Source organism: Zingiber officinale, chromosome 2B (assembly GCF_018446385.1).
Source record: "Zingiber officinale cultivar Zhangliang chromosome 2B, Zo_v1.1, whole genome shotgun sequence".
Classification (NCBI taxonomy): Eukaryota; Viridiplantae; Streptophyta; class Magnoliopsida; order Zingiberales; family Zingiberaceae; genus Zingiber; species Zingiber officinale.
In genome coordinates, this window is record NC_055989.1 from 83,165,061 (window position 1) to 83,237,149 (window position 72,089).

General features: G+C 41.2%; 3 protein-coding genes across 4 annotated transcripts; 2 read left to right on the top strand and 1 right to left on the bottom strand.

Annotated features, from left to right (window-relative positions):
* The first annotated feature begins 27,787 nt into the window (after positions 1–27,787).
* LOC122046080 (two-component response regulator ARR2-like) lies at positions 27,788–32,902 on the top strand. Of its 2 annotated transcripts, XM_042606591.1 has the most exons (7): positions 27,789–28,125; positions 28,228–28,380; positions 28,674–29,084; positions 29,333–29,409; positions 30,226–31,521; positions 31,669–31,732; positions 31,830–32,902. In XM_042606591.1, exons 1-6 carry the CDS (start codon positions 27,993–27,995, stop codon positions 31,678–31,680), a joined length of 2,082 nt encoding a protein of 693 aa, XP_042462525.1. In that variant the 5' UTR covers positions 27,789–27,992; the 3' UTR covers positions 31,681–31,732; positions 31,830–32,902. The 2 variants fall into 2 exon arrangements, with proteins under 2 accessions (XP_042462524.1, XP_042462525.1); XM_042606590.1 differs by having other exon boundaries at positions 27,788–28,125; positions 30,226–31,732.
* Positions 31,218–37,975, bottom strand: LOC122046082 (acetate--CoA ligase CCL3-like). The gene is made up of 4 exons (XM_042606592.1): positions 37,668–37,975; positions 33,635–34,225; positions 32,559–33,519; positions 31,218–31,324 (listed from the first exon to the last, which is right to left on the bottom strand). Exons 1-3 carry the CDS (start codon positions 37,878–37,880, stop codon positions 32,623–32,625), a joined length of 1,701 nt encoding a protein of 566 aa, XP_042462526.1. The 5' UTR covers positions 37,881–37,975; the 3' UTR covers positions 31,218–31,324; positions 32,559–32,622.
* Positions 37,976–40,230: 2,255 nt separating this feature from the next.
* LOC122046083 (serine/threonine-protein phosphatase PP1-beta-like) lies at positions 40,231–44,149 on the top strand. The gene is made up of 4 exons (XM_042606593.1): positions 40,231–40,501; positions 42,221–42,323; positions 42,517–42,724; positions 43,534–44,149. The coding sequence occupies exons 2-4, from the start codon at positions 42,229–42,231 to the stop codon at positions 43,600–43,602; spliced, it is 372 nt and encodes a 123-aa protein (XP_042462527.1). The 5' UTR covers positions 40,231–40,501; positions 42,221–42,228; the 3' UTR covers positions 43,603–44,149.
* Positions 44,150–72,089: the final 27,940 nt, after the last annotated feature.

Consider the following 72,089-nt stretch of genomic DNA (forward strand, 5'->3'; position numbering starts at 1 on the left):
TCCCTCAATCCGTCGGTGGATTAGTCCCCGGAAACTCCGGCTAGCTCAAACCGCTCCTTGTGGGTGGAGAAACCTCACCACAACTTCAACCAAGAACACTTGGACACAAGAGATCCTTGAGCACTTTGGTGACTACTAATTAGGCTTTAACCAAGTCTAATTTCGTCACCTTGGCCGACCATCCCAAGCTCCTTCTTATAGAGCTTGGAACAAATCAGTAAGCTGATTTGCCCGTTACCAGTCGACTGGTCCTTGCACTAGTCGACTGGTGCCATCGCAACGGCTCTCTACAGTGCACCAGTCGACTGCTACAGTCATCAGTCGATTGCTACAGTGCTGCTACAGTAACGCTACAGTAACGTTGCAGTAAACCCTTATTTTAGAATTTTACCTCGAGTACATTCACTCAGCACTCGTTCTCGCCCGACCAACCTAGACCTAGCCTTCTAGCCTCCTCCATCAGCCTTGCGTCCCTCGGATACCTCCCCATCCTTCACGTCTTGCCTTCTGGAGTTTCCATCGGCCTTGTCATTGTTGTCGGGTCTTCCTTTGCCAAGAGGTCGCGCCTCCGGGACTTCATCCATTGCCAAGTCACACTTGGACTTACGTTGCCAAGACTACATGCTTGGACTTACACTTCCAAGACTCATCCTTGGACTTTCTTCCTTTGCCAAGATCACACTTGGACTTACGTTGCCAAGACTACATGCTTGGACTTACACCGCCAAGACTCACCCTTGGGCTTTCCTTGTTGTACCTGTATCCTGCACACTCACAATGCATATCAAATACAACAATAAACCTAACTTAAACCTTTGCCCAAACATCAAAACCTAGGGCATCTAAATTGCTTCAACAAAGGGGACATTATAGGAGTCAATGTCCAAGGGGGAGGCAACCTCACAAGGACAAGAGACCAAGTACATCTATGGGGGGAGCTAAGGCAAACCCTAAGGTATCCTTTAAGGCACATTCTTGGAATTCTAATAAAACACATACTAGTAGTTTTATTGCAATTGTCAATAATGATAAGCATGATAACCATAGAAACCGATACATGTGCTTAGGTGCCAAACATGTTAGCCTAGATAAGGACAATTCTAGAAATGCCAACCCTAGAGTTAACTCATCTAAGGTTAAGGAAAACCTAGATAGGAATCCTAAAACAACTAGACATATGCCTAGGAATACCTCAAAGAAAAATGAAAAATTAAAGCTTGAGGTATTAAAGAAGGAAAATCAAGTCTTGAGGTCAAGACTTGACACTTTAGAAAAGACTCTTAAGAATTTGGAGAAGTCAACTCTAGGGTCTAAGGGTCAAAAATCAAAGCCCAAGGACATGAGAGGTTTGGGTCACAAACCTAAGTCTCAAGTGGTCAAGCCCGCTTATCATAATGTTCCATTCGATTATGGAACAAGACCTAGGGCTAAGAAGACCATCACCAAGGTCACAAGGGGAGTCACCCCTAGAGTTGATCTTGATGAGTCCCAAATGACCAAGACTTTAAAGCCTAGGAGGGTCATTAGGAGGGTTGCTAGGGAAGTCATCCCTAGTGAATATTTAGTGAACCCAATGAGCTCAAATAGGTATTGGGTTCCTAGGAGAGTGATTTCTTCACGCTAGATGGTTTAGGGTGTGCCAACCTTAATTGGATAGGTTGTTAACCTACTCATGGCAAAAGGTGGCATTTTAGGAATTTTCAAGGTGCAATCAAGCCTTGAAAATGAAATTAAAAATTATTCCTAAGATGATTAGGATGTGCCAACCACATTTGAGGAGTTTTCTAGGGTCAATCTAATTGGCACATAGTGATCTAAAAATCTTTCGTATATGATTTTAGGTCATTACACTTAGGAATATAGAATTTATGGAAAAATGATCAAAATTATCAAAAATGACAACTAAGGCTAGAATTAGGTATTTTCTATACCTTTATATGTTATTTGCCATACATTGTTTGTCATATGTCATGTCATGACATCATATTTAACTTATTATCATTTAAAATGTCATGATAATGCTTAGGTTAGTTATATGTCATGCCTTATTTAAGTTTCATACTTTATGCCATGACATCATAACATTGACACATGTTTCCACTTATGATATTATTTTATGCCATGTCATCATCTCTTGCATTTATGATCAATTAATTTGATTTAAGGATTGAAACACAATTTGATATGGAGATCAAATTGTTGTTTAGAAAATGCGTGAGAACTTAGCTTAAGATGACCTAAACCCATATCTCACATCAAAATTGACTTGGATGTGTTTGATACACCTTAGATGTGTGTGAGATATTAGGATTATGAGTTAGGATCAAGGTGTATAGTTCTTGTACCTAGATGAGCCTAATTCGAATTTGAGGATCATAGGGAAAACTTGTGTACAAGTCATGTACATTTAGCCCTAAGATTGTGGTCCTAAATTGAATGGTTTAAAATCATTTCAAAATTGATTTGAAAAACCTTGATGAAGCTTTTCTAGTGATAGCATTCATCATTGAGCAAGTTGATACAAAGATGGATTAACCTTGAGCTATTTCAAAGTCTTTCGAACTTTGTATCAAGATTTAAAAATGGGAGTTATTTTCATAGAAAACTATTTTTTCATGATAATATATGTTATGAGGAATGTATCCCCAAAATTTCATAATTTTTGGAATTTTCTGTAATTCTTATGGGGTTTCAGAATTTCGGGAGAAAAATCAGAAATTCTTATCAGAGTGTTGTGGACCGATCAGAGAGGATCCTGATCGGTCTAGGGAAGTCTGGATCGATCACTGGACCGATCCAGGGCAGTGTGGATCGGTCTGGTGACCGATCCAGTGGAATCCTGATCCGTCTGGTGACCAATCAGAGCGTGCCAAAATACTGATTTTCGACTGTTGTCTGAAATTTCAGCTATGGAAGTTGGTGCTTTAGATTTCTAAAGGATTGAAACTCTCCAAGACATTGTTGGTGCAATGGTCAAGGTGGAGTTGACCTTTAGGGGGAGTTTTACCTAATGGTCAAGGAGGAGTTGACCTTTAGGGGAGCTTTTACTCGTCAAGATTTCTGAGGATGAGTGATATGTGATTATCACTAAGTTGATTATTGATTTTAGTATCAAGGGAGAAATTAAGGGTTTCAATGAAAGGTATGGGACTTTCATTAGGAAGAAACTCTTGACCTTGATTCACTCTTTTTGATGTGTGTCAAAAAGGGGGAGAATGTCCAGAGAATGTTCAAGGAAGAACATTGGAGTTTGGGGAAAATGTCCAGAGAATGTTCAAGGAAGAACATTGGAGTTTGGGGAGAATGTTCAGAGAATGTTCAAGGAAGAACATTGGAGAACTATTGGAAAACCTAAGTTAGGTTATCGGGTTAACCTAACTTGATTATGGTTTTTGTCAAACATCAAAAAGGGGGAGATTGTTGGTGCAACCTTAGGTCAAGGTTGACATGGGTGACCCGACTCGAGTTGACCTGACTCGAGGTATATTTTGATGTTTGACAAGAATGGAGAAGTTATATTTTGATGTTTGACAAGAACAGGAACTTGGGGGATTGTGGGTGCAACCTTTGGTCAAGGTTGACCTGGTTGACCCGACTTGAGTTGACCTGATTCGGGAAAAGTCCTGTTGGATCGTGAAACGTCGATAGAGGGGGGGTGAATATCGATTCGAAAAAATCACGTTAATAAGAGTTAAGCGCAGCGGAATAATAAAAAACTTAGGCAAACTGAACAAGGTGTTTTTTTACTTCGTTCAGAGCCTGTGACGACTCCTACTCGAAGGATCGTACTCCTTGAGTACTTTCGTTGGGCAATTCACTAGCAATTTGAAATACTATTACAAATTAAGGTACAGAAGTGCTAATGGAAAAAAAGTGATACCGACAAGAAAGTTAACCAAAGAAGAAGAAGCACTTTGTCGGAACTTTGTTAGCGTCGCAGGAGCGTAGAGCAGCAGAGCAAGCAGTCAAAGAGTTCTCAGTTGATTGTTGTCGTTCTGAAGCTTCCCTCTGACCCTTCTTTTATATGATGCTCGGAGCGCCCTGGATTCCTTCCGGGCGCCCTGGTGAGACGTGGCAAGTCCAACCAGCGAGCTCCAAGTGGCGACGCGCGATCAGGATGATTTTTGCCTCCAGGGCGCCCGGATCCCTTCCGGGCGCCTGGACCTCCGGGCGCCCGGACCACCTTTTTCCAGCGAACAGCTTTCCTGCAAAACAAGGTTAGTCCGAGACAAGTAATTCCTGCAAAATAAAGTATTAGTTCAGTCTTATGAATTTAGTATAAGAAGTATGACTTAGATTCCGTTTTTCCGAGACCGGAATCTAGTCACGATCTCGACTTAGATATCCGAAATGGATCTAAGCCGGATCGACGCCTAATGTTCCCTTCCCGGGAACGCGTCCTCGCAGTCACTCCCCTCCAGTGACTTACCTCACTTACCTGCCAGACGTCCGGTCAGCCCTTCGACCTGTCTGGACTTCTCGCCAGCTATCTGCTCAGCCCCTTCTCGCCAGCTATCCGGTCAGCCCGTCGACCTAACTGGGCTTCGTGCCAGACATCCGGTCAGCCCGTCGACCTGTCTGGACTTCTCCTGCACACTCGATCAGAGTGTTAGACAACAATAGACTAACTTAACCTGATTTATCATTCATCAAAACCTGGGTTAAATCGTTAGTGCTAACCGCACCAACAAGTCCAAGTATGGAAACTTGGCACGGAAAAGTCCAAGCAGGGAGCTTGGCACGGGAAAAGTCCAAGCAGGGAGCTTGGCACGGGGAAAAGTCCAAGTATGGAAGCTTGGCATGGGAGGTCGGAGAGGGCTCGGTAGCTCGTTCTCCGGACTAGGTCAGAGAGGGCTCGGTAGCTCGTTCTCTGGACCAGACGTGGAAGTCGGAGAGGGCTCGGTAGCTCGTTCTCTGGACTGGATGGAGTCGGAGAGGGCTCGGTAGCTCGTTCTCCGGACTAGGTCAGAGAGGGCTCGGTAGCTCGTTCTTTGGACTGGATGGAGTCGGAGAGGGCTCGGTAGCTCGTTCTCCGGACTAGGTCAGAGAGGGCTCGATAGCTCGTTCTCTGGACCGGACGAAGTCGGAGAGGGCTCGGTAGCTCGTTCTCCGGACTAGGTCAGAGAGGGCTCGGTAGCTCGTTCTCTAGACTAGGAAGACGTTAGGGTTTAGGGCTGGGAAGCTCTAAAACCAACAGAGGCATTGGATCGATCTGTTGACCGATCCAGTGATACTTTGGCTGTCTGGATCGGTCTGTTGACCGATCCAGTGATACCTGAGTTATCTGATCGGTCTCGTGACCGATCAGTAACCACACAGTAGCTCTCTGTGGGTTATTTGATCGGTCTGGTGACCGATCGGTAAGAAGGCGATATGATTCAGACCTATAGGCTGATCGGTCTGTGGACCGATCCACCTATAGGCTGATCGGTCCATAGACCGATCAGGGATCGCAACCAACTCTCTGTGAGAGTTGGGATCGGTCTGGGGACCGATCAGCGTAGGGCCTGATCGGTCCCCTGACCGATCAGATCCGCCCTGGACCGATCAGGGTGGAGCCTGATCGGTCCAGACCTAGCCGTTGAGTCACAACGGCTAGATTTCTGCTTCTTCTTTGTCTTCTTCGCAGGTTCATATAAGAGGGCCACTACAGGGAAGCAGACTAGTTCTTCCTCCTTGCTATCTGAGCTTTGTTGAGCTCTCCACTACTGAAGATTCGTGTGAGCTTCCCTCGGCTGGGTTTCCAACTGAACAATTGCTGCTGTGGTTGGCATCCGTGAAGTTGCTGCTTCATCAACAGTCGACGAGAAGGCAAGCAAACTAGTGTTCTACATTCATATTGTTCTTGACTTCTTGCTGTATTTCTTGTACTCTGATCTTGCTGTTGCAAGAGAGATTGTGGCGATGTTTCTCCACCCAGAAGGAGTTTTTATTAGCCGGTTTTCTGGGGTCTCATCCACCAACGGATTGATAGGATTCGTCCACCTTACGGACACGCCGAGGAGTAGGAGTATCATCTCCTAACCTCGTTATATCGTCGCGTTTGAGGTTTGATATTCTCCTATTTCGTTTCTATCTTTTATTTCCGGTGCGCTAACTTAAATTGTAGGAAGAAACGTGAATTTGGGGTCGGCTATTCACACCCCCCCTCTCTAGCCGCATCCGAAGGTCCTAACAGTGACAACACCTATTCGGTCAGCAACTCCTTCTCCTCAAACATCTGCCTCCGCATCGACCATATGACCACCCTCTAAACGAGGAAGGGTGGGGGGAGCTCTACCTCCGAGGTTCCCAAAATCCTAAAATAGCAGTCGGTCGGACCACTCCCACTTCCTATGATCGAACTCCTTCATTATCCGAGTTGCCGACTGGCCCTATCCTCGCTCAACCAATATCTTATCTATTACCTCTAATGACTAAACCAACACAACCCCTCTCAACGATACACTCAACTCCTCTTTCCAAGTCCAAAAGTAAGTCTATGTCCACTTCGACAGAACCCAGCGAGTCAGGTAAGCAGAAGAAAGTTTGAGCAATCATTAGGCCGCCCACTTAGGATTTGTTATCCACGCACTCCATCAAGGCCTTGGCACTAGAACATAAAATAAGGATTTAAGGGCCCTTGGCTCTGTTGGTTGCTACTCGGAAAACCTATAGGTTCCACTGTACAAAAATTTTGTACAAAGGTCTGAACCTTTTCCTAGCTACCATGTGTTCTTTTAAATTAAATTTTGGATCGCCTGCGGAACTTAACACGTTTGATCCAAAACTTAATCTATTTGTTCTTTTAGGTTTTGACTTGGATCTCCTGCGGAACTTAACACGTTCGACCCAAGTCTCCTTAAGTTATTAATTCCATTAAATATTAATTTCCATAAAAGGTTCCCAGTACTGACGTGGCGAGGCACATGGCCTTCTTGGATATGGGAGCAACCACCACCGACTAAACAAAACCTTTAATAGAAAGCTAATATTTAATTTCCTAAAATAACTTTAGGTTAACCAAAGAGAGCAATCAAATCACAAGGAAAAGAAAGAAACAAAAGAACACAACTTCGAAAAACATATTCGAAATTCTAGAACGTAAGCCTCTTGTATTTGGTATTATTTCCATAAATAACTAGCATGATGCGGAAATAGAAATTACTAGTTATACCTTGTAGAAAAACCTCTTGATCTTCTACCGTATTCCTCTTCTGACCTCAGACGTTGTGTGGGCAACGATCTTCCGAGACGAGAAACCACCAACCACCTTCTTCTCCTCCAAGCAAGGTTCGGCCACAAAGGAAGAACTTTACCAAAGAAGAAAATCAAAATACTAACCAAGCTCCAAGAGATGCTAGCTTTCTCTCCTTCTTCTTCTTCTTCTCCGAGTAGTATCCGGCCACCACAAGAACTCCAAGAAAGATGAAGTATTCGGCCACCACAAGAGGAAGAGAGGGAGAGGGTAATGGCCGGCCACAACACCAAGGAAAAAGGGAGAGAAAACAATAGAGGTTGTGTCTCATGAAGGCACCCCTACCCCTTCTTTTATATTCCTTGGCCTAGGCAAATTAGGAAATTTATTTACAATAAAATTTCCTTAATTTCCTTGACATGATTTATTTGAGAAAAATAAAATAAAATTTCCCAAATAAACTCTAATGGCCGGCCACATCAAGAGGAAGCAAATTGGACAAGTTTCAATCAACAATTAAAACTTTCCTTATTTGTTTCCGGAAATTTAAAAAAAAATAAAATTTCTCTTTAAAAATCTCTTCATGGTTAATAAAAGGAAATATCTATAATTTTAATTTTATTAACATGTGAATAATTTTAAAGAGAAAAATAAAAAACTCTCCAATCTACAAATAAGGAAAGAGATCTAATCTCTTTCTTTAATCTTTTGTAAATCTTTTACAAGAGAGATATTTTAATTTTAATTCTCTTTAAAATATATCTTCCACATAATAATAAAAATTAAAATTAAATTTCTTTTTAATTTATTTTTGGCCGGCCCTACTAGCTTGGGTTCAAGCTAGGGCCGGCCACCCAAAATCATACCTAGGCCGGCCCTAGCTTGTTCCCAAGCTAGCTTGGCCGGCCCCCATTGGGTGGGTATAGAAGGTGGGTATAGGTGGGTATAGAACTCTATAAATAAGAGGCTATGATAGGGACCGAGAGAAGGAATTGGTTTTGGTCTCCCGATAAAATTAAGCATCCCGTGTTCGCCCCGAACACACAACTTAATTTTATCAATGATAATTCATTCCACTAGAGAACTATCATTGAACTACCGCACCAATCCCAAATTACATCTTTTGGGCTCTGTCTTATTATGCGTGTGTTAGTCTCCCTGTGTTTAAGATATCGAATGTCCACTAATTAAGTGAGTTACTGACAACTCATTTAATTAATATCTAAGTCCAAGAGTAGTACCACTCAACCTTATTATCATGTCGGACTAAGTCCACCTGCAGGGTTTAACATGACAATCTTTATGAGCTCCTCTTGAGGACATTATCAACCTAGTATCACTAGGACACAGTTTCCTTCTATAATCAACAACACACACTATGAGTGATACCATTTCCCAATTTATCGGGTTTATTGATTCATCGAACTAAATCTCACCCATTGATAAATTAAAGAAATAAATATCAAACATATGTGCTTGTTATTATATTAGGATTAAGAGCACACACTTCCATAATAACTGAGGTCTTTATTCCTTTATAAAGTCAGTATAAAAGGAACGACCTCAAATGGTCCTACTCAATACACTCTGAGTGTACTAGTGTAATTATATAGTCAAGATAAACTAATACCTAATTACACTACGACTTTCTAATGGTTTGTTCCTTTCCATTCTGGTCGTAAGCTACTGTTTATAATTTATAAGGTACTGATAACATCATCTTCTGTATGTGACACCACATACTATGTTATCTATAAATTAAATGAACAACTACAAACAAATGTAGATAATAAGACCAAATGTGATTCTTTATTCATAATGAATGTTTACAAAGCTTAGGCTTTCAGTATACACTCCAACAATCTCCCACTTATACTAATGACTAAGCTGCCATATCTTCTACCATACATCTGATTCCCATTCCCTCCACATGCCGATCGAAAGCTTTCGCCGGAAGGGCCTTAGTGAAAGGATCTGCCAGGTTATCCGCTGATGCAATCTTGGCGATGACAACTTCTCCTCGCTTCACGATATCTCGTATCAGGTGGTACTTGCGCTCTATATGTTTACTCGCCTTATGAGCTCGTGGTTCCTTAGAGTTTGCAACTGCACCGCTATTATCACAATAAATTGTGATGATCTTGGGCAAACCAGGAATCACATCTAAGTCCATTAGAAAGTTCCTGAGCCATACTACTTCTTTAGCTGCCTCAGAGGCTGCTACATACTCAGCTTCCATGGTTGAGTCCGAAACGCATTTCTGCTTAACACTCCTCCATGAAATGGCTCCACCTCCTAAAGTAAACACATAGCCTGATGTAGACTTACTATTGTCCCTATCTGATTGGAAATCTGAATCCGTGTAACCCACAGGGAGCAAATCATCTGCTTGGTAAACTAGCATATAATCCCTAGTCCTTCTCAGGTACTTTAATATATGCTTTACCGCAGTCCAATGTCCTTGTCTAGGGTTACTCTGATATCTGCTGACCATGCCTACGGCAAAACAGATATCAGGTCTTGTATATAGCATTGCATACATTAGGCTTCCTACAGCCGAAGCATAAGGAACTGCTTTCATGTCCTCTATCTCTTTTGATGTCTTTGGAGACATCTCTTTAGATAGAGCTACTCCATGTCTAAAAGGTAAGAAACCTTTCTTGGAGTCTTGCATGCTAAAACGAGCAAGGATTGTATCTATATATGAAGCTTGGGATAGACACAACATTCTTTTCTTGCGATCCCTTATAACTTTGATCCCAAGAATGTGTGCACATTCTCCTAAGTCCTTCATATCAAATTGTTTGGACAACCATACCCTTACGTCTGATAATACCTTGACATTGTTGCCAATTAACAAAATATCATCTACGTATAGTACAAGAAATACCACCACGTTTCCGTTACACTTCTTATATACACAAGACTCATCCGGACTTTGAATAAATCCATATGGCTAGATTACTTCATTAAACCGGATGTTCCAAGACCTTGAAGCTTGCTTCACCATAAATGGACCAATTGAGCTTGCATACTAGATGCTCTTTGCCTTTTCAATAAATCCTTCGGTTGCTTCATATGGATGTTCTCTTCAAGACTTCCATTAAGGAAAGTCTTGACATCCATTTGCCAAATCTCATAATCCATATGAGCAAAGAATGGATAAGAGTATCCGGATAGACTTAAGCATGGCTACCGTGAAAAGGTTTCATAATCGATTCCCTCTTTCGAGTGTACCTTTCGCAACAAGCCTAGCTTTGAAGGTTTCTACCTTCCCGTCATCCCTCTTTTCCTTTGTAGATCCACTTGCATCTAACGGCTTTTACACCATCGGTGGTTCTACAAGCTCCTGACCTTATTAGAGTACATGGACTCTATTTGAATTCATTGCCTTTTGCCAAGATCTTGCATCTATATCTTGGAGTGCTTCATCATATATATGGGGATCGGGTTCATGTTTACCCGGATCAAGTCCAAGACTCTCCCAAAACATGAATCTTCAGTCGCCTCACAACCCTCCCACTACGACGAGGCATGCGTGGTTGTGTATCATGTGTGACACGTGTTGCGTCTCTTGTGGTATTTCATCTTGTATTGTTGGTACTGAAGTAGACATGTCCTCTCTAAGTTCTTCTAAAACGACTTTACTCATGGGCTTGTGATCCATTATATAGTCTTCTTCTAAAAGCGGGCATTGGTGCTAACAATGACCTTCCGTCTTTAGGACTATAAAATAAACCACCTTCGTTCCTTTGGGATATCCTACAAACACGCGAACTTCTGACGAGATTCTAACTTATCAGGATCTGGTTTCAGACATGTGCTGGACTATCCCAAATCCGAATATGTCTTAGACGGGTTTTCACCCATTCCACAATTCTATGGGAGTAGAAGAAACTGATTTAGAAGGTACTAAGTTCGGAATATACACTGCTTCAGAGCATATCCCCAAACGAATTTGGTAATTCAATAACTCATCATCGATCTAACCATCTCCATAAGAGTCCTATTCCTTCGCTCCGCTACACCATTCGTGTTCCAGGTGCACACAATTGGGATTGAATCCCGACCTTCGATAAGTAATTCCTAAACTCTCCTAAGAGGTATTCGCCACCACGATCGATCGTAGTGTCTTGATACTTTTACCTAATCGCTTCTCCACATCGCCTTGTATTCTTTGAACTTGTCAAAGCATTCAGACTTGGCGCATTAGATAAATGTATCCATATCTTGAATAATCGCCTATGAAAGAGACAAAATATTCAAAACCTCCTCTTGCCTCGACAGACATAGGACACAAATCCGAGTGAACCAACTCTAACACTTCTTTGGCTCTATACCCCTTGACCTTGAACGGCCTCTTGGTCATTTTACCTTCTAAGCAAGATTCACAAGTTGGAAAGTTTTCCAACTCTAATGAACTCAAAAGTCCATCGGCTATAAGCCTCTGAATCCTACTTAAATTAATATGACCAAGTCTTAGATGCCAAAGATATGCTTGGTTCATTTCAAGGTTCTTTTCTCTTATTAGAATTAGAAGATGAGTTATATATTTCCATGTTTTGCTTTGTGGAAGAAATTGGATTTAAAATATACAAATTGCCAACTAATGCACCAGATAATCACTTTATTTCTTTTAATAACTACATCGTTACTGAAAGAAACTGAATATCCATCTAAAAACAGTTTAGAAACTGAAATTAAATTCTTTCTAAAACTGGGTACATAAAGACAATTTCTTAAAACCAAATTTCTATTTCTACTAAAAGATAAGTAGACGTCTCCCACTGCAACAGCTGCCACCTTAGTAGCATTGCCCATGTAGACGGTAATCTCCCCTTCAGATAGTCGTCGGGTTTCCTGGAACCCCTGCAAGGAATTGCAGACATGATCAGTGGCTCCCGTATCTACACACCAGGTGCTGGTAGATAACACCGCTAAACATGTTTCAACAACTAGAGTATGAGATATACCTTTGTTTTGGTTCTTACGAGGACAGTCCGCCTTCCAATGTCCTGCCTGCTTGCAGATGAAGCACTTGCCCTTCGGCTTCTTCATTCCAGCTTTAAATCCTGTACTCTGAGATTTATTCACTTTCTTTGCTGAACCAGTTTGTTTCTTCTTCTTCTTTCCTTTCGGTTTAGAAGTAGAACCATTTTCAGCATAGTGAATTTGAGCATTGTGACGAAATAACCCTTCTGCTGCTTGAAGTTCTGTTAGTAGTTCCCCTAATGAATAAATCCTTTTATTCATATTATAGTTCAGGCGGAACTGCTCAAAACTTCTAGGTAGCGTTTGGAGGATCATATCGATCTGGGTTTCCCCATCAATTTCTCCTCCAAGGATCTGTATCTCGTTCAGATAAGCCATCATGTTTAGGATATGATCCCTTACAGGAGTACCCTCTTGCATGGTGGCTGTCATTATCTTTCTCATAGCTTCTTGTCTAGAAGCCCTATCCTGATGACCAAAGAGTTCCTTGAGATTGTTCATAATATCATAAGCTGTTGGTAAATCTTGATGCTGATGTTGCAATACATTTGACATTGAAGCCAAAATGTAACACCGCGCCATCTCATCTGCTTTTACCCATTTCCTATGATATTCAATCTCCTCTTGGGTAGATTCACCAATGGGTACTTCAGGACAAGGCTCAGTCAGTACAAACTTATAGCTTTCAGCAGTAAGAACAATGTCCATGTTCCTTTTCCAATCTATGTAGTTAGGACCAGTAAGTCTATTCTGTTGTAGTATGATGGACAGTGGGTTGAAAGTCATCCTAAGAATCACAAATAACTTTTGGTCAGAACTCTAAATTTAGAATAATATTGATTCCTCAAACAATACTATTTTAAAAATTAACCAACACCTCATAACACCGTGAATTTTGTATGCCACGTTAGTGTGGACGTATACAATTTCAACATTTGTAAAAGGAGGGTTTTAACCCATTAATTTTATTATCTTGTCAACCTAACTTTTTGACAAATAAAATTAATAGTTGGTATTATTTGGTCACACAAATAATAGCAGTGACTCCGTTGGGGAGGATACTATTAGATGTGTCTAAGTGTACACCATTACTTGACACTAAGTCCATTAATAAGATTATGCCCCTTCCGTTGGGGAAGATGACACGCTCTTAATTAACTTCCTATAGTCATCTAAAAATGGAAGTCTGTTCTAGTGATCCGCAAACAAGCTCATCCGTTATGGAGGAAGGCACTCAGAGCCAACGCGCAAGCTTGTTTGCTTCACTTACAAACCAGTAATGGAGACCATGGGATTTACTTAAAAATCCCTCTCCCACTTAGTTATTTATAAATGAGGAATTTTAACTATGCTAGCCTACTAAACTTGTAAACTAACATGCACACACAGCACAATATAAAAGTAATAAATAGAAAATCTAATTTTCAACTATTATGGCTTTTATCTTTAATTGTCCTCCGTGTGTTGTCATCCGAAGCTGCTGCCATATTTGGCCACCGCCACCGGATCTAACTGTCGCATCCATCTTGCTCCGAGTTCCGCTGCACCTCTGGTCCTTAGAAGGTTCCACGCCTTGCAAGATTCGATCCGCGACATAAATAGAATTTTACATTTTTGATCCTATATTCCATAAAAGGAATGTACATGTATCTAGATCAAAAATAAAATCCTAATAAAACTAAATACAGCTCCTGCCGTATTTTAATACAATCATGCACACACATATAAATTGCCCTTGACATGTCCAAGGGTCCAATCACACACATAATTAATTAAAAGTCATAATAGTTGGATCCTGCATCCACAAAGTTAGCACATCCTACTATTATCCTGCCTAAATTATGTATGACATGTGCATAATTAAACTAAATACCAAATACACAGAGGCAAAACCCTAGCTCTGATACCAATTGTTGGTTGCTACTCGGAAAACCTATAGGTTCCACTGTACAAAAATTTTGTACAAAGGTCTGAACCTTTTCCTAGCTACCATGTGTTCTTTTAAATTAAATTTTGGATCGCCTGCGGAACTTAACACGTTTGATCCAAAACTTAATCTATTTGTTCTTTTAGGTTTTGACTTGGATCTCTGCGGAACTTAACACGCTCGACCCAAGTCTCCTTAAGTTATTAATTCCATTAAATATTAATTTCCATAAAGGTTCCAATTCGACGTGGCGAGGCACATGGCCTTCTTGGATATGGGAGCAACCACCACCGACTAGACAAAACCTTTAATAGAAAGCTAATATTTAATTTCCTAAAATAACTTTAGGTTAACCAAAGAGAGCAATCAAATCACAAGGAAAAGAAAGAAACAAAAGAACACAACTTGAAAAACATATTCGAAATTCTAGAACGTAAGCCTCTTGTATTTGGTATTATTTCCATAAATAACTAGCATGATGCGGAAATAGAAATTACTAGTTATACCTTGTAGAAAAATCTCTTGATCTTCTACCGTATTCCTCTTCTGACCTCAGACGTTGTGTGGGCAACGATCTTCCGAGACGAGAAACCACCAACCACCTTCTTCTCCTCCAAGCAAGGTTCGGCCACAAAGGAAGAACTTTACCAAAGAAGAAAATCAAAATACTAACCAAGCTCCAAGAGATGCTAGCTTTCTCTCCTTCTTCTTCTTCTCCAAGTAGTATCCGGCCACCACAAGAACTCCAAGAAAGATGAAGTATTCGGCCACCACAAGAGGAAGAGAGGGAGAGGGTAATGGCCGGCCACAACACCAAGGAAAAAGGGAGAGAAAACAATAGAGGTTGTGTCTCATGAAGGCACCCCTACCCCTTCTTTTATATTCCTTGGCCTAGGCAAATTAGGAAATTTATTTACAATAAAATTTCCTTAATTTCCTTGACATGATTTATTTGAGAAAAATAAAATAAAATTTCCCAAATAAACTCTAATGGCCGGCCACATCAAGAGGAAGCAAATTGGACAAGTTTCAATCAACAATTAAAACTTTCCTTATTTGTTTCCGGAAATTTAAAAAAAAAATAAAATTTCTCTTTAAAAATCTCTTCATGGTTAATAAAAGGAAATATCTATAATTTTAATTTTATTAACATGTGAATAATTTTAAAGAGAAAAATAAAAAACTCTCCAATCTACAAATAAGGAAAGAGATCTAATCTCTTTCTTTAATCTTTTGTAAATCTTTTACAAGAGAGATATTTTAATTTTAATTATCTTTAAAATATATCTTCCACATAATAATAAAAATTAAAATTAAATTTCTTTTTAATTTATTTTTGGCCGGCCCTACTAGCTTGGGTTCAAGCTAGGGCCGGCCACCCAAAATCATACCTAGGCCGGCCCTAGCTTGTTCCCAAGCTAGCTTGGCCGGCCCCCATTGGGTGGGTATAGAAGGTGGGTATAGGTGGGTATAGAACTCTATAAATAAGAGGCTACGATAGGAACCGAGAGGAGGAATTGGTTTTGGTCTCCCGATAAAATTAAGCATCCCGTGTTCGCCCCGAACACACAACTTAATTTTATCAATGATAATTCATTCCACTAGAGAACTATCATTGAACTACCGCACCAATCCCAAATTACATTTTTGGGCTCCTTCTTATTATGAGTGTGTTAGTCTCCCTGTGTTTAAGATATCGAATGTCCACTAATTAAGTGAGTTACTGACAACTCATTTAATTAATATCTAAGTCCAAGAGTAGTACCACTTAACCTTATTATCATGTCGGACTAAGTCCACCTGCAGGGTTTAACATGACAATCTTTATGAGCTCCTCTTGAGGACATTATCAACCTAGTATCACTAGGACACAGTTTCCTTCTATAATCAACAACACACACTATGAGTGATACCATTTCCCAATTTATCGGGTTTATTGATTCATCGAACTAAATCTCACCCATTGATAAATTAAAGAAATAAATATCAAACATATGTGCTTGTTATTATATTAGGATTAAGAGCACACACTTCCATAATAACTGAGGTCTTTATTCCTTTATAAAGTCAGTATAAAAGGAACGACCTCAAATGGTCCTACTCAATACACTCTGAGTGTACTAGTGTAATTATATAGTCAAGATAAACTAATACCTAATTACACTACGACTTTCTAATGGTTTGTTCCTTTCCATTCTGGTCGTGAGCTACTGTTTATAATTTATAAGGTACTGATAACATCATCTTCTGTATGTGACACCACATACTATGTTATCTATAAATTAAATGAACAACTACAAATAAATGTAGATAATTAGACCAAATGTGATTCTTTATTCATAATGAATGTTTACAAAGCTTAGGCTTTCAGTATACACTCCAACAGGCTCAAACTTGGGTAGATATACTAGCCCGAGCGACTACCAATTCCTCTGAAGAGCTAGTTGACCGCTTTAGTCAAGGGGCCACCGGGGTAAGTTTCTTATTACCTTTGCCCTTCTTATTTACTTCCTTTAACCCTCTTTTCATTGTGATAGTTTTGGGTAGACGGTTTAGCACTTAGCCAAAAATTGGCCAAGCTGAGTCACGAGCATAAGAAGTTGCAAGACTTGATCAGGCAAACTGGCACATTCACTTGGGCAACACTAGAAAATTTAGGATCATTGAGGACTTGGATATCAAAAATAAGAAGGTCTGAGCTTTAGCTAATAAACTTGAAGAAACAGAAGCTACTCACTTATCCAAAAATTGGCCAAGTTGAGCCACGAGCATAAGAAGTTGCAAGAATCGATCGGGCAAACTAGCACATTCACTTGGCCAACACTATAAAACTTAGGATCATTGAGAGCTTGAATATCAAAAATAAGGAGGTCTGAGCTTTAGCTAATAAACTTGAAGAAACAGAAGCTATTCTTCTTGTTGAACAAGTTAGTCAAACGGCTAAACATGTGACACAAGAGCTTCAACTCGAGGAGCAACAATAGGCCTTAGATGCAAAAGACGCTGAGTTGGCTGTGCTCAAAGCTGAGCTGGCTGCGCTCAAAGCTGAGCTTAAAGCTTCCTGGGTGAAGATGACAAACTATAAAGTTGGTGAGTCCGATCGGATAGAGCCCTTCAGAGTGAAGTATCTTTAATCTAGAAGCTTCAACTAGACGCTAGCCTATCAGACTAATAGAATATTCGTCTATGGTATTGAAAGGACCCTCATGCAATTGAAGGAGGTGGTTTTCTATCTACAGAGGTTCCCAAAAACTTCATCAAGCGTTAGAAAACCACGAAGACTATTCCAGACGATGCTCTTGTTGGTGCAATCTGTAGGATCGAAAGAGTGTGACAGAGAAGGGGTGAATATTGCTCTTTTAAAAACACTCCTTTTCTTTTCGTAATGACTCAAATAACAAAGCGGCAGTAAAAAATAATACAAAAGACTCGAGTGGTTACTTGGTTCGGAGAAAATTCACTTATAGCTCGGTTGATCAGCGCAAGAGTTTGGGATTTGGTCTTAAGAGCAAGCTCACCTATAACTCGGCCAATCGGTGTGAGAGTTTAGGACTTGATCGTTAGAGCAAGCTCACTTATAACTCGGTCGATCGGGGTGAGAGTCTGGGACTTGGTCGTGAGAGCAAGCTCACTTATAACTCGGTCGATTGGTGCGAGAGTCTAGGACTTGGTCATGAGAGCAAGCTTAATTATAACTTGGTTGATCGACCGAGAGTCTAGGACTTGATTGTGAGATCAAGCCCACTTATAACTCGACCGATCGACGCAAGAGTCTGGGAGTTGGTCGTTTTCCACTTGAATATGCTTGTATTCATTAAATATAGATTTTTAAAAATTACATAAATTTAGCCTAAACATATTATCAAGTTCAATAGGGCTGTAGATGGTTTACGCTTTAGGACCAGTTTAAATTTTTCCCATTTTCATCCTGCAAGTAATAAGAATCCGAGCTAAGCTTCTGCACCACCTTATATAACTCTGTCCACTATGGCTCCAACTTGCTGACATCCCTGACTGGCTTAACTTGCTTCCATATTAGGTCGCTGACTTAAAAAAAAATCTAGGAATAACCCTCTTGTTATAGCTCTGTTTCATTCTTTGCTGATATGTCATTAGCCGAGCGGATGTCTTATCTCTAATTTCCTCCACTAAATCAACTGCATAAAGCGCCGATCGAAATTCTCCTTGTTATCTAGTTATCTCCAATCGGATTCAATGTCGACTTCCACCGGTACAACTGCCTCTCCTCCATACACTAGGTGGAACAAGGTTATGCCCATAGTCTCTCGAGGCACAGTGCGATGAGCCCATAGCACACTCAAAAGTTCATCGACCCAACTTCCTTTGAGACGGTTAAGTCGGGTTCTAAGTCCTCTAATAATTTCTTTGTTAGTGACTTTCGCCTGGTCGTTGCTTTGGAATAAGCCACGGAAGTGAAAGCTTGTAGTATGTCATAACTCACACCCTACTCTCTGATCCTCCACCTTTGGAATTGCTTTCCATTATCAGAAACAATCTTATGAGGAATAGCGAACCAGCACACGATATTTTCCATAGAAATTTAATGATCATTTGTTTCGTTATCTTAGCGAGTGGCTCGGCTTCCACCCATTAGAGAAATAATCCACTGTCACAAGTAAGAATTTTTTCTGACCGGATGCCATTAAGAAAAACCCTACAATGTCCATGCTCCACTAGTCGAACAGGCAGAAGACAATTGACATCTTCAATGCTTCTGTGGGTTGGTGTTGTATATTCTGGTGTCTTTGACATGATAGACAAGTGATGACCAGTCGAGCCAAGTCCGCTTACAGGATCGGCTAAAAATATCCAGCCAATAGAATTTTCCAAATCAACGATTGGCCACCCGAATGACTTCCACATGAACCCTGGTGTACTTCTTGTAAAATATATTGAATGACATCCAATCTGATACACTTGAGCAATGGTCTTAAAAAAATTCTCTTATATAGATGATTTCTAATCAACATGAACCGACCGACTCTCTTTTTTATTATACATGCTTGCACTCGGTCAGCCGACAAGTTTCCTACTTGAAAGAACTCTATCAATGGTGTTCGCCAATCGTTTTGTATTTCTGCTTCAACTAGTCATTCGATATGAGCCACCAATAGTATTTTCTCGATCGACTTGTCCAGTGATAAAGGGCTCAAGGAACTAGCTAACTTGGTCAGCCCATCCGCATATTAATTATTCGCTCAGGGAATCTTTTGTAGTATACCTCACGACTTCAACTTTTCAAATGCTTCTGCATACAATTTCAATTGTTCATTATTTATTTCAAAATTACTCAAGAGCTACTGAGTCACTAGTTGGGAATCTGAGTAAATGAAAACTCGGGTAGCTCCCACATGTTTAGCTACCTGCAGTCTAATTATCAATGTTTCATATTCTACTTCATTATTAGTAGCTCAATAATCCAGCTGAACTAACGGCTACATTCTATCTTCGCACGGTGATATCAATAGGATTCCAACTCCATTGCTCTGCCGAGTGAATGATCCATCCACATAGATTTTTCCAGTTTCATCTGGCTCAGGATTTTGTATCTCTATTACAAAATCAACTAAGGCTGAGCCTTAATGGCCAACCGAGGTTGGAACTGCATGTCATACTTGCTTAACTTCGTGGTCCACTTGATCAGTATTTTGGATGCCTTTGGGTTGATGAGCACTCATCCCAGTGTGCTGTTAATTAAAATAATTATTGGATGAGAAAGAAAATAAGGGTGTCACATTAGAATTTGGTAGCTTAACTTTGTGGTCCTCCAACGTCTTGTTGCACTTGGCGTCACATTAGAATTTGGTAGCTTAGCGAAGTATCTTGAAGAATGACAAACTCCTGTCAGACGACTTTGAGATGAATCGAGAGAGAGTTATGATCCACCTTGCCAGACGCTATGCTTCAGGTTATGAGGTGGAGGCATATCTTGGAAGGTCTTCACCTTGCTGGGGTTAGCTTCAATTCCCAACTTAGTCACAATGTAGCTGTGGAAGCATCCACTTCTAACCCCAAACAAATATTTGTCAGGGTTAAGCTTGACTCTATAACTCCTTAAGCTCTAGCATGTCTCCTTAATTTTTGCACATAAATCATTAACTTGGAGACATTTTATTAATATATCGTCGATATATACCTCTATATTTCTACCAATCTACTTTCAAAACATCTTATTCATGATCCGCTGGTATATGGCTCCCGCATTCTTTGGTCCAAAATGGCATGGCATTATAACAGTATGTTTCTGATCTTCTTTGACGAGCGGGACTTGATGGTACTCTTGATATGCATCCAGCATGCATATCAGTTCACAACTAGCAGTAGAATCCATCACTTGATCAATGCATGGTGAAGAATAGTAATCTTTTGGACATGCCTTGTTTAGATCTTTGAAGTCCATGCAGACTTGTCACTTGTTTCTTGACTTAGACACCAATACTACATTTGTGAGATAGCTGGAGAATTGCACTTCCTGGATATGTCCAGCTTCAAGTAATTTATCCACTTCTACTTGGATGATTTGATTCTACTCTACTCCAAAATTTATTTTTCTTTACTTGGCCGGCAAAGCATCCAATCGGACGTGTAACATATGTTGCATTATAGTAGGCGAAATATCCGAGAGCGCATGGGTCGCCCACGTGAAAACGTCATTATTATGTCTCAGGCAAGCCATTAACTCTACCTTTTTCTCGAGGCTCAAATAGACTACGATATAAGTAGTAGCCTCTGATCGGTTGGGATGGATTTGTACTTCCTCCTTTTCTTTATAGATTAAAGTTGAAGGAGCTTTTAGGATTACATTAACTTCGAGTCGCTGAATTTTTCGAGCAGCCTGAGATTCAGTCTTCACGATTTCCACGTAGCATTTACGTGCTACGAGCTGATCTCCTCTGACTTCGTCGACTGAGTTGTCTACTAGAAACTTAATTTTCTAGAAAAATATAGAGATGATGGCCCAAAATTCATTCAGCGTCAGTTGGCCAAGTATCACGTTGTATGCTGAGGATGCGTCCACTACAATGAAATTAGTTCGGTAAGTCCTCATGAGTGGCTCTTCTCCGAGAGAGATAGCCAGTCGGACTTGCCCGATCGGTTGTACTTCATTTCTAGTAAACCTATACAGTGGTGTTGTTATTGGCTGGAGCTCATTCTTGTCTATCTGAAGTTGATCAAACATCTTTTTGAAGATGATGTTGATCAATCTACCTGTGTCAACAAAAGTACGATGAATATTATAGTTAGCGATCATAGCTTTAATAATTAAGGCATCATCATGGGGTATATCCACCCCTTTTAAGTCTTTAGGATCGAAACTAATCTCTGGTCCTTGTGCTTTCTCCTTACTGCACCCGACCGTGTGAATTTCTAGTTGTCTGCATGTGATTTTTTGGCCTGGTTAGAATCACTATCGGTCGGGTCACCGGCTATCATATCAATGTCACCTCGAGCGACATTGTCATGATTTTCTTCCTCTCGAGTTAGTTGCCATGATGGTCGTTCAGTCGACGCCTGAGCAGGTCTTTGGTTGTCTTTTTATTGGGGTAGTTGCTGGTTCCACTCCACTGGCGCGTTGTTTCGACCTGGGTTTCCATTCGGTCTGTGATAACGTTGGCGGTTAGGAGAAGGAGATCACTGACGGAATTCTTAATGGCTCAGTCGGTGCGGGTCTTGATTAAAATGGTAGCAATTTCTTATGTTGTGAGTCCCCGAGCGATGGTAGGTTCAAAACATTAGAGTCCACTGTCGAGATTTGGGGAATTGCGTCCAATTGACTTCCACATCCTAGACTGTGTACGACCTTGACTCATGATGATGTGGCAGAGAGCCTAGTTAGGGGCCTTTTGGGGGTAATTTATTGTTGGTCGATCGACGCTCAGGAGCGGCGTCAAGCTCAAGAACTTTATTTTTTTGAGCGGACTGAACTTCTTTAACATTAATATATTTTGTGGCTCGTCCGAGTAGATAGTCAAAGTTCCTTGGAGGCTTCCTGATGAGAGATTAGAAAAAATCATTATCTGTAAGTCCCTGGGAGTAGGCACTCACCAAAATTTCCTGAGTGACCGAGGGGATATCCATGGCCACTTGATTGAATCTCCTTATATAGGTCCTCAGTGTCTCCTTAGAGTCCTACTTGAGTGAGAACAAGCTCAGTGTTGTCCTGTGGTAGCGACAACTGCTGGCAAAGTGATAAAGAAAGGTCGTTCGGAAGTCCTGTAACAATAGATGGACTCGGCGGGCAATCGTTTGAATCACCTCTGCGCTGAGCCATACAAGATAGTGAGGAACACTTGGCACTTGACTCTGTCTGTATATTGGTGGAGTATAACTGTATTCTCAAACTTGAGTAAGTGGTCCTCTGGATTGGTTGCTCCTATGTATTCCTCAATCGACAAGGGTCAGAAATGAGCAGGCAGTTGATCATCAAGGATTTCTTGGGAAAATGACATGTTTACCTGCTCGGGAGAATCGTTTACCCTTGGTGCTTTGTCTTTACGAATGTCCCGGGTGGGCACATTTTTAAAAGATGATCCTTGCGTCCTCTCCACTCGGCCCATGTCCTCAAGGAGCATTCGGAACAGCGCCCTATGATATGCAATCAGTGAAGGCAGCACCGATGGCAGGCTGATCGGCGAAACAGGTACTAAAGGAAAGGTAGCCGGAGGAGGCTGAGTCGGTTGGAACCCGGTCGAGCCCTCCACTCGAGTTCCGTGTTCAGCCAATCGCCCGGTCATCAAGATAGTGGGATTGTTAGGCAAACGTCCCTCGTCTAACGCTTGTTGTTGTTGCACCATTCTAGCTACTCGGGCATTTATCAATATCTCTAGTTCTTCTTGTGTCAAGGTCACTATGGTGAGTTGTCCAATCTCATCCATCTTCACATCTCAGATGTAGGTGAGATTCCCATAGACGACGCCAAATATGATCCTGTCTGAAAGCAGTAAAGGTGCCTGGTTGGAACGTGGCTCTAAAGTAATTAAACCTGACCATGGTTCAAAATGGACAGTTTAATAGTTCGGAGTTGCTGGTTCAACGGTTCTTGGCAAATCGACCCTTAACCTTAACCGTCCAAGACAGTTACGGTTTGGAGTTGTCGGTTCACTGTTTAAGATTATTATATTAAAAATTTTAAATTTTAAAATTTATTTTAAATAAGGCTTACACTCATTTAAGTTGCTTACGTATCTCCTAAGGGTATAGGGGAATTAAAGCCTACGTAGTTCTTTTACATTTTTACCCTTTTATATTTGAAAGTGACATTGTCACTCACTTCCATTTTCCGTTCCTATTGTATTCGTTCCTTCGGTATCAAAATCATCAACTTTGTCATTTGAAAGCTGCATTCCTTGGATTCTTTTCTTGGCTTTGGTCCAATCGTCCAGTAATGCTTGGGCTTCCAATGAGTCAGGAGACAAAGTTGATCACCGTTCGCCAACACTGAACGTCTGCTCTACAACAATAGTTGACATTAGAAAAGTTAAAATTTATCTGGCGATCACGAAGAGGATAAAAAGTTTTGAGCCTTCTGTAACCACCACTTTAAGATATCAAAATTTTCGCTATCTGCTTCATTAAAATCAAAAGAAGACATAAAATAATTCTTAAGTTTCTATGTGGAACTTGAGGATCCTCGTGGATGTTTCATCTATTCTTTTAATAAAAGTTATACTTTTGTAAGTTTTAAATTACTACAAGTAGTTTATTGTATTTCAGAAATATTAGCTTGTATTCTATATTTTAATATTGATTATAAATATCATAAAAATAAATTCTAACATTATATATAATATCAACTAGATCAGAAAAAAGAAAAATCTTTAATTGGAATTAAAACATTATAATATAAAGTTAATATTTTTTGTAAAACTTCTAATTTAAATCCAGGATCTAAAGCAAATACAATTAAATAAATTTTAAGAATAAAATAAAAAAATCCCATTTAGTTTTCATAGCTAATATGCAAGAAGATAAAAATTTATTATTAATATGTTCATTTAAAAGTAATACTATATTAAAAAAATTTAAAATTAATTGAGTAGTGGGATAATAAACACCGAAAAGTTATTTGGTTGCATCATTAACTACTTTTAAAATTTTACAAATACTACTACAAATATTCTATTGTTGTGAAAATAAATATATATTAGTATTAGTATTTTGTGCAAAGAATGAACATAATAATTCTTTATATTGAAATGAATCTTGTAATAGTTAGTATGTTGAATTCCAACATGTTAGTATATCACGTGAAAATTTTTTAGATCTCATTCCATTAGTTTTACAAGACCTGCCCCATTGTTTCATTATAGATAGATGTGACCCTAAATAAGAAATTGTAATTATAATTAGTTTAATATAATTTTCTAAAAATTTTAATCCTTCTTAAACATATAAATTTAAAAAATGACATACACAATGAATATGAAAAAAATAAACCAACAATAATAGGTTGACAAACAAATTTTAAATCATCTATACAATCAGTATTAGAGCTAGCATTATCTAATGATATTGAAAATATTTTATGAGTTAATCCATATTTTTCTAAAATTAAACATAATAATTGTGCAATGTTATGACTATTATGTGATTCATCAAAAACTCTATAAGCTAACAATTTTTTTGGGAGGTTCCAAGAGTTATCGATTCAATGACAAGTCACACCTGTATACGAATGTGTTTGCCAATGATCACTCCAAACATCGGAATATAAAGAAACTTTATTATCTAATTTACTAAATTCATCAATTAATTTTTTCCTTTTTTTACTAATTTTTTTAATTGTATAAATTAACATAGTCCTAGAAACACGTTTAGCACATATATTAAAAGATTCTTTACAAAAATCTTCAAATGTACATTTAGATCTAAAACTAAAAGAAAGATGTTCTACGGAAACAAATTTAGCTAATAATTCTCTTAATTTATTATCCGAATATAAAAATAACCAGAATCAGTACTACCAATCGTTGAAAAAAAAATCTAGATAATTATGTTTGAGAATAGTCGAGTCTATATTCCATCGGGTGCTTCATTTCTACATGTCGTTTCAACAATTCATAGCCGCCGTAGACTTGAAATTTGTAGGAAACATTGCAGTACTTATATTTTGCACACAATTCTCCAGACGGAAGAGTGACATTCCAAAAATATTTAGTAAAAATAGAAGACTTTAGAGGAAGAATTTCCTAAACCTTATAAATAATTGCATCAGTACTTCCTTATGTTTCGGGTGTCGGATTCAGAAAGTGCTTGGTCTCATCATTGGTGGATTGAATGTTGGGGTCCTCACGCGGATTCACTATTTCCTTTTCCTTCTGAGCTCCAGATAATACACCTCCATACTATCTTTCTATTATAATTGAAAATTGGAAACGAAAGTATATAGAAATAGAGACGAAAACATATAGAGAATGCAAAATTGAGATTAAGAGTAGAGAAGTGTGTGGAAATGATGAAATAAACTTTCTATTTATAAAGTTTGGATAGTAACAAACACTAAATTATAGCCATTGATAAAAATCGACAAAATAATCTTAACCATTGAAAAAATACCAAAAAATCCCCCCCCCCCCCAATGGCTAAGAACTGTCGGTTAAACGACTTGGAACCGCCAGTTCCAACGAGCAAAAAAAAAATTGGGGTGAATCGGCGGTCCACCGGTTTTTGAACCTAGAGTCGGAACCTGCCCGACATCTTGCTAGGCCAGTTTCAGTTTGGCCCGGCAAACTTGGTTGAAGGGCAATTGACCCGTTGACCCGATTACAAGCCCGGGCTAGGTCTAGGTCATACCGGGTGGGGGGTCGGGTCTACTTTGAAGTTGACCAAACATAGACTCCTTCTATCATGAGTGTCAAAGATAGCATTAGCGATCAAGCCAGGGAAGGGCTCCCGACGTTGGCCTTCGATGCTCAAGTCAATGATCGACTTTTAGGAGAGGAACAATGAAACGAATAGTTGTAATGAGTGTGTAAAATTATGTAGCATCGTGTACCTTTGCCTATGAATGAAGACCCCCTTTTATAATGTCACTGTTGTATCTATGCACGAATTTTGAAGCACTTCCAAAAAAGGACAAGCCATATAGTGACTCTGACACTTTTCTTAAAATGAGTCTGCAAATCTCTGTGATTTGATAGACTGTAAGTTTTGAAAGTGTGATTTGCCTGTAGAATATTCTCTGCCTTCCGTGATATAAAATGCCAAAAAAGCATATTAATTTGTTGGGTTGCAGGGTCCGTAATAAACTACTTTGAACAATCAATCAATCACTCATATAATTCGACCGACCCTTACTTCCGAGAGGTACCCTGTCAGTGTTTATGAATGCAGTCGGAGACTCAGCTTCTTTATTTGAACTACAAGCAACCAAGTGTCTAGCATGTCTGATTGGCTAGAGCATTCGGTCGGGGTAATTGTTACTTGACTTCATGCTTCATCATTGTTTATGAAATCGGGCTTCAAGGCTCAATCGGTCGAAGGACCCGATCCGACGAGCCCCTGGTTTAATACTCCATCCGTGTACAAGATTGGAACTCAAGGTTCGGCCAGCCTGGAGATCCTGTCAAGCATTCTCTTATTTCGAATGAAATTGACCGATCTTCTAAACTTTGACCCGTCCTAAAAGGGCTCATCTTAAATATCGTATAAATAGTATGCAAAATGTATGATTTAGAGTTTTAGTGTAATAATTATCTAGTAGTTTTTATAATTACGTTATAATTATTTAAAAGTAATTCTGACCCTAAAATAATTATTTAAATCATCAAAATGATATATTTTTTTTTAAAAAAAATAAAAGAATGATATTTTATCTCAAGTATGTCACTTACTTTCTTATTTCTTACTTCCATTGCTATTACAATAGGTATGATTAACTGTTAAAATATTATTTCTTACTTCCATTGCTATTACAATAGTTTACAACATTATTGTATTATTTTACTTCTAGTGCAAATAATTTTGATAAAATTTAAATAGTTATTATCAAGTTTACTTATAAGTTAGTAAAGAATATTTTTATAAATTAAGTAGCTTCTATAAGTGCCTTGCAATTATAACTATTATAATTGTTTTAAAATAATTTTAATCATAATTTGATGAAGTTTAAGTGATTTTAATAAAATTTAAATAATTTTAATCAAGTTAATGAATAATATTTTAATATAATAGTGATTCATGTATAATAACTTTGATTATAATAAAATAATTGATTTACAAAAATATTGGAATAAGAGTTATTTTAAGTATAAAATATCTAATGTGACATGTGTTTTTTTTTTTTGAAAACTTGCATTTTTACCAAATACTTTTTAGTTTATTTAATTTATCATTAATTTAAATATTTTTTAAATAAAAAAATATTTTAGAATATTCCAAGACATTCTATACCATTTATGATGATTTTAAAATTGTAAAAGGAATTTATTTAGTAATGATTGATTGGCCACTAACAAATATTGTAGCCTTAAATAGCAATGATCTAGGAAGGAAATTTTTGAAATTACGGACTTCGTAATTAATTATACTGTATATATAAACATTACCAAAACAGGTATTAATTCATAAAAGGTAATAAAAGATTTGATAAATCTCAAAATTCGGCCGAGAATTATTAATTTTTCCTCGCGTGGTAAAATTAGTATTTTTAGGAATGAGACGATGCGAAAGATACGATTTTGACGAGCCTCATAAAGAAACTGAGCTGGTCCTGCTGTTCTTATCGCCATCACAAAATTAACAATTATAAAATCCGGAGGAGGAGGAGGAGGAGGATTTGAAGCAGAGATCGGGAGAGTGTTGAAACCTCGTTCGCGATAGATCTCGCTTGGATTCCTAGCTCTTGCTCCGGATCGAGGTATATTCTGCAATCTAATGCTGGATTCGGGTGGAGCCGCAGCGGCGGCGCCGGCGGAGTTCCCAGCTGGCCTCCGGGTGCTCCTCGTCGACGACGACCCCACCTGCCTCATGATCCTCGACCGGATGCTCCGCAAGTGCCTCTACCACGGTACTTTCTTCCGACCCCGCGTTGGGAAAGATTGCTTCTTTTTTTTTTTAGGTTTGGGGGCGAGGCTTATTCGTTAGGGCATCGGTTGTTGTTCTTGGGCAGTGACGACTTGCTCCCGGGCGGCGGCGGCGCTTAAAATTCTACGCGAGAAGAAGGGGTGCTTCGATTTGGTGCTCTCCGATGTTTACATGCCCGACATGGACGGGTTCAAGTTGCTGGAGCACATCGGGCTGGAGATGGATCTCCCCGTCATCAGTAAGCAATTTCTTCTCTCCTGATTCTTCTAATGTTCGATTTCAGTTCCGAGGCCATCTTTCCAATGTTACGATTGCCCCGTAACCAATTTCTTCTCCCTCGTTTCATCTCTACGTTGGATTTCAGTTCAAAAACCCTTTTTCTGCAACAATTCTGATTTCTGCTAACTTTGATCAGTAAACCCCTTTACGTTTAACCCCCCTTTTTACTTGTTCTTCAAGTAATCTTTGAGTTAATTCCAGTTCAAAAACTACTTTTTCCCCCCTTGATTCATTGTATCTGTTGCTGCGCAGTGATGTCTTCGGATGACCATAAAGATGTTGTCATGAAAGGTGTCACCCATGGTGCATGTGACTATATCATAAAGCCGGTTAGGATGGAGTCGTTGAAGAATATATGGCAGCATGTGGTGAGGAAAAAGAGAAATGGATCGAAGGAGTTGGAAAACTCGGGGAGCCTCGAGGATAATGATAGGCAGAGAGGGGGTGTGGATGAAGGAGACAATGCTTCCTCTGCGTGCGCAGGGAGTTGGAAGAGTGTGAAGAGGAAAAAGGAAGAAGTGAAGGATGATGATGAGGATGACGACGATGAGGAGGCGTTGGAAGAGCATGAAGACCCTTCGCATTCCAAGAAACCCAGGGTTGTGTGGTCTGTTGATCTCCACCAAAAATTTGTGAATGCTGTCAATCAATTGGGCGTCGACAGTAAGTTCCTCCTCACATTGCTCAAGTTGGTTGGTATACACTACATTAGTGGTGAGGTTTGTTGATTATGAATTTTGTATGGAAATTGGTTTTAGACAAGTGAAAATATCAAACGTTTCAAAACTTATTGATGTTGATTCGTAATTGTTGTGCCAATTGATCCATTATCATTTGTCATTGTGAATACTACCACTGGAATCTCCATTTACTTGTTGTCTCACTACTACGTATGCTTTCTCTCCCTGCAGAAGCTGTGCCAAAGAAAATCCTTGAGTTGATGAGTGTGGTCGGACTTACTAGGGAAAATGTTGCAAGTCACTTGCAGGTATCTCTGCGCATCGTTTTGAACTTTATCCAGTTGCTTTTAAACTCTCTTATTGTTACCATTACCATGAATAGCAACTCTTCTTATCGTCAGGTGTTGCAAATTGTAGGAAGAAATGGAGTCGATTGAGTAAACGATTGACTTACTCGTTGAAATCTAGAAGTTATCAGCTTAGACTTTTCCTAGAAGACCACCATAGTTTCTTGAATCCAAGAAAGCTAACTAGTCACATATTCTTGATTTATCTGCTACATAACTAGAATCAATGAATATATTACTTAAATTAAAACAAAAATTGGTCATCTCAATTGTATGTCGCCATGTCGTGTGCTTCTGCCTGGTTTTTACAATCTAATAGTAATTGGATGCTCTTGAACCGAGCTTTTGAGAGGAGGAACTCTGAATCATTAGACAACTCTTTTGTCGTATGAATTTGGTATTCATAAGATGCAAACTCATGCTATATCTGTTGTTAACTCCATCAAGACTTTGCTTAGTTAGGCATCATTCTAAAGCTGTAGTATACTCTTTTCCATTACATCAAATAATTCAGAGTTCTTCTTCTATATCAAACAAATATAGGTAGACAATTCAGAGTGAATTAAAAGGGGCCTGTGCATGCAAGAATAGATTCTGAAGTTATAGTTCTGTGGCAATTTTTTCTTGAGTTCAGCTTTTTTATACAGATAAGTTTTCAGAGATGAAATAATCTGATGATTACTGCACTTTCTAGTTTATTTTATTATTTGCTTTATGTTTTTATCATTTTCTCTCTATGCTGCTTCTCTAAACCGTGTCCTTTTTGTACATGAATAGAAATATCGCCTGTATTTGAGGAGAGTAAGTATGCCGCAACATCAGGGAAGACTGGATTCACATTTTGCAAGCGGCCACGATGCGTCATATGATCCAGTGAGTTTGATTGACGGATTCGATGTTCCAGGGCTTGCTGTTGTTTCTCAGATTCCACCACAAGGACGAGCAGCAATACATCCAGGACCGAGAAGTAACATGAATGTCGGCATCAGTGCATCATCTGTCAATCAATTCGGTCTCATTGCCTCTGGTATACAAATTGCGAATGCATCCAACATGGTTTCCTCATCGGCGCAGCAAATGAACAACAAACGGATGAGCAATCCCCAAACACCTTCGAACAACATTCAATTAAGTCAATTTGGGCAGACACCCTCAGCTGTTCAACCATATGGAAGCATGAATCTACAGTTTGGCAAAGGAATGCCAAACTTTCTTACATCTTCATCACAACCATCGAGCTTCTCATTACCCAGCGGCACAATGAGCGGACAAATGAATGTGTCTTTAACCATGCATCAGGCTCAGCATTTGCATCAATTTTCTCTCTCTCAGCAAAGGAGCAATATCAATATCCCACATTCGAGCGGACAAGTATTGAACAACAATGCAAGTCATAGTTCTAGACTCTCGTCTGCTTTGACACTGCAAACCTCTTCAAATGAGAGTTCAAATCATATTTTAGGACAGCTCCGTGTTAGTACGAGCATCACATCCTTGCCTGCCAACTACATTAAGTCGCCATTTAGTACATCTCGTCGCGACCTTTATGTCGATGGACAGAGCAGCTTTGTGAATGGATTATCTGGAAGTTCCTATCCTTCTGCAAGTGGCGTTGGAGTTTCACAACAGACGGCAAGTTTCCAATCGTTCAGTAGCAATCACGACCTGAAAGGAAAATTTGACAATGTGACTGCTTTCAACACCATCAGTGAACATCAAAACAGGGGCCATGAGTGGAAGCTGCAAAGAGTTAATCTTCCATACCAAACAGGTCATATCTTTGGCCTCGAGCAAAGCAATCTACTGTCTCATTCTTCGCTAATGAGCCATCACAATTCAGCTGCTACTGCGACTAATAGGGATAACAACACCGGTGCTACAGTTAAAGACAAAATAACATCTCTAACAAATGATATCAATGTCGAGAAAAGAACAAGTGTTGCACAGCACAGAAACGTATATATTGATGATAACTCAGTCAGATTAAATTATGGAGTCAGTCCAGACATGAGTTACCAAGATGTGTATCTCGATGATATGCAAAATGAACTCATGAGTGTCGTTGCAAAACAGGTTACTTTTGAATATATCTATGATGATTACCTTGCATAACTATTTAGCAATGAAACAATGCATGCCATTTAGATTAGAAGAATTTTGAATCTTGCTGTTTTTGCGATCTCGTTGCATTTATCACAAGAACTTTTCTTTTTCATGCAGGATCCATCCTGATCATGAAAGGAGTATACTTTTGAGACACAAATCCTCTTTTTTCTAGAGCAATGTATGTGTTGATCTATTCCCTTCACCCACACTGAATTTAAACTATTTTTGAATCTGTGAATATAGAAAAGCAATAAACTTTTAGAATTATTTTGCAGCGGCGATAAGGAACTGGAAATGATGTTCTTAAGCTTAACTTCTCAGTGTAGTCGATGGAGTTCCAATTCCACCAACAAATACAAAACTCTCAAAGCGGATTCAAATTGTTACACAAAGGCAATAAGTTCTGGTTTCAAAAAAAAAGAAAGAAGAAAGATTTCAGGATCTTCTCTTCTGCAAATCTATCCACAGAGTGGTCTCATTTGTACAGATATGAACTTAATTTGCATAGTTTCGATTTTGTATCATTTTTAGCATATTCTAACAAGTTACTTTCTCATTTATGGAGCTTGGCTTTATGATTCTCCAAAGTCTCTTGCCTTGAAGGAAGAAACTTGATCTTCTTTTTTAGTTCCAATACTTGTGTACAGATCTTGTTTCATGGTCGAGAATATAGTTGTGATTGTGTTTTGATACATTTTGTGTTAGACTCTTTAACTTTCTTCCATTACTGCAATGCCATGTTTCTAATGAATTTATCTCAAATCTTGGAGTGGAGTTGAGATACAGTTTCATAGAGTGAAGAAGAAGTCTACCTACATAGGGAAGAGCAACTGCGAAGAAGACCTAACTTGGTACTATTTGCAATCGAGGGCTTTGAGGGAAATTTTATTTTTGACCAAATTTTTTGAGTTCCAAACAGAAGTGCATAACTTTTTGCAAGTTTATCACACACAAGAAGATATAAATTACAAACCACTAAGAAAAGCAGTAGCATAATATCTCACCTGGAAAGAAAGAAGATGATAATGGAGATATGATGTGGAGAAGAGAGCAGTGAGAGCCAAAAATTTACAGCCTGCTCTTCTTGACCGGTCCCATGGCTTTCGCCTTTGTCCTCAGTTCGTGCTTCTTGATCTTCCCGGTGGCTGTCTTCGGCAGCTGCCCAAAGACGACAGACTTGGGGACCCAATATGCTGGCATTTTTTGACGGCAGAACTTGATGATGTCCTCTGCCAATGCCTGCTCGTTCGATGAGTCAGTGCCGTTCTTCAAGGTTACAAATGCACAAGGGGACTCCCCCCACTGTTCATCCGGTCGAGCCACCACTGAGACCTCGAGTATTGCAGGGTGCATGTACAAAAGGCTCTCCACCTCTAAGCTACTAATGTTCTCGCCCCCGGAGATGATGATGTCCTTCGCGCGGTCCTTGACTTCTATGTAACCATCTGGATGCTTCACGCCTATGTCACCGGAATGGTACCAACCATTGGCAAAGGCCTCGGCATTAGCCTTTGGGTTCTTCAAGTATCCCTTCATGACGACATTCCCTCGCATGACGATTTCACCGAGGGTGGTTCCATCTGCAGGGACCGGCGCCATGGTTTTCAAATTCACCACATCAAGGCCTTCCAAGCCGACATAGCGGACGCCTTGGCGGGAGTGGACACGCGCCCTTTCATCAAGTGGAAGCTGGTCCCACTCAGGCTTCCATGCACAGACAACTGACGGGCCAAAGGTCTCTGACAAGCCATACATGTGAGTAACTCGGAAGCCAAGTTTGGTCATATCTGCGAGGACTGATGGCGGCGGAGCAGCACCGGCAGTATTGACATTAACTGTACGAGGGAGAGGCAAAATAGTGTCGCTTGGAGGTGCATTGACGAGCGAGTTTAAGACAACCGGGGCAGCACAGAAGTGGGTGACACCTTGATTGGCTATTGCCGAATACACAGCCTTGGCCGTCACCTACAAAAAAAGTAACAGCAAGCTGAAGTTCTAAAAATAGAGTAGCTAAGACACACTTGGCTGAAATATTGAATTGATAATATGCGGCGTGAGGTGAAGAAGATGGCGAATGTACCTGACGCAGGCATATGCTCGTCCCACAAAGAGCAGCCAAGGTCCAAGGATAACACCATCCGTTGCAGTGAAACATCGGCAAAGTCCACAAGTAGATGGCTCCTTCAGTCATGTTCCATATCAAAGCACAGCTGAGAGCCATTAGATAAGCGCCACGGTGATGCAGTACCACTCCCTTAGGACTCGATGTTGTCCCAGAAGTGTAGCCCAGTGCAATGCTATGCCACTCATCCTTCGGAGGCTTCCAGGCAAATTCAGGGTCACCAGACTCCAGAAATCTTTCATACTCGATTGCGCCTTTTCCTACAGCGTATTTGAGAGAGCCAGGATCACAGGTTTCATCGCCGACAACGATAAGCAAAGGAGGCTTGAAAGCTGTTCTCTTTTCCTCAGCTAAAATTTTGAGAGCTTCCTCAGCTAGTTTGAAGAACTCTTGGTCCACTATAAGAACAGTTGCGGAAGAATGGCCTAGCAAAAATGCGATAGTAGCAGCGTTTAGCCGAATGTTCACAGTGTTGAGGACTGCTCCGGCCATTGGAATGCCAAAATGAGCTTCGTAGATAGCCGGAATGTTGGGTGCAATTACAGCTACCTGAGAATGTAACCAGTGAAGAGTTCACTATCTAAAGAGGAGAATTATTGAGTTAAAATGAGAACAGATTAATTAATAGATCAGAAAAACTACTTTTTAACTACATCCAGTTAGATCTTTCATATAACTACATCTCTTATTTGCCTAAATTGTCACTACAGCCGTCAGCTTTTCATTGAGCTCCCTAAAAAGTACTCTATACAAAGTTGAGGAACAGTGCTTAAGAAACTTCTATCTGGTACCAGAATCTATCCTTAGAACTAAATAAGATGTTTTTCCTTCCTGTAAAGCACATGCAAGAAATTCTTTAATCTTTCTAAGAGGTATCACAGCAGTACAAATCCAACAAATAATAGTTTGTGGTAGATTGAGCAATCTCAAAATCATCTATTTCTCCCAGATATTGCATTGTTATGTTAAAATTGAGTAATTGTTCAAGTTATTAGAAGAGGGGACTATTTTCACACTAAGATTACAGATAACGCAGACAAAGTAGGTAAAGCTTGAATCATGAACCAAGAGAAGTATAATCAGTGAGCAAAACTAGAAAAGCACCTAGAGAATAACAAGAAAAAATTAGAGAACCATCAGATGGAAGGTTTGGAACAGATGTAGTGGATTTGAACTATCAACTACAATATCATGTTAGATTTGATTGCTGGACAATGGTTATGGAAGCAAAGTTGTTATAAAAGAGACTAGTTTAGATAGTTATCATCACACATGCCGCGACCTAATCAGATATTTTAGATTAAATTGAATTTCCTCAAGAAAATCACATTAGGAGAGTGTTTACTTGATGGAACAAGTGACAGTGGTGCCACAACTACCACCTTCCTAACTTAGGATGGAGGAGAGGGTATAGATGGAATTTCTCATTCCCTCAACCTGCTTCATTCAAGATTCCATGTAAACATGATTTGTCTCTTCCCTCCCCTCCTCTCCCTTTCCTTTCTCTTCAATCTTGAACCCTTCATCTAAACAAAACTTAAAGCTCAATGAGACGAACTGAGAAAAGAAAGCATACCAAAAACAAGCAGGTTCAATTGTCCAGCTTAAAGTTGCTTACTTATGTACAACTGATCGTGCTTTATATACAATCCCATCTGTCACCATGCCATTCTCATCTATATTGCATTAACTGTTTGCATGTGTATTTCCTAATAACCAATATTTCAATTCATAAAGTATGATGGGTTGTGTTAGAGCCTTAAAAAAAATTTCTTTTCTCCTTTTAGTACACGGAGCATCGATCCCAGAAGCTCGTCAACCACTCATTTTGTTTCTATCAGTAATATCTTCATCAATATCCATTTTTTATTGAGTACTATATCTAATCTCTTACTAGAGATTTCATACTAATCCACCTTAACTATTTCATCAATTATTTTCTTTTTACTGAAATTATATTTAACATATTCAATATTGATTTTACATGTCTTGAGACTTTTAGTTTCTAAAATTTTTCAATACAATTCAAGCCTTTTAACCTAACTTATCAAATAGAAATACTAGACACCAAGAAGGTTTGTTTTAACGTAATTATTTTGAGAAAGAAGGGGAGCCTTGGCGCAACGGTAAAGTTGTTGCTATGTGACCAAAAGGTCACGGGTTTTAATCCTGGAAATAACCTCTTGCAAAAAGCAGGGTAAGGCTGCGTACAATGGATCCTACTCCGGGACCCCGCATGGCGGGAGCTTCGTGCACCGGACTTCTCTTTTTAATTATTTTGAGAAATTTTAGTTTCCAAGTGCTATAACAGTTCAGAGCAAAGGTCAACTCATCTTTTATTTGAGTTCTGCCTGAAGTTGAGGTTGCAAAACCAAGGCTTTACCCTCCAAAAAATATTATATTTCAACCTTAAGGCTTAAGACATATGTAACAGTTTAAATAAAAGAGAAATACCCCGCCACTTGCATCAGATAAACCTAAGTCCTTATCCATAAAAGGGGATTTTATCAACTGATGCCGTAAAGTATACAAGGCATTTTGACAATATTGGAACTTTGGGAGGGACTATGCAAAAGGAATTAAGTCAAAGGGTGTTTTGCATAAATGAGTAAAGTTCTGAAGCAGTTTGAGAATATTGAAATGCCTGACATTTCAAGATATAAGAACTGAAGCAATCATCAAAACATATGTATGTTTGTTTGGTTTTTTACTTTCAACCTTCAATTTGCAAAACCTGATATCTCATTATCTAACAAAAACAAGGGTGGGAGACATGCCTGGATTGATTAAACAAAACCCAACCACTGGATCCCAAAACACAACAAGAGAAAAAAACAGCAAAACAGGGAAAAGCCCCAGAACCTTACTAAATGTTAAGTGCATGTAGCACGCATAGTAGATAGATGCAGAGATAATAAATGATATAAACAAACTTCATTCAGAACCAGCTCATAACATAACTCCACAACAGTAATACAAAAGGTCAGATAAAAAAAATCAAAGGGATCCGGACTTTTTCCATCTATGACCTGTCAAAGCTACCCTTATCCTTGTCAATGATACTAATTTAATATCATAAATTTATAGACAGAAATTTGTCAAATGGGTAATTCAAAACTTATGACCTGTTGAACCACAAAGATTAAGCGAGTGTAATAATATGACTATGTATACGCCAAAACATAAGTATACAAAGAAGCACTGTTCTGTGCTAAAAGTTTCTGGTGGAAACTAGAATTGCTAAAAATAAAATAAAATAACATGTATCTAAATTCATCCTGACCAATATAAACTACGTCCATAAGTATCCGATCCCGTATCTAATCTTGAAAGGATCCTCTGAAAGATAATAAGCAGGGGAAAAAAATAGACGAGTTTAAAGATTTCAAAAACTAAAGCGTAGAAAAATTGGGAGAATGAATAAAATACATGAATCATTCACTACCCAACACGAAGACTAAAGTAGTTAGCTCCAAAGCTTACAATTTTTTTATTAAATTAGGTTTTGTCGGGATAAAATCCAATCCGCAAGTAGTCGGATGAGTAATTGAAGGAGTGGACGGCAGCAAAGGTCCCAGATTGTAAAGAATCAATCAAGACGGATCGTAAAAATATGAATGAGATTAAAATTAGAAATCAACGGTTAACCCAAATCACAATAAATCAAGTGACCATTGACCAATAGGAAAAACAAGACCATAAAAAATCAGGAGAACGGATAATTCATCGAGGTAAAATACACGAAACGCTCGGTACCAAACATGAAGAAATAGATGATCTAAGGTAACAAGATCCAAAGCTAAAATTTGAATTTTTTTTTTTTAAAACAGATTTTATCCGGCCGTCGAATCCCTAAGCAGTCAAAAGGAGTAAGGAAAAACAGTAAACAATGAAGAGAATAACCAATAAATCCGCGCTCATCCCGAATCTTAAGGCACCCTAAACAAAGCGATCGATGAATCGCAGAGAGGGAGAGGAGGGAGGGAGTCACCGTCTTGCCGTGGCCGATCGAGCGGGCGTGCAGGGCGGAGGCGAGGCGGCGGCACCGCCGGTAGGTCTCGGCCCAGGTGAAGCGGCGGGAGCCGTGGACAACGGAGAGGCGGTTCGGGTGGACGAGGGCAGCGCGGTCGAGGAACCAGAGCGGCGTGAGGGCCGTATGGTTGGCGTCGTTCCTGGGAAGGTCGTCGATGTCCGCCTCCGCCATTTCCCTCGCTCTCCTGCTCTCTCTCTCTCTCTCTCTCTCTCTCTCTCGCTACGGCAAAGCTCGTTCGGCGGCGTACCTCATCAGCCGAGGTCGCGCCGCTCGGTGCAGTATTTATAGGCGGAGCCGCGGTTACGCAGGAAGGACACGTGCCGGTGGCGTCACCGGCGGAATCAAGCGCGCATCGGGCTATCGTGTCTGACGCTGAACACGAAACATACTTTCTTCCACCAAATTAGTTGTGGGTCCCACGTTCAACGAACAACTGAGTCACGATCGATCCAATCTTACTCGACTCAGCCCGACACGAATGAGTCTCATGTGAATATGATCGGTCTTACTATTATCAGAAAATAAATCAAAAACTTATAATTAACCACTATAAAAATGATATAGTATATTTAACAAGCACGTAGATCTCATAGCTTTAAACTATTTAGATTTTTTTAAAAAAAACTTTCTCAATCTTAATTTAAATGGTCCTAGCACTTTGTGGAAGATCCTCCCAAAAGTCAAAGTCAACTAATGCTTATAGATTCGTCCCTATCTAAATTCTCCCACCGATCAAGGTATTCTTATCGTAATTGGAATAAGTTTTGTTGAAAACAAATTCAATTGATCTATTTTTTAATATTTATTTTATTTTAAGAATAAAGTGTTAATTTCATATTTCGATATCTAACTCTCATCATTTAATGATTGATTTGAGTGATTAATTATTTAATAAACTTCTTTAAAATAAAACTTTAAATTTTTTTCTTCCGAGATTCGGATTGGATAAGTACATGAACAGTGGTAAATGATTCAGGATTGAATAATTTAGTAGTCCAGTTAGTATTCGGACCGAAGTTATTAGGCATGGTTTTAATTGTAAATATTATTTTGGCTTATCTCGTCTTCCTATTTCTATTTAAAATAGACTGATAAATTTAGAGATATTAAAATTATATAAAATCAGTTTCTATGTATTTGTATAGTTCTTCTAATTATAAAAATGCTATGAAATATCAATTTAATCTAATATATCGAGAGCAGTGATTTTTTAAAACACGAATATATCCAAAAATTAATTTGTGGTTAAAAAATTATTACTTTCAATATATTCAGTCAAATTGATATTTGATAGTATTTTTATAATCAAGAGAACTAGATTAACATATAATAACTAGTTTAATGTCATTTCGAGGTCTATAGGTTCATTAACCGGTTTAAGTTGAAACCGGCTGATGGATTTAAAGATCTTGAAATGACATAAAATCAGTTCGTATATGTTCGTCTAGTTCCTCTAATTATAAAAATACTATCAAATATCAATTTAACTAAATATATTGAAAACAGTAATTTTTAAACATGAATATGTCAAAAACTTAATTCATATTTAGAAACCTATTCCTCTCAATATTAGATCCAAATTACATGAATATGTCAAAAACTTAATTCATATTCAGAAACATATTTCTCTCAATATTAGGTCAAATTAATGTTGGAGTGCGTGAATATAATCATAAGAACTGGAAAAACTAGTTTCACTTTATTCCGAACTCTTTAAATTCATTAACCGATTTTAGCCAAATGAACCTACATTATTTTTATTTATGTTCATTCACCCTAGTTTTAAAAAAAAATTATTGCTCTCAATATATTGCGTCAAATTGACATTTGATAGTATTTTTACAATTAGGAGAACTAGAAGAACATATCAGAACTGATTTCATATCATTTCAAGGTTTCTAAATCCATGAGTCAGTTTCGGTCAAAATCAACTTATAGATCTAGAAACCTTGAAATGACATGAAATTAATTTCTATGTGTTCGTCAAGTTCTCCTGATTGTAAAAATATTATCCAACACCAATTGGACCAAATATATGAAAAGCAATACTTTTTTGAACATGAATGTATTCAAAAAATTAATTCATGTTAAAAAAATCACAACTCTTAATATATTGGGGTCAAATTGATGTTTGATAATATTTTACAATCAGGAGAACTAGACGAACATATATAACTGATTCATATCATTCCAAGGTCTCTAGATTTATCATCGGATTTTAGTCGAAACTGGAAAATCAGATGTAATTTTAAAATCGGATTTTAGTGATTAGATAATTTTAAAATTATGATACATTATTTAAATATTTTGGAAACTTATTTATTTATTGGTTCGGTAAGAAGCTGTAATTTTTTTGTCTTATTGATTAATTAATTAACTATTAATTTTAGTTGAAACTAATTATAATTAGCAACATGGAGATTTACCGTTATAACAACCGTTAATGTACTATGTAACAGAGATCTATATCGGCCGACATCTATATATATATAGCGAAGCGTTACGATGAAGTATTAGGGCTCGAACTCAACGGGTGACTCCAGGTCCCTCTTTCGAATCGATCCATGGAGGATGGTGGCGCGCGAGGCGGGAAGTAGGCGCAACGAAGTTATCCTTAAGAATCAGTTGCTTTTGTTCCTCGATTGATCGAAGAGCTGCGCGGGAATCGAGGTTTAAAGAGGACCAAGAGGTGGGAATCGGGGAGGACACCGAAGTGGAGATCCTGCTGCTTCGCATTGTGTCGAAGGAGATCTTTCTCAGACAGCCAATTCTGCTGGAGCTCGTGATTCCCGGTATAGTGACGGAAAAAGGAAGTTTTGATTTTTTTAGTTCGATTTTGAATTTGGTTGTGATTTTTGTTGATTTTTTTTCCTTCGTGTTTGAGGTCGTTTGTCTTTCAAATTCGCAAACCATTGATATTGATTGTTTCTTATACAAAAACGTAGAATTTATTGATGACGCCGTATTCATTATTGTGCCATGGAGAATCCCTAGTATCCGGGATCTTTCTGGTCATTAAGAAAGCTACTTATTCCATTTTTTTTCTTATGCGTTTGTTTCATGTTTTTTTTTTACAATTCCTCCTTAGGATTGCATATGCAGCTGGCTAGATGAACTTGGAGGGGCTACAGAGAGACCAAATGTGATCACATGTAGTGTAGGTGGTCTACATGTGCAGCTAAAAAAACCTTATTAGGTACATTTAAACTAATTTAAACTTAACCAAATTGATTAGAGACTTCGTTGCATAGATAGTCTTTCTTTTGCATGAGTAAGTATGCAACTTGGCTGAGTGGTCGCGACGATCAAGCTAAATGTATTAAGGTAATCTTACACGTCTAAATGCAGGGAATAACGTGTTTGTCTAAAGTGTGCATGCAACCATTAACAAACAACTTGTGCTGATGAAGTCTTATCGTATAGGAGCATTCATCCCTGTTCAATTGCCTTTCAAGATTGCTGGAAAGTATTTCTCTAGTAGTATTACTATAAGCAGGAAACTATCCGCCTAGCTCGATACCAATTCACCTTTCAACTGCAAAAGGTTTTGATTAAATATTTAAGGAAGTTGTCACAATATCCAGCGGCAAAAGCAAGAGTTTTAATGCATATTGCAAAAAGGAAAGATAGCAGTATATGGAATCATGGAATTCTGTCAAAAAATATGGGTTTATTTCAAGAAGAATCCATGACCATGTCCTTGAGAGGATGCAATATAAGTGCAAAGAAACGGTACGTCTTTCATTAACCTTTTGGTACAAGGAGTAACCGTATCATGATGCCAACATTTCCAAGTTTTGAGAGAGATGGGTGTAGATAGACTAAAATAATTGAGACCTGTAATTTATTGATGTTGGTTTTGTTGTACTAGAGGGTTTTGGTAAGCGTGGAATTCTTTTCTGTAGAATATTTTGATGTTGATTTTATTATTATTTTTTTGGTAGGAAAGCCGTCAGTAGTCTCAATGCTATGCTTATATTCTGTATTAAAAGGAACTAGAGAGTTTATTTATTTATTGTTTAAAAAACTTGAATTCTTTGGATGGAGGAACTATTTTGAGAAGCGTTATTGCTCGATTGGTCTTCATTTTCCTGTATGATAAAGGAGCACACAAAATTCATTAGAGTAGAGTTTTTTGTAATCATTATTCATTAGATTTAGCTGTTTATTAAATTTTGGCTGTTGATGATTGTAATATCCCTTAGCCTACTTATTAGCTATTCAGCTTACCAGGCCAAGCATTGTGCACTAACTGATGTGCTATCTATGTTGCCATATACATAGACCTGAAGAATTTGGAAATGAATTTTGATACTTTGTCAAGGATATTCAACTTTTGTTGTTGCAGGAGACGTTCATGGGCAGTATCCTGATCTTCTTCGGCATTTTAAATATTCAACTTGTTCCTTGGGGACTATGTAATATGTTGAACGTGGTAAACAAAGCATAGAAACCATATGCTTGCTTCTTGCCTACAAAATTAGGTACCTAAATACCTTGTTCCTTCTTAGGGGTAACCATGAATGTGCTTCCATCAATCGGATATATAGACAAGACAAAGTGTCGGAGTTTCTTGAGAAGCATGATCTGGATCTCATCTGTCGTGCCCACCAGGTTAGTGGTGGGATCTTGAAACTTCATTTATGTTATTAGATTCTCATATTTATTGAACAAAGTCCAATACTGCGAACTTGTGTTTTTGCAGCCCCATTCATCTTTACTATCTTGTCAGCTTATGTAAATGAAACAGTATTCTTAAGTAGATCCACTATGTTATACGACTTACTCAGCTAATCTCGTTTGGCAGGTGGTGGAAGATGGCTAATGAATTTGTTGCAAAGCGACAGCTGCTGACAATATTCTCTGCCCCAGATTATTGTGGGGAATTTGATAATGCTGGTGATATGTTGAGTGTAGATGAAACTCTCATACGTTCGTTTCAGATTCTTAAACCAGCTGACAAGAAGAAGGGATTAAAGAACAATTTCTTAAAACCAGAAACACCTCCAAGAAAGGTAATAAAATATTAGTTTTATTAGCAATTTACTGGTCGTATAGATGAACTTACTCTATCTTAGTGTGTTTTAGCCATCTTGCAATTGAAGATTAGACATGAAACTTTATGTATCTATAACATGTTTCTCTTTAAATATCTCACATAACTTCCTGGAGATCTCATCCTCTTGAAAGTTTTGGTTTAAACTGGCTCATGCTATGAGTTAATGTACATATATTTGAAAGTTGACTAACAAGTTCATGTGTCGATGATATATCAGGGAGTGGAAGATTGAGTCGTGTATTCTTCGAAGCATGACGATAGCTATGAAATTATCCGAAATGGCCTCCTGACTCCAAAAAATTAGGAAAATAAGCAACAATGTTAGACTTCTTGGTTTGGTTTGTCGTAGCCCATTCATTGTGCCAGATTTGTGAAGTATCTAGCTGCTGACCCAACATTCCTACATTGCATTTTTTTTTCTGACCAACTGGTTTGTTCATAAATTGTTGCATGTTTTTAGATGTAAAGGTGGAATGACTTTGTCATGATGCTAGACTTCAAGAAACAAACCAAAATCTTAATATGTGGCTCTACCTGATTACTTCTACTTTGTGGTTGCCTGCTAACCTCTGAGCAATGATTTCTACTTCTACTTTTGTTTTCTCCTTTTTTGTGGATTAGCTTAGCACATGTCCTACTTGTGGATCTTATTCACTCAAAGCAATTATTGCCATCTTTGCCTAAGATATAATCTCTGAACTCACTTGTGACTGACGATTCATGGTGTTTATGAGCTGTATCTTATTGACTTGTCTTGTTCGATAGGGTCCTTCAATCAGCCAAAAGACATCTCAGCAAGCAAATCCTGCAGCTTTCCTGTCTGCCCCACAGTGAACTCTCCACGTGATTACTTCAGTTGCCAACACAAATTTGATATTGAACTAGTCTTCTATTCAGATCTACCAATTGATAATTTGTAGCTGTTTTTTCTCTGACCGATGAAGAATTCGATGTTTGGATCAAACTCTTTTTGACTCTTCCACTGTTCATTGATATGAGCTGTGAGGAAGCAAACAAGATAAAGATAAGCACAGAGAGCTGAGTCAACAAGAAGCTTTTATCAGTTATCAACAGGAAGAAAAAGCTTTCCTTGTGGATTGGTTTCCATGGAATTTCCATGCGTGAAAAATGTTCTTTGTGTGCTGTGTTTACTTGAAAGTGACGAGAGAATATTAAAAGAGAGTAGAAAGTTGGTGCACGGTGAGTTAATGAACTCTCATCAATCGTCAAACATTCAAATTTTCCTTGTGGATAAGTTTTCATGCATGAAAAAACTTATTTAAGTTCTTTGTTTTCTTCAGAGTGGCAAGAAAATGTAAAAGAGCTAGAAAGTGTTGGGCTTTCTTTGGACAAAATGGAACAAGATGAGCAATGAAAAGGAGGAAAGTGTCCTTTTTTTTTTAAGGGAGAAGTTTCTAAATATTTTTCTTTTAATCAACACAACTTATGAAGAATTCATACACTAAAATTCATGATCTACTAAGTAAACAAATAAAAATGACTACAAGCTTCGTCAAACAAGCAACAGAGTTTGGTCAAAATGTGTTTATACATGTGAACCAATTAATTATGACTAAGTTAGGCACCAATCAATAAAAAACAAAAAGGAGAAAAAACGTTTTAAAAACACTTCTCATCTCTTGCAAGTGCTCAAGAACAAATTTTTAATGATCCATTATTAATCATAGTGCTTCATAATTTTGTGCATGCCTCCATTAACATGCCAACATATCACATGCATAAAGTTGTCCTCGCCCATATGAAAGCATTACTTTTATTAGAGTTTTCAAACACAAATATTGAATTTGTTCATTACTTGTTTTCTAAATAAAAAATGGCACTGGAGGTGATAAATGCTTAAGATTATCCATTAAGTTTAATCAAATTAGTTTATGGTTTTTATTGCCCATGGAGAAGTGACCATTTAATTTGTTTTATTTTCTATTTTATGATTGTTCATAATATTTTTTTTTATTTTTCTTTTCATAAATTATACCATTTTCATTACCATGAAATTAAAAATGTTACAAAATTTATTTTTTATATCATGTGGATGATATTTATGTTTATATTTTTCGCCTTATTTTTAGATATTACGAGATATGGTTTAGTGACGTGGATCCGAATAGATTGATGAGAATCTTAATTTAGATACGACAAATGGTCATTGATCACGTGAGGACCCATATGCTTATACGGCCATAATTATTGTCATAAAAATATTTTATTAAAAAATATGTGAATATTGAGGCCAATCATTGCTCTTTGCTTATATTAGTTTTTGACAATTTTTTATGAATTTATAGTTCGAATTTAATTAATTTCTATTCCTTAAAATGCATTCTAGAAGACCAATTAAATATAGAGAGAGATTATGAAAATCATTAATCTCCTGTACGTTGCCAAACAGGCTTCTCCATTTTCTGCCATTTACAAACGAAAGAAACGAGATCCCTGTCTGAAACCATGCAGTCGATCGCTCTGATAGATCTGGATTCGATCACGTGTACGTAGCAGACAAGCTTTGATTCATCAGATGATACATACAACACAGACTACAGGAAACAATTAAATTCAATAAACTATTTCCAATTTAGTCCTTGTTATTTGAAAATTATAATCTATGTGTTAAAAATAATTTATTGATCGAAAAAAATGATAATTTCAGTTAATCACAACGGGAGGTGATCGGTCCGGTCCCATGAAAGTTTCCCATTAGTCAACAGGGATAAATCAAGAAGCGCATACGGCGGTCAACCCAGAAGCCCGACATAATATCCATAACTAGATTTCGAACCGCGGGTACTTGTGTGACAATCTGGATGTGCTACAAAACACTATGGTCCTGAGGATAAAAAATAATAATCTCAATTAGCCTCATTGACTATCCTTGGTTGATCGGCCCGGCTCTACGGAAGTTTCCACCGGTCACCAGGATAAATCGGAAAGCGCAAGCGGCGGCTAATCAAGAAGTCCAATATCCTTTAGTTACGTCCTCCATTTGAAAGAAAAATTCATATAAATACGTTATAGCTAAAATTCGAACCATAAATATCTAAATGATAATATAGATATCCTATCGCGACATCGTAACTTCGGAGAGAATAATTTATTGACTCATAAAGTTAGCTAGGGTGGTCCTTCCCACATAATTTATTGAATTTTAACGGTTGATATTGCACACAAATTAATACTACGATACGTTTCCATTTCACACGTCAATTCAAAAATACTTTTACGATAAATACTTTTAATAAAAATAAAAAGACATTTTTTTTATTTAAGGATGAAAATTTAAAACATGATATAATTTTAATTATAAAATTCTGCCATCACATCCACATGGACCACGAGCCACGTTGATTGGCCTCTCCGGCACGTGCCGCGCTCGTGCGATCAATCATTCATTCCGACCGACACCGCCACCCAATTAAATATTTCAATCGACGGCCATGAATTATTGCGTGTCATCACACTAGAAACCGCCACTGGATTTCCACATAATTACACTGGTGCCCTCACGTGAACCAAAGGAGTTTTTTCTTTAATTTAATTTAACGTGATTTGGATCCACTAATCAAGCATGCTTATTATGGATCTACATTATTTTTGTTTTGTTTTGTTTTATTTTGTTTTTTTAATGTTGTTGTCTCCTTCACGGGATGGATCAACGTGAACGTTTTTTTATGCGATCGATATCTTTATTAAAACAGCAATTTATCAACAAAATAGCTAGTTTTAAATATTATACAAAAATATATATCTATTTTAGATTGATCAAATCACATATTCCTTTTTTTCACTATAATACTCTCGTCTTCTTATCTACAGTTCATCTGGAAAAAAAAAACTTCAAATTATTTTATTTTTATCTTAAAAAAATTTAGAGATATTTGGTTTAAGGGAATAGGAGTGGGGAATGAGAATGAGAATTATTGATTGTCATTGTTAATGTTTAGATTATAAGAAAAGGAATACAAATAAAGAAATGAATCCTTGAAATTGGGTAATAACTCATTTCGATGTACCTCCCCTTCAATGAGTCATTACCCTATTTTCATCAATCAAAATATTCCCTTATTCCAAAAATACCCTTAACCTAAAACTAAAATTTTCTCCCTTAATATCAAATATCAAAATTTATTTATTTATTTATTTTTTCTTTCATATCACTTCTCTCTCCTTGTTCTCTCTCATCATTTTATCATACACGTTCTCTTTCCTATCACACTCTCTTTCCTCTTTTTTCTCATTACACTTTCTCTCTCATCGTACTTTCTCTCTCCTCAATCTCTTCCATCACACTCTCTTCCTTCTTTTTTTTCATCATACTTTCTCTCTTATAATACTTTCTCTCTCCTCAATCTCTCCCATCACACTCTCTTTTCTCTTTTTTTTTCTCATCACACTTTCGCTCTCATCACATTTTCTCTCTCTTCAATCTCTCTTGTCACACTCCCTCCTTTTTTTTCTCAACACATTTTCTCTCTCATCATACTTTCTCTCTTCTCAATCTCTCCCATCACATTCACTGTTCTCTTTTTTTCTCATCACACTTTCTCTCTCATCATACTCTCTCTCTCTCATCACACACACTCTCTCCTCATTTTTTCTCATTACATTTTCTCTCTCTTCATCTTCTCACATCATATTTTCTCTCACATCATATTTTATCTCTCATCTTCTCTCATCATGCTCTCTTCTATCACACTTGATCCGGCGGTAAGAGCAGGGGACCCCCTTTCCGGGGAGTCAACGCCACATGGAAGTCAGAGGGACAGGTGGTCGATCGGATAAGGATGGACCGACCTGACGACCGAGAAAAGGTGGGATCGATCGGCCGACCGAAGAAGGAGGGCTGACCGCCCGGCCGACCGACCGACCGACCGGTGTCTAACTGATGGCAAAAGGCGCCCCGGCGGGAGTCGGGGTTCCAACGCTCGTTGAACAGGATCGAAGGGTCGAGCGGGTGGCACGCTCGGCCGAAGACATAAGGTAGCATACTGCGAACAGTCTCCATAGAACACATTACCGAGAATCTCCCAAGTAGACCACTATGTATGACCGGCCGGACGTGAGGAGAGTGTTGGCCGGCCGGACACCAGGCATGGAGTAAGGAGAAAAGGACAAGGAACATCTTCTGACAGCGGGCATGCTCTATGACCAAGCCATACTCCAAATCTTATGACAAGGGGTTCCGAGCTTTCTGACAAGCCCTTACTGAGGTATGGGCTGGGGACACGTATTCGCCTCGGTATGTGTGCATGAGCTCCTTCCCCGTTCTATATAAGGAGCCTCGCACTTCACCGGAGGTACGCCTTCTTGCATATTCGGAGCTATTTCTTTGCTGTCCACTTGCCTGACTTGAGCGTCGGAGGGTCGTTGCCGGGAACCACTTCCCGGCTCGACTTCCTTGCAGGTTCGCCGGAGGTTCGTACAACCGATCGGAGATCTACGTCAGCAGTTTGGAGAGCGCCACGTGCCCAGCGTCCGTTGATTCAGCGTTCGGACAGGATCAATTTGGCGTCGTCTGTGGGAAACGTTCCTGCATCCGATCGGAAGCAATGGACGAAGCTGGACGATCGCACTCAGTGATGCTCTCCACAGAGGAGCTCGATGCTCTGATCGAAACTAGAGCAGCCAAGCTTGTGGAACAAAGACAAAAGTCACACGCCGAGCAGATTGAGCAACAAGCGACGTCCGCATCGGGAGGCCGAGCGGAAGCACCCGCGGCCACAGTTCCATTTCATCGGGCCCCATTTCGCACTCCTCCTGAAGCCGCAACAGTTAATCGTAATCGAGGATCTTCATCAGATGAAGTGCCAAGACGAGATAGCAGAAAAGGCAAGGCTCCCCGAGCGGATGCTTCGCCCGAACGGATCAACCGTCAATTCTCAGAGGCCATCCTGCGGGACCCTCTGCCGAAGCACTATGTGCCTCCAGCGATCGGTGAATACAACGGAACCACCGACCCGGACGATCATTTGGGCAAGTTTGACAACACCGCTACCCTTCATCAGTACACGGATGGAGTGAAGTGTCGAGTTTTCTTACCACCCTTTCGGGATCGGCTCAACGGTGGTTTCGGAGGCTTCCGGACGGATCCATCACAAGTTTTAAAGACTTCCGAACGGCCTTCCTCCACCATTTTGTGAGCAGTCGACGCTACCAGAAGACTAGCGTGAACTTGTTCGCCATCAAGCAAGAGCCCAGAGAGTCACTCAGAGCTTATATCCAACGATTCAACCAGGTGGCCATGGACATTCCAACGACCACCTCCGAGACGATGATGAACGCATTTACGCAAGGCCTCGTGGACGGGGATTTCTTCCGATCGCTCATTCGGAAGCCGCCCCGAGACTACGACTATATGCTACACCGAGCCAACGAATATATCAACGTGGAGGAAGCCCAAGCGGCCCGAAAAAAGGAAACTCCAACCGATCGGGCTCCACTTGCCCAGCGGAAGCCGCACACTGCACATCAACCGCCCAGAGTGTTGGGACCTTAGATGGCTAGAGGGGGGTGAATAGCCTCTTTGAAAAACACTAAACACAAATTTCTTCAAGAACTTTGTTAGCACAGCGGAAATAGAAAACTAAAACAAGAAAGCACAGCACACTAACTCAGAGATTTACGAGGTTCGGGGATAACTTGCCCCTACTCCTCGGCGTGTCCGTAAGGTGGACGAATCCTCTTGATCTTTCGGTAGATCACACCCCGGAAGCTATCCGGCTAAAGGATTCTCCTTCTCGGTGGAGTAACCTCTCCACAAAGTCTTTAACAGCAGTAAGAAATTAAGCACAAGACTTACAGTAGTGGCTCAAGTGAAATGATCAAAGGAAGCTCACAGCCACAATCAGCGAAGAACAAGCACACTGCTTCAATCTTCCAGAGAGTTTTTCTCCACAGTGTTTTTCACAGCAAGAGCACAAAAAGCATTGTTACGAGAGCCTCTCCTCTCCACCTTCATATGCCTCTCTGCTCTGTAACGGATCTCTGCCAAACCTGCAGCAAATCCCTGCAAATCCCTGCAACCGTCCACGACGTCGCCAATCACGCTTCTTCCTTGTCTGATTGTCTCAGCTCCCACCAATGGCATCCTCGTTTCCACTGGTACCTCTGAGCTTGAACCTATCAGCACAAGTCAAGCTGATTTCGACCAAACGGTTGCCAGCAGATCGCAAACGAGACGTTGCTACCAAAACTGGTTTGTCCGCAGCGAGACACAGCAAAAGCTTTTTCGTCGCCTTCTACTAATGATCCTTAATTTGAATTCACCCAACATCAAGTAATCTGTAACCTGTAACTTCGAGAAAGCTTACAGCAGATGGTTAGAAACGAAATAGGTAAAAGCAATTGCGAATCAGAAACAATAAGAGAAAGCGCATGCAAAACAAGCCATACTGTGGATCGGTCTGCAGACCGATCCATGTTTTCTGGATCATCTCTGATCGGTCCCCAGACCGATCAGGCTTCGCTCTTTCCGAAAGTGCGCAGCTTCTGATCGGTCTGCGGACCGATCAGGAACTAATCTGATCGGTCCCCAGACCGATCAGATGTCGCTCGTCCCGGTGCTTAAAGCCTCCTGATCGGTCTCCAGACCGATCAGTGAAATCTCAGTAGGCTACTGATTGATTTCTGATCGGTCCGCAGACCGATCAGTAAAATCACAGTGGGCTACTGATTGATTTCTGATCGGTCCGCAGACCGATCAGTAAAAACACAGTGGGCTACTGATCGATTTCTGATCGGTCTGCAGACCGATCAGTAAACGTTCAGTAGCCACTGGATCGGTCTGCAGACCGATCCAGGTGTCCAAGGTTTCACTGGATCGGTCTGCCGACCGATCCAGCTTCTTGACTCAGTCCGGGTCGAGCCCTCTCTGACCTAGTCCGGAGGAACGAGCTCCCTAGCTCTCTCCGACTTCGCATGCCAAGCTTCCTTCTTGGACTTTTCAACACCAGATGTCCGATCACCCTTGATCCATCTGGATTTTCCCTTGCCTGGCTTCACTCACCAGGACTTGCACCTAGCTTCACTCACTAGGGTTTTTACCTGGCTTCACTCACCAGGATTTCCAATCTGCCTAACATCCCAGTTAGGACTTTCTCAATCAGGTCAACCTAGTCAACCTAGATTAGTAATTAATCTGAGTTAAATATCTGATACAAACTTAAATCAGTGTCAACAGCAAAACAACATCCAGGTCAGACTGTATCAACAATCTCCCCCTTTTTGTTGTTTGACAACACGATTTAAGTTTAGATCAGAAATGCTCATTTACCCATAATTTTAGGGAAATCGGGATCCTCCCCCTAAGACGGATACACCACCAAGTCAATGACGGGAATCAAGATCCTTCCCGTTATCCTCTCCCCTAAAATCAAGCTTTCATACATTTCTAAACTTAGGTATCCTCTCCCCCTTTGTCAAACACCGAAAAGGTGCAAATGAGGTGACAAAAACTAGAAAAGGCTCCCCCTTAATCCATACTGCCTTCTTTTAACTGACCTAGAGTTCCCTCTAAGGTCACAATACGACAGTAAGAAAGACAAAAGATACAATCAAATCATGGCATAGGAACAGCATAAAAAAAACAGAAAATGAAGCATAATAAGGAGCAAGCAAATATAAAACCGAGGAGCATAAATATATGAGTAGCATCAGAAGTACAAATATCCAGGTCAGACTAACACATAGCATCCAAAATACATACAGACTAGGTGACACACAGACTACATCAATCAACGTCCTCAACATGAGGAGCATCATCATCATCGGCAGGAAGGGTGAAATCCTGAGGCAGCACGCTGGAGGATGAATAGCCTGGGTAAGACTGCGGAGGCGGGTAGCGTGCCATCCATCCGAGTAGCAACTGCTGTGTCACCACCTGATGACTACGCATATCATCGAAGCGCTGGTCAATATGCCCGCGCAGGTCATCGTAGCGCTGGTCTATCCGAATACGTAGTCCATCGAACTCAGCAGCCACCATCTCCTCGTGTCGATCAAAGCGACTCTCCAGCTCGGCGATCTGCCAGCGCAGATCAGGATCCGCCTCGCCAATGTCAGCAGGAGGAGCAGCTGCAACCTGTCGTGGAGGTCCCCGTGGTAACTCACCTAAAGCTCTTCCATCCTTCCACTGAACATCCCCATTTCGCCCTATGATTCCAGACTTGGAAAATGCCCGTTTCCCAAGTCGGCAATCCTGCCTGACCATTTTGATTGTTCTACCCTTAGAGACATCAACCTGAAGGGTCTCAAGCCAATCAGTAATTATATGCCCATAAGGCATATAAATAGTGAAGCCGCTAGGCTGAGAATAGGATATGATTGAGGAGTAGATGCTCGACATGATATCAAAATCGAGACGCCGACGCAAACCATAGAGCATAAGACAATGATATGATCGGATCTCAGATAAGGGTTTAGATGTGATAGGTAGAAGGCAGTTCGTGACAATTTTAAAAAGAATGTAATCTTGAGGAGATAATCTCAAGGCTGCAAAAGTAGGGAAGTCAACATCTAGCTCATCTAGCCCTTGTCTAGGCTGTCTGAAGAAGTACTCATATATGTCGTCAGGTGAGATATCAAACGGTGGAAGTAATTGTTCTGGTAAGTCAGGAAATATCGAAAAAACCTCACCGGAACACCTCCGACAATCGAGATACTCAAAGAAAGATGAGATACTGAAATCAAGAGTCCGCTTAGCAACTCTTGTTTTAAAACCTTGATCACTAGTCTCATGAAGGTTATTATAGAACTCAGAGACCAGGTCATAGTTGATATCTCGTTCCAAGTAGACTAGTGAATCGAGTTTGTAGTATGCTATGATTTCGGACACTTGTGGGCAAAATTCGTCCATGAATTTTCTATCCACGGACCTACAAGGGAGTAATTTGAAAGTCCTTTGTTGAAAAGCTTGCTCAGACTGGCGGTTTGGGAATCTACTGGAACTAGCTGGTTGGGGTCGAGAGGGAGCAGGAGAAGTTTTGGATTTGGATTTCTTGGTTGATTCCTTAGAGGTTCCCTCACCATCAGTGGGTTTCTTCCTAAGGGGATTCAATGTGGTAAAATGGGGCAATGAGTGAGCACCGGAGCCACCAACAAATAAGAACCGAGACAAACACAACAACAGAAGATGAGAAATGAAAACACAATGCCAAGTTCTATAGAGGTAGGAGTTACCTTGGAGCCATGGAACTCTCGGCTAGGGCTTCCGAGGGCTGGAGCTTCGGCGTGCAAGGAGAAGAGAAAGGGTGGGCTGTTGGGAAGAGTCGGCTAGGGTTCGCGTGAATGAGGGAAAGAGGGGATCGGGAGGTTTTAAGGGTTAAGATGGGTGTACAGTGAAGAAATGATCGGACGGTTGTCCGATCAGAAGGTATCCGACGTCCCTGATCGGTCACCAGACCGATCAGGGAACCTCCTGACCGGTCTGTGGACCGATCAGAAGGTGATCAGTAGCATTCAGCGAAGCCCCTGATCGGTCACCAGACCGATCAGGGAACTTCCTGATCGGTCCGTAGACCGATCGGGCATCTCAACTCCTAATTCACTGACCTCCAATGGAACCACCGATCGGTCTATGGACCGATCAAGAACCACACAGGCATTATCCCGATCGGTCCACGACCGATCGAACTATTTGATAACTGATCGGTCCCGGACCGATCAGATCGATCAGTAAAGATTGAGAAGTGTTGGATCTGTCGACCGATCCATCTTCTCCTGACGGGTAGCGTCGATGTCTGATCTTGAAATTTTCGGTGATTTCAAGAATCAAATCCTTTGATAGTTCGTAGAAGTTTCTCCGAAGAAACTTTCAAAATCAATATCTAGAACCCTGAGAATCTACAAGCATAACTATGTCCTAACGATGGGCTCTTATGGTGTGAATTTGTTTATAATTTGAGACTTTCATATTCGACTACAAACACTGATATTTCAGACAAGTTTCAAGTTTGTCAAAATAGACAACTTGTCCTAATTTGCAATCAAGGCATGAAAGCTGAAGTTCTTGATTCTTGTTATGTTTAGTTTCAAGTTTGTCAAAATATATCCAATTTATTATTATTTCCTTTAATAACCTATCGTTTTATCAATCAAAAGTCATGACATGAACCAAACAACAATACAAATCAACACATTAACCATCAACCATGATTAGAAAATTTCTAGACAAAAGTCCAACCAAGATTCCTTGGTTGGAATATATGAGTAAGATCTAGGAGTCAAATACACATGAATTATGTAATGACCTTCCCCATACTCAATTTATGTCTCTTCAACCTACTTATTCAAGGGATGCATAGTACATTTTGAATAAATTGGTTGTTCCTAGCATCTCACCCCATTTCTAGAAAACAAAAACAATTTGTTAAACCTTATCGTTTGTGTGAGATGTCCCCAAATTGCCCAAATCAGTTTCCCAATTACTCTTGTCATTTTAATAGTCCTTATTGATCATGGTGAAGTTCTAATGACCTAAGGAGCCAAACACATTCCCAACTCCTCCTTAAATGACTAAATTCATTCTCCGGAAAGGGTTTTGTGAAGATATCGGCTAGGTTTGACTTTGACTCAACATATGTGAGCACAATGTCTCCCCTAGCTACGTGATCTCTTATGAAGTGATGACGCACTTCAATGTGTTTGGTCCTCGAATGATGGACCTGGATTTTTAGTTAGGTTGATTGTGCTAATGTTGTCGCATAGCACTTGTACACCCTTATAAGAGAGTCCATAATCCTCTAGGGTGTGTATCATCCACAACAACTGTGATACACTCTCTCCCATGGCAATATATTCACCTCGGTCGTGGAGAGAGCAACACAATGTTGCTTCCGACTTGACCAACTAACTAAACATGAACCTAAAATTGGCAACCCCACTCGTACTTTTCCGATCCAATTTGCACCCAAGATAATCGGGTCGGTATAACCTATCAAGTCAAATGATTCAGGTGCGAGGGTACCAAAGACCTACTCTAATTGTGCCTTTAAGGTATCTCGAATTCTCTTAGCTGCAATTAAGTGAGATTCCTTGTACACGGACTTGATACCTAGCACATGCCCACAGCAAAGAGTATGTCCGGTCGACTAGCTGTGAGATATAGAAGACTACCGATCATGCTTCTATAGTGCGTTAGATCAACTGATTTTCCACTCTCATCATTGTCAAGACGAGTGCTCGTCGCCATAGGAGTGGATACTTCCTTAGAATCACTCATTTTGAATTTCTTAAGCATCTCTTGAGTGTATTTTGCTTGATGGACATAAATGTCATCTCTAGTTTGTTTGATTTCTAGTCCAAGGAAGAATGTCAATTCTCCCACAAGACTCATTTCAAACTCACTTTCCATGTGAGTGATAAATTCATTTAAATAGCCCTTGTTATTTGAGCCACAAATTATGTCATCGACATATACTTGGGCTACAAAAATATTTTCACTATCTCGACGAAGAAATAGTGTTGGGTCTATTTGACCCCTTACAAAACCCTTTTCTAATAGATAAGTTGACAACCTTTCGTACCAAGCTCGAGGTGCTTGTTTTAGCCCATAAAGAGCTTTCTTGAGCTTGAACACGTGGTTTGGAGCTTCGGTATTCACAAACCCCGGTGGTTGTTCAACGTAGACTTCTTCTTTAATGAAACCATTTAAGAAGGCCGATTTAACGTCCATTTGATAGAGCTTGAAACCTCTATGTGCAGCAAAAGCTAGCATCGAACGAATGGACTCCAATCGTGCCACAGGAGCATAGGTCTCATCATAATCGAGGCCTTCAACTTGACTATAGCCCTTGGCTACTAGTCTTGCCTTGTTTCTTACTACCTCTCCCTTTTGGTTTAACTTATTTTTGAAGACCCATTTAGTTCCAATAATGGTGGTCTTCTTAGGTCTAGGAACCAAGTCCCACACTTGGCTTCTTTCAAATTGACCTAACTCATCTTGCATAGCTATGACCCAATCAGGATCATGCAATGCCTCATCAACTAGTTTAGGTTCGATTTCTGAGATCAAAGCAACCTCATTCGACTCATTTCTGAAGAATGATCTAGTCCTAACCCCTTGTTGGATGTCTCCCACAATCTGGTCTTGTGGATGACTAGAGACTATCCTAGATTGCCTTGGAGTTGGCGGTGCCTCATGAGTGGTCTCACTCGGCACAGGCAAGAGATCAGATTGAGCCCTTTCTTGCCTTTGCTCATCATCTTCAGAGTCAACTTCGACTCTTCCAATGTTTTGATCATTCAAACTTAGATTTCTAAGTTCGAATTGAATTTCTCCTACATCCCTTGATTGATCATTTGATTTAGGGATTTCTTCAAATGCTACGTCTGAGGACTCTTCAATCAATTTAGTCCTCTCATTGTAGACTCGATAGGCTTTCCTCGTAAGAGAGTACCCGACCAGTATCCCTTGATCAGCCTTAGCCGTGAACTTCCCAAGATGGTCCTTGGTGTTTAAGATAAACACTTTACAACCAAACACCCTAAGATGTTTAATTGTAGGCGGTTTCCCAAACCAAAGTTCATGGGGAGTCTTTCCTAAAAACCTATGTATTAAAACTCGATTTTTACAGCTTCAGCCCATAAGTAGCTCGGTAGTGAGTACTCATGAAGCATGCTTCGTGCAGCCTCTTGTAGGACTCGGTTCTTTCTCTCCACAACCCCATTTTTCTGTGGGGTCCTTGGAGGAGAGAACTCATGCCTATAGCTCTTGTCTTGACAAAACTCTAAAACCTATGATTTTGAAATTCCCCACCATGATCACTTCTAATGGTTTTAATTGTTGTCGATTTTCATTTTCAGTTCTTCTCCCAAAGGAAATAAAAATATCTATAGTTTGGTCCTTATGTTTCAAGAAGAAAGTCCATGTGTATCTAGTAAAATCATCAACGATTACCAAACAATATCTACTTCCATTCAATGATATTACACTACTGCAATCAAAAAGGTCCATGTGCAATAAATCTAAAGCAGTAGATGTACTTACATTGCTTTTACCTTTATGGACAGCTTTTGTTTGCTTACCCTTTTGACATGCATCACATAGTTTGGTCTTGTGGAACTTGATGCTTGGTAAGCCTCGCACTAATCCTTGGTTGGCCAACTTCCAGATGTTCTTCATGTTTACATGTGCCAATCTTCTATGCCATAACCAAGACTCTTCTTCTTTCGACATGAAACACTTAATCAAAGCATTAGTAGCACTTTTAAATGATACTTGATAAATATTGTCAACCCTTGTGCCTACTAGTACCAGTGTCAAGTGTGTCAATGTGTTTAACCAAACATTGACTTGAATGAAATTCAATTGTGTAACCCGTATCACACAATTGACTGACACTTAGGAGATTAAAAGTCATCCCCTTGACTAGAAGGACATTCTTGATATGAAGACATTCGGATATATGAATGTCTCCAATTCCTACAACCTTAAGGCTACCATTATTACCAAAAGACACATTACCTCTACTTTTGTTTTGAATGGTAGTAAACAGTGATTTGTTCCCAGTCATGTGCTTGGAGCATCCACTATCAACAAACCAAGTTGATAGATGCTCCCCCTCGACCAATGCCTACAATACACGAAAAATAGAGGTTTTAGGTACCCAAATCTTGGGACCTAATGCTTCTACAACGAAAGACCTAGGAACCCATGCCTTGGTCATACCTTTCCTAGTTCCATGAACTCTAGAAACATGTGATCTACTATTTTGAGTTCTAGACATTAGAGAAATGAAACTCGACTCCTTGGGTTGATACCCTAACCCGGCTTTGTTGTAAACCGCCCTTTGGGCATTTAGAATCATGTCTAGAGTCTTAGAGCTAGTTGAGAATTTCTCAAGCATTTTCTTGAGTTTCTCAACCTCACCCTTTAAGGCCTTGTTCTCATCCTCAAGGACTTCTAGATGTAGGTCATCGACCTCATCTTCCCTAAGGGTCCTTAAGGTTTTTACTTCTTCTTTCAACAATTTATTTTCTGTTTTTGACTTTTTAAGCAATGTAGATAAGTGAGTGATAATTTTATAACACTTTTCTATATGAGAAGAGGTTACCTCTTCATCATCCGAAGATGATGAAGCCGTGGTTGAAGCGCTTGAGTCATCACTCTCGGATTCTGACTCTTCCCTTGCCATGAGTGCCAATTGCCGAGTGCTCTTTTCCATCTTCTCTTCTTCCTCCGATGAGCTTGATGAGGACTCATCCCAAGTGGCCTTGAGAGCCTTCTTCTTCTTGGCTCTTTCCTCCTTCCTTTTGGCTCGTTCCTCCTTCCTCTTTAGTTTCGGACACTCGCTCCGAATGTGTCCTTTCTTGCTACACTCATAACATGTAACATTAGATTTATCAAAATTTTGATCATTAGTTTTACCTTTTCCTTTGTATCTTCGGCCTCTTCTCATAATCCTCCTTACGAAGTTCGCCATCTCGCTTGATGATGATCCACTTTCATCATCGGATTCGGAAGAAGAGGTGGATGAGGAAATCTCCTTTTCTTTCTTCTTTTCCTTCTTCCTTCTTCCATCCTTGCTCTTTGGTCCTGCAAATAAAGCAATACCCTTCTTTTTGACCTTTGTTAGCAAGCTCATGAAGTTCCATCTCACAGAAAAATTCATCTAGTTTAACAATGGAAAGATCCTTGGATACCTTGTAGGCATCTACCATGGATGACTACAAGGCATTCCTAGGAAAAGATTTAAGAGCGTACCTTACTAGGTCACGGTTTTCTACCCGTTCATCCACGGAGTGGAGACCATTGATGATCTCCTTGAATCTCCCATGAAGTTCACTCACCGTTTCATTGTCCTTCATGGTTAGATTTTGGAGCTGATTCAAGAATAGGTCCCTCTTGGCAATCCGAGAATCTCGAGTTCCCTCTTGGAGCTCGATGAGTTTGTTCCATAGGTCTCTTGCACTTGAGAACGGACCTACCTTGACGAGTTGATCCTTGGCGATTCCACATTGCAAGGTGACCATAGCCTTGGCATCGGCTTGTGCTTTGCGGAGTTGTTCGGTAGACCACTTTGACGACTCGAGTTCCTTACCTTCTTCATCCTTTGGTGGTGTGAAACCTTCCTTGACTGAGAACCACATGGCTATGTCGGTTTTGAGGTAGTACTCCATGCGGCCCTTCCAATATTGAAAATCTGCTCCTTCGAAGTAAGGTGGACGGTTGGTGCTAAATCCCTCCTTCATGGCCATTGTTTTGCTCTTCGGGTTGTTAAGCCGAAATGAAGAGCACCAAGCTCTGATACCACTTGTTGGGACCTTAGATGGCTAGAGGGGGGTGAATAGCCTCTTTGAAAAACACTAAACACAAATTTCTTCAAGAACTTTGTTAGCACAGCGGAAATAGAAAACTAAAACAAGAAAGCACAGCACACTAACTCAGAGATTTACGAGGTTCGGGGATAACTTGCCCCTACTCCTCGGCGTGTCCGTAAGGTGGACGAATCCTCTTGATCTTTCGGTAGATCACACCCCGGAAGCTATCCGGCTAAAGGATTCTCCTTCTCGGTGGAGTAACCTCTCCACAAAGTCTTTAACAGCAGTAAGAAATTAAGCACAAGACTTACAGTAGTGGCTCAAGTGAAATGATCAAAGGAAGCTCACAGCCACAATCAGCGAAGAACAAGCACACTGCTTCAATCTTCCAGAGAGTTTTTCTCCACAGTGTTTTTCACAGCAAGAGCACAAAAAGCATTGTGCCGAGAGCCTCTCCTCTCCACCTTCATATGCCTCTCTGCTCTGTAACGGATCTCTGCCAAACCTGCAGCAAATCCCTGCAACCGTCCACGACGTCGCCAATCACGCTTCTTCCTTGTCTGATTGTCTCAGCTCCCACCAATGGCATCCTCGTTTCCACTGGTACCTCTGAGCGTCAAGCTGATTTCGACCAAACGGCTGCCAGCAGATCGCAAACGAGACGTTGCTACCAAAACTGGTTTGTCCGCATCGAGACACAGAAAAGCTTTTTCGTCGCCTTCTACTAATGATCCTTAATTTGAATTCACCCAACATCAAGTAATCTGTAATCTGTAAAACTTGCAGCAGATGGTTAGAAACGAAATAGGTAAAAGCAATTGCGAATCGAAACAATAAGAGAAAGCGCATGCAAAACAAGCCATCGTGGATCGGTCCGCAGACCGATCCATGTTTCATCTCGATCGGTCTTCACTGATATTATCTATCGGTCTGTAGACCGATCAGAACGTGCCAGGCTTACCTGATCGGTCCCCGCACCGATCAGATGTCGCCGTCCCGGTGCTTAAAGCCTCGATCGGTCTCCGCATCGATCGGTGAAATCTCGAGGCTATCGATTGATTTCGATCGTCCGACCGATCGGAAATCCATCGATGATTTCGATCGGTCCGCACCGATCAAAAAGATGGGCTCGATCGATTTCGATCGGTCCGCGACCGATCGCAAACGCGCAGCCATCGACACGATCGGTCGGCACCGATCAGCCACCGGATCGGTCCGCACCGATCCGTGTGTCCAGTTTCACTGGATCGGTCTGCCGACCGATCCAGCTTCTTGACTCAGTCCGGGTCGAGCCCTCTCTGACCTAGTCCGGAGGAACGAGCTCCCTAGCTCTCTCCGACTTCGCATGCCAAGCTTCCTTCTTGGACTTTTCAACACCAGATGTCCGATCACCCTTGATCCATCTGGATTTTCCCTTGCCTGGCTTCACTCACCAGGACTTGCACCTAGCTTCACTCACTAGGGTTTTTACCTGGCTTCACTCACCAGGATTTCCAATCTGCCTAACATCCCAGTTAGGACTTTCTCAATCAGGTCAACCTAGTCAACCTAGATTAGTAATTAATCTGAGTTAAATATCTGATACAAACTTAAATCAGTGTCAACAGCAAAACAACATCCAGGTCAGACTGTATCAACACAGAGGACCGAGGGCCGAAGCAATCCGCTCCCCCCATGCTAGGTCCCATGTACAAGAAGTGGCTGCCGAGCGGCCCAGACCAAAGAAAAAGGTATGGACCCCTATGTTTTGATCATTCCACCGAACGGACACGCACAACACAAGAGATTGTCGGAGTCTTCCCTTGATCGCTCATCCCGTGCCCTGGGGTGGCCACCGTCGATTGCCATCATCCGACAGGCTACAAAGACCTCGTGAAGCCAAGCGGACGAAACTCGACAAGCGACAAAGACAGACTCCCGAGCGGTGTCATACTCCGAGGCGTGAAGACAATCCCCGGAGGTCTAGGGAGCTGCCAAGGCCATCCGCTCGGGAAGAAGAAAATAGAAGCAACACTTCCCGAGGCAAAATCAACATTATTGCTAGGGGGCCGACCGGGGGCGACTCCAACCGAACAAGGAAAGCGAGCGTAAGGCAGCTCCAGATCCATGCGGTCGGCTGCAGCCAGGAACGGGCGAGCGGACCCGAAATCAGCTTCGGGCCCAAGGACTTGGAGAAAGTTGAAGTGCCGCATGACGATGCTCTCCTCATCAAAGTGGTAATAGCCAACTACACTATTCATCGTGTTTTTATTGACACAGGAAGCTCGGTCAATATCATCTTCAAAAAGGCCTTCGATCAACTACAAATTGATCGAGCTGAACTGCTGCCCATGACAACCCCCCTTTACGAGTTTACGGGCAATGAAGTCTTGCCGGTCGGACAGATCCGACTGGCTATTTCGCTGGGAGACGAGCCGCTCAGAAGGACGCGGACTATAAACTTCGTCGTGGTGGACTCTCCGTCGGCATACAACGTCATATTGGGACGACATGCTCTCAGTGAATTCCGACCGGCCGTCTCCACCTTCCACCAGAAAATCAAGTTCCCGGTCGAGGACAAAGTGGGAGAAGTACGAGGAGATCAACTAGCAGCTCGGCGATGCTACGTCGAGATGGTCCGAGCAGAAGCCAATTCCGCTCGGAATACGCCACGGATCGAGGTGAACGCTATAACTGAAAAACCTCCCCCTTTGATTTATGAAGAAAAAGAGGAAGTGCAGACTCACCCTACCCGATCGGAGGCCACCACGTTCATTGCGGCCGATCTGGAGGCAAGCCAGAAAGAGGAAGTGATCAAATGCCTCCGGAGAAACTGTGATGTCTTCGTCTGGTCGACGCATGAGCTGCCCAGAATTTCACCGAGTATATCGCAGCATGAGCTCCACGTTCGACCGGACACTCGGCCGGTGAGGCAGAGAAAGAGGGACTTCAGCGCCGAACAAAATGCAATCATCCGAGCGGAGGTCGAGAAACTCCTGGAGGTCGGCCACATACGCAAGGTCCAATTCCCGAGCTGGTTGGGGAACGTGGTACTAGTCTCCAAGCCGGGCAACAAGTGGAGAGTGTGCATCAATTTCCGGGACCTTAACAAGGCATGCCCAAAGGATTTTTATCCCCTGCCACGGATCGATCAACTGGTGGACTCCACGGCCGGCTGCGAGTTGATATGCATGCTCAACGCTTATCAAGGCTATCATCAAGTGTCGCTCGCCCGAAAAGATCAAGAAAAGTCAGTTTCGTTACAACCGACGGCACCTATTGCTATAATGTGATGCCGTTCGGATTGAAGAACGCGGGAGCCACTTATCAGCGCTTGATGAACAAAGTGTTCAAAGAGCAGATCGGGCGAAATCTGGAAGTATACGTGGACGACATTCTCATCAAGTCCATCCGAGCGGCCGACCTCTTTAAAGACATGGAGGAGACTTTCCGAACGCTACGGAAATATGGAGTCAAGCTAAACCCTTAGAAGTGTCTGTTCGGAGCAAAAGGCGGGCATTTCTTAGGATACATAGTGACCGAGCGGGGCATCGAGGCAAATCCCAGCAAAGTGAAAGCGTTACAAGATATGCCGCCCCCAAGAAACCTGAGGGAAGTGCAGCGCTTGACCGGTCGGATAACTGCTCTGTCCAGATTCATCTCCAAGACTGCCGACCGGAGCTTACCTTTTTTCAAAATCTTGCGCAAAGCCACTAAGTTTCACTGGGACGAAGAATGCGATCGGGCGTTCGAAGATCTGAAGGCATACTTGAACTCTTTGCCTTTGCTAGCCAAGCCAGCTATGGGTGAGCCACTTTGTATCTATTTATCTTCAACTGAGCAAGCAGTCGACTCGGCACTAGTAAGGGCGGGCGGAGAAAAACCTGTATATTTTCTAAACCATATTTTAAAAGATGCTGAATCTCGCTACACTGGGCTTGAGAAGCTGGCTTTCGCTTTGGTCCTCGCCGCTCGGCGCCTCCGTCCCTATTTCTTGGCTCATACTATCATCGTCCGGACGAATAGCCCATTGGGAAGAGTGCTGTTGAATCCAGAAGCGTCCAGGTGGCTCATCAAATGGACAACGGAGTTGAGCGAATTTGACATTCAATACCAGCCCCGTTCGGCAATAAAGGTGCAGTCCTTGGCAGATTTTATCACTGAAGTACAAAGGCCAGAACCCGAAGCTATGTGGAAATTATTTGTGGACGGATCGTCCACCCGGCTCGGTAGTGGGATTGGCGTGCTATTGCTCTCTCCACAAGAAGAAAAGATGCACTTATCCGTCCGGCTGGATTATAGATCTACAAATAACGAAGCAGAGTATGAGGCCCTTATAGCCGACTTACAAGCCGCCCGACATGTGGGAGCCGGACGGGTGACGCTGCATTCAGACTCTCAGTTGGCTGCTCAACAGCTCTCTGGTACTTTTTGGTAGGACCTTCGGATGCGGCTAGAGAAGGGGGGTGTGAATAGCCGACCTCAAATTATCGTTTCTTCCTACAATTTAGGTTAGCGCAGCGGAAATACAATGTAGAAACGAAGGTGGAGAAGATCAAACCTCAAACACGATGATGTAACGAGGTTCAGAGATGATACTCCTACTCCTCGGCGTGTCCGTAAGGTGGACGAAGCCTATCAATCCGTCGGTGGATGAGACCCCGGATAATCGGCTAATATGAACTCCTTCTGGGTGGAGAAACCTCGCCACAATCTCTCTTGCAACAGCAAGAATGGAGTACAACCAATAGAGAAAGAAAACAAGAACAATATAAATGTAAAAACACTTTGCTTGCCTTCTCGTCGACTGGAGTTCGATGAAGCAGCAACTTCACGATGTCAACAGCAGCTGATCACCCAGTCGAGGGAAGCTCACACGAAACTTCAGGAATAGGGAGCTCATCAAAACTCAGATCGTAGTAAGGAGGAAGAGCAAGAACTGTTTCTGTAGAGGCCCTCGACCTCGATATATATCCTGCACCTGCTGCACCTGTGAAGAAGACAAAGAGCAACACAGAAATCTAGCCGTTGTGTTGCAACGGCTAGGCCTTGACCGATCAGGCAGGAGCCTGATCGGTCTGGGAGACTCCTGATCGGTCTGTGGACCAATCAGGCCCTAGGCTGATCGGTCCCCAGACCGATCAACCAATTCTCTGTGAGAGTTGGCTTCGAAGCCTGATCGGTCTGTGGACCGATTAGGCTATAGGTGGATCGGTCCACAGACCGATCCCCCTACCTTTTTGCCTCCTGATCGTTTCCTGATCGGTCTGGTGACCGATCAGATACCTTACAGTGAGCCACTGTTTGGTTACTGATCGGTCACCAGACCGATCAGATAACCCATAGTATCACTGGATCGGTCTGCAGACCGATCCAATTTCCCAGCCTTAAACCTAAAGCCTTCTTGGTCTAGAGAACGAGCTATCGAGCCCTCTCTGATCTAGTCCGGAGAACGAGCTACCGAGCCCTCTCTGACTTCCTCATCCGGTCCAGAGAACGAGCTACCGAGCCCTCTCTGACCTAGTCCGGAGAACGAGCTATCGAGCCCTCTCCAACTCTGTCTGGTCCAGAGAACGAGCTCCCGAGCCCTCTCTGACCTAGTCCGGAGAACGAGCTACCGAACTCTCTCCGACTTTGTCCGGTCCAGAGAACGAGCTCTCGAGCCCTCTCTAACATAGTCTGGAGAACGAGCTACCGAGCCCTCTCCGACTCCATCCAGTTCAGAGAACGAGCTACCGAGCCCTCTCTGACTTCCCATGTTTGGTCCAGAGAACGAGCTCCCGAGCCCTCTCTGACCTAGTCCGGAGAACGAGCTGCCGAGCCCTCTCCGACTTCGCATGCCAAGCTTCCATACTTGGACTCCTCCCGTGCCAAGCCCCTGCTTGGACTTCTCTCGTGCCAAGTCTCCATACTTGGACTTTTCCATGCCAAGTCTCCATACTTGGACTTTTCCGTGCCAAGTCTCCATACTTGGACTTTTCCGTGCCAAGCTCCCTGCTTGGACTTTTCCCGAATCAGGTCAACTCAAGTTGGGTCAACCAGGTCAACCTTGACCAAAGGTTGCACCCACAATCTCCCAAGTTTGTATTCTTGTCAAACATCAAGATACAACTTTTCTATTCTCGTCAAACATCAAAATACACCTCGAGTCAGGTCAACTCGAGTCGGGTCAACCAGGTTAACCTTGACCTAAGGTTGCACCAACAATCTCCCCCTTTTTGATGTTTGACAAAAACCATAATCAAGTTAGGTTAACCCGATAACCTAACTTAGGTTTTCCAATAGTTCTCCAATGCTCTTTCTTGAGCATTCTCCCCAAATTCCAATGTTCTTCCTTGAACATTCTCTAGACATTCTCCCCCTTTTTGACACACATCAAAAAGAGTGAATCAAGGTCAAGAGTTTCTTCCTAATGAAAGTCTCATACCTTTCATTGAAACCCTTAATTTCCCCCTTGATATTAAATACAACAATCAACATAGTGACAATCCCCATATCACTAATCTTGACGAGTAAAAACTCCCCCTAAAAGTCAACTCTCGCTTGACCAATAGGTAAAACTCCCCCTAAAGGTCAACTCCCCCTTGACCATTGCACCAACAATGTCTTGGAGAGTTTCAATCCTTTAGAAATCTAAAATAACAACTTCCAGCTGAAATTTCAGACAATCAGTCGAAAATCAGCATTTTGGCACGCTCAGCCCTTTACTAAATCAGTCACCAGACCGATCCACACTTCCCTGGATCGGTCCAGTGACCGATCCAGACCTCCCTGGACCGATCAGCATCCCCTCTGATCGGTCCACAAAGCTCTGATAGGAATTTCTGATTTTTCTCCCGAAATTCAGAAACCCCTAAAAATTCACAGAAAATTTCAAAAATTATAAAATTTTGAGGATACATTCCTCATAACATATATTATCATGAAAAAATAAATTTCTATGAAAATAACTTCCATTTTTAAATCTTGATACAAAGTTCGAAAGACTTTGAAATAGTTCAAGGTTAATCCATCTTTGTATCAACTTGCTCAATGATGAATGTTATCACTAGAAAAGCTTCATCAAGGTTTTTCAAATCAATTTTGAAATGATTTTAAACCATTCAATTTAGGACCACAATCTTAGGATTAAATGTACATGACTTGTACACAAGCTTTCCCTATGATCCTCAATTTAGAATTAGGCTCATCTAGGTACAAGAGCTATGCACCTTGATCCTAACTCATAATCCTAATATCTCACACACATTTAAGGTGTATCAAACACATCCAAGTCAATTTTGATGTGAGATATGAGTTTAGGTCATCTTAAGCTAAGTTCTCATGCATTTTCTAGACAACAATTTGATTTCCATATCAAATTGAGTTTTTATCCTTAAATCAATTTAATTGATCATAAATGCAAGAGATGATGACATGACATAAAATAATATCATAAGTGAAAACATGTGCCAATGTCATGATGTCATGGCATAAAGTATGAAACTTAAATAAGGCATGACATATAACTAACCTAAGCATTATCATGACATTTCAAATGATAGTAAATTAAATATGATGTCATGACATGGCATATGGCAAACAATATATGGCAAATAACATATAAAGGTATAGAAAATACCTAATTCTAGCTTTAGTTGTCATTTTTTATAATTTTGATCATTTTGCCATAAATTCTATATTCCTAAGTGTAATAGATCTAAAATCATATACTAAAGATTTTTAGATCACTATGTGCCAATTAGATTGACCCTAGAAAATTCCTCAAGTGTGGTTGACACATCCTAATCACCTTAGGAATGAGTAAAATTTTAAATTTCATTTTCAAGGCTTGATTACACCTTGAAACTTCCTAAAATGCCATCTTTTGCCATGATTAGGTTAACTACCTATCCAAATAAGGTGGGCACACCCTAAACCATCTAGCGTGATGAAATAACGCTCCTAGGAACCCAAAATCTATTTGAGCTCATTGGGTTCACTAAATATTCACTAGGGATGACTTCCCTAGCAACCCTCCTAATGACCCTCCTAGGCTTTAAAGCCTTGGTCATTTGGGACTCATCAAGATCAACTCTAGGGGTGAATTCCCTTGTGACCTTGGTGATGGTCTTCCTAGCCCTATGTCTTGTTCCATAATCGAATGGAACATTATGGTAAGTGGGCTTGACCACTTGAGACTTAGGTTTGTGACTCAAACCTCTCATGTCCTTGGGCTTTTGCTTTTGACTCTTAGACCCTAGAGTTGACTTCTCCAAATTCTTAAGAGTCTTTTCTAAAGTGTCAAGTCTTGACCTCAAGACTTGATTTTCCTTCTCTAACACCTCAAGCTTTAATTTGTCATTTTTCTTTGAGGTATTCCTAGGCATATGTCTTGTTGTTTTGGGATTCCTATCTAGGTTTTCCTTAACCTTAGATGAGTTAATTCTAGGGTTGGCATTTCTAGTATCATCCTTACATAGACTAACATGTTTGGCACCTAAGCACATGTATCGGTTTCTATGGTTATCATGCTTATCATCATTGGCAATTGCAATAAAGCTACTAGCATGTTTCTTATTAGAATTGCAATAATGTGCCTTAAAAGATACCTTAGGGCTTGCCTTAGCTCCCCCCATAGATGTGCTTGGTCTCTTGTCCTTGTGAGGTTGCCTCCCCCTTGGACATTGACTCCTATAATGTCCCCTTCGCTTGCATTGGAAGAACACCACGTGCTCCTTGCCCTTGCGTATCGGGACTCCGGCTTCCTTGACTTTTGGTGCCGGTGGAGTCTTCCTAATCCTCTTTGGACATTTGCTCTTGTAATGCTCATATTCCCTACACTCAAAGCACATTATATGTAATTTACTTGAAATTAAGTTTCTTGAGTTACCTAGGGTTGAGGATGAACATAAGCTCTCTTCTTCATCCCTTCCGGAGGTAGAGGCTTCTTCTTGCACCAATCTTGATGAAGAACTCTCCTCCTCTTCTTCCTTAGATGTTGAGTAGCCCTCAACTTCTAATTCCATACCTCCATGATGTGAGCTACTTGGCTCACTTGACTCCTCTTCATGACTTGAATTGGAGCTCTCCTCATGGAACTTAGCCAAGTTGTTCCACAACTCCTTGGCATCGTTGTATCCACCTATCTTACGCAAGACATCATTAGGTAATGAAAATTCAAAGATTTTCGTTACCTCGTCGTTGATCATGGATCGGTGGATTTGTTCCTTCGTCCACTTCTTCTTCTCAAGAGGTTCTCCTTCTTTATCCACCGGAGAAATAAAACCTACTTGTACACAATTCCAATTTACTAGGTTAGTCATAAGAAAATACTTCATTTTTACCTTCCAATACGCGAAGTCGTCGCGATCGTAGAAGGGTGGAATCGTGATGTCTTCTCCAAGTCGATCCATTCTCTAGCTTGTGCTCCCTCGGGTGTTAATCCGTCGAAGAGCAACCTTGCTCTGATACCACTTGTTAGGACCTTCGGATGCGGCTAGAGAGGGGGGGTGTGAATAGCCGACCTCAAATTATCGTTTCTTCCTACAATTTAGGTTAGGGCAGCGGAAATACAATGTAGAAACGAAGGTGGAGAAGATCAAACCTCAAACACGATGATGTAACGAGGTTCAGAGATGATACTCCTACTCCTCGGCGTGTCCGTAAGGTGGATAAAGCCTATCAATCCGTCAGTGGATGAGACCCCGGATAACCGGCTAATATGAACTCCTTCTGGGTGGAGAAACCTCGCCACAATCTCTCTTGCAACAGCAAGATTGGAGTACAACCAATAGAAAAAGAAAACAAGAACAATATAAATGTAAAAACACTTTGCTTGTCTTCTCGTCGACTGGAGTTCGATGAAGCAGCAACTTCACGATATCAACAGCAGCTGATCACCCAGTCGAGGGAAGCTCACACGAAGCTTCAGGAATAGGGAGCTCAGCAAAGCTCAGATCGCAGTAAGGAGGAAGAGCAAGAACTGTTTCTGTAGAGGCCCTCGACCTCGATATATATCCTGCACCTGCTGCACCTGTGAAGAAGACAAAGAGCAACACAGAAATCTAGCCGTTGTGTCGCAACGGCTAGGCCTGGACCGATCAGGCTCCAACCTGATCGGTCTGGGAGACTCCTGATCGGTCTGTTGACCGATCAGGCCTTAGGCTGATCGGTCCCCAGACCAATCAACCAACTCTCTGTGAGAGTTGGCTTCGAAGCCTGATCGATCTGTGGACCGATCAGGCTATAGGTGGATTGGTCCACAGACCGATCCCCCTACCTTTTTTGCCTCCTGATCGTTTCCTGATCGGTCTGGTGACCGATCAGATACCTTACAGTGAGCCACTGTTTGGTTACTGATCGGTCACCAGACCGATCAGATAACCCATAGTATCACTGGATCGGTCTGCAGACCGATCCAATTTCCCAGCCTTAAACCTAAAGCCTTCCCAGTCTAGAGAACGAGCTACCGATCCCTCTCTGATCTAGTCCGGAGAACGAGCTACCGAGCCCTCTCCGACTTCCTCATCTGGTCCAGAGAACGAGCTACCGAGCCCTCTCTGACCTAGTCCGGAGAATGAGCTATCGAGCCCTCTCCAACTCTGTCTGGTCCAGAGAACGAGCTCCCGAGCCCTCTCTGACCTAGTCCATAGAACGAGCTACCGAGCCCTCTCCGACTTTGTCCGGTCCAGAGAACGAGCTCCCGAGCCCTCTCTGACCTAGTCCGGAGAACGAGCTACCGAGCCCTCTCCGACTCCATCCAGTTCAGAGAACGAGCTACCGAGCCCTCTCTGACTTCCCATGTTCGGTCTAGAGAACGAGCTCCCGAGCCCTCTCTGACCTAGTCCGGAGAACGAGCTGCCGAGCCCTCTCCGACTTCGCATGCCAAGCTTCCATACTTGGACTCCTCCCGTGCCAAGCCCCTGCTTGGACTTCTCCCGTGCCAAGTCTCCATACTTGGACTTTTCCATGCCAAGTCTCCATACTTGGACTTTTCCATGTCAAGTCTCCATACTTGGACTTTTCCGTGCCAAGTCTCTATACTTGGACTTTTCCGTGCCAAGTCTCTATACTTGGACTTTTCCGTGCCAAGCTCCCTGCTTGGACTTTTCCGTGCCAAGTCTCCATACTTGGACTTTTCCGTGCCAAGCTCCCTACTTGGACTTTTCCCGAATCAGGTCAACTCAAGTTGGGTCAACCAGGTCAACCTTGACCAAAGGTTGCACCCACAATCTCCCAAGTTTGTATTCTTGTCAAACATCAAGATACAACTTTTCTATTCTCGTCAAACATCAAAATACACCTCGAGTCAGGTCAACTCGAGTCGGGTCAACCTTGACCTAAGCTTGCACCAACACTTTTGAGATTAACAACGCTCGGCTCAAACTCTACGCTGAGGCCTTTGAAAAGTTCAAGGCCAATTTCAGAGAAGTCATTATCCAAAAGATACCCCAAGCCGAAAACCAGGCGACCGATGAGTTAGCCAAACTCGCAAGTTCAATAACGCCGGTCGTCATCCAGCAGCCAATTGAACAAGTATCTTTGGTGGCGCACGTCGACCGGATGGAGGGCCTCTCGTTTCCGAGCGATTGGCGGACATCCATCACGGAGTTTCTCCGCTCGGGTGCTACACCGTCCGATCGGGATGAAGCTCAGCTTCCGAGGAAGAGAGTCGGTCGATTCACACTTATTGGAGATCAACTCTACAAGAAGGGTTTCTCCCGGCCGCTGTTGAAATGCGTGAGCTCGGAAGACGCGGCGTACATCCTCCAAGAAGTGCATCAAGGATCGTGTGGAGGGCATCCGGGCGGACGATTGTTGGCTAAGAAGATCCTGCTGGCCGGATACTTTTGGCCAACCCTGCAAGCAGACGCCGCTCGGACCGTTGCGACGTGCCTTTCTTGCCAAAAGTACCATAACTTCTCCCACCGACCGGCGGAGGAAATGAAAGCAGCTACCGTGTCCTGTCCGTTCGACCAATGGGGAATGGATATTGTGGGTCCGTTTCCCATGGCGACCGGGTAGCGAAAATTTCTACTAGTGGCGGTCGATTACTTTTCCAAATGGGTGGAGGCCGAACCGCTAGCTAAGATCACCGAGCAGATGGTCAAGAAGTTTATCTGGCAACACATCATCTGCCGGTTCGGCATCCCTCGTCGACTTGTTTCCGATAACGGGCGGCAGTTCGCGGGAAAGCTGCTCGAAGATTGGTGCAAAAGCTATGACATCGAGCAACACTTCACGTCCGTGGCGTACCCCCAAAGCAATGGTCAAGCCGAACTAGCCAATCGGGAAATTCTTCGCATTCTGCGCGCTCGGCTCGACCATTTGGGAGGAAGCTGGGTGGATGAAGTGCCGGGCGTCCTATGGGTCATCCGAACAACCCCAAAAGAAGGAACGGGCGTCACGCCTTTCCATCTGGTGTATGGCGACGAAGCGGTTATTCCTGTCGAAGTCGACGTTGAGACCGTCCGGATCCAGAACTATGATGATAACAATGCCGAGCGGAGGAACATGGAGCTGGATTTGGTTGACGAAGAGCGAGCCAAGGCGTCTGTCCAGTTGATGGCGTACCGGCAAAGAATGAAGCAAAACTACAACCGGCGCGTGATCCCTAAGACATTTCAAGTTGGCGACCTTGTCTGGAAGAAAGTAAAGCCAGTCGGCGACGTCGGCAAGCTGGAGGCTCCTTGGGCGGGCCCCTTCAAAGTCATCGAAAAGCTCCGCTCGGGTGCTTATTATTTGGATGATGAAGACGGACGATGGTTAGATCGACCTTGGAGCGCGAATCATCTCCAGCCGTACCGAGCTAGGTGAGAGGTGCGCTGATGTAATTTTATATATGTTTTAGTCGCCTTTGTCCTTGTAATGCATGAAGCAGAAATGATGAAAGGATGGCAAATAGCTTAGCCGAACGGCAGTGCCAAAATTAGCCTTAAAGGCCGTCGAGCTCCGACGTTAAAAATCGAGAGACGAGCCGGCGTCTATAAACCCTCCGAGCGGAAGACCGTCGAGCTCCGACGTTAAAAATCGAGAGACGAGCCGGCGTCTATAAACCCGCCGAGCGGAATACCGTCGAGCTCCGACAT

Excerpts from the sequence above, each read along its gene's own strand:
- LOC122046080 (XM_042606590.1), top strand. The coding sequence starts at position 27,993 with ATGCTGGATTCGGGTGGAGCCGCAGCGGCGGCGCCGGCGGAGTTCCCA. Across the intron at positions 28,126-28,227 it reads CCGCAAGTGCCTCTACCACG|TGACGACTTGCTCCCGGGCG; the intron begins GTACTTTCTTCC and ends GTTCTTGGGCAG. Across the intron at positions 28,381-28,673 it reads GATGGATCTCCCCGTCATCA|TGATGTCTTCGGATGACCAT; the intron begins GTAAGCAATTTC and ends GTTGCTGCGCAG.
- LOC122046082 (XM_042606592.1), bottom strand. The coding sequence starts at position 37,880 with ATGGCGGAGGCGGACATCGACGACCTTCCCAGGAACGACGCCAACCAT. Across the intron at positions 34,226-37,667 it reads CGATCGGCCACGGCAAGACG|GTAGCTGTAATTGCACCCAA; the intron begins GTGACTCCCTCC and ends TTACATTCTCAG. Across the intron at positions 33,520-33,634 it reads CGAGCATATGCCTGCGTCAG|GTGACGGCCAAGGCTGTGTA; the intron begins GTACATTCGCCA and ends CTTTTTTTGTAG.
- LOC122046083 (XM_042606593.1), top strand. The coding sequence starts at position 42,229 with ATGAATGTGCTTCCATCAATCGGATATATAGACAAGACAAAGTGTCGG. Across the intron at positions 42,324-42,516 it reads TCATCTGTCGTGCCCACCAG|GTGGTGGAAGATGGCTAATG; the intron begins GTTAGTGGTGGG and ends CTCGTTTGGCAG. Across the intron at positions 42,725-43,533 it reads CAGAAACACCTCCAAGAAAG|GGTCCTTCAATCAGCCAAAA; the intron begins GTAATAAAATAT and ends CTTGTTCGATAG.